A 72089-nucleotide genomic window follows, 5' to 3' on the forward strand; every position below is an offset into this window, starting at 1 on the left:
CCAGTGACTTACCAGTAAATCAAATATTCCAATCATGGAAACAGTAATCCATAATCCAATATACAATAGGTGAACTTGCGCTTTAACACTGGACAGCAGTGAGAAAGTGCGCAGAGACACTAAACCCGCTAAAACAGAGTAAAAACCGGGAGGTCAGAGTGCAAAAAGGCAGGGGAAACATGTCAAAAGATGCAAGGTCTAACAGAGATCCTCTTACCATGCCTTCTCTTTGCATACAAGAAAGTGCCACAGAAGTCATTAGGGTTCAGTCCCATTGAGCTTCTGTATCGGCACACTGTGAGAGGTCCTCTCAGTTTGGTAAAGGAAGACTGGGAGACAACTCCCAAGAAAACTTCACATGATGCATAAAGCTACATGCTTGCTTTCAAAAACAAAACTGCCTGCTTCAGGAAACTCGCTCAGGGGTACCTAGAAGGCAGCCAGGAGGATTTGGAAAGCTGGTATGACCAGAATGCCACTCTGGTAGAGTTTCAGCCTGGCCAGAAAGTGTGGGTTATGGCCCCAGTAGAGTCTTGTCCTCTGCAGGACAAGTGGACTGGGCCTTTTGAGGTGGTGGAGCGCAAAAGTAACGTCACCTACCTAATGAATTTGCAGACTCACAGGAACCCTGTAATGGCCCTCCATATGAACTGCCTCAAACCGCACTTTGAGAGGTCCGAAGTGAACGTACTCCTGGTGACAGATGATGGGGTTGAGGAGGAGAGTGAGCCTCTCCCTGACCTCCTGTCTACTCAGGAGAATGATGGGTCAGTGGAAGGTGTGATCCTCTCCCCTACACTGCCCCGAATAACTGTAGCCAGTTATTGGGGCATTTTGCTATCCTGTTCTCCCTGACCCTAGGTGTCCCCCATTGGCGTACTCATGACGTCGACACTGGGGACAGTCCTCCTGTGAAGCACAAGATTTGCAGGCTGACTACCAGGGTCAGATCTAGCATCAAAGAGGAGGCCTCTACGATGCTGGCATTAGTGGTGATAGAGCCCTCCAATATTCCTTGGACCAACCCAGTGGTGTTAGTCCTAAAGGCTGCTGCACCTGGTACCACTCCTGAACTGCGTTTCTGTGTGGACTACTGTGGGCTCAGTGCCATCACCAGACCTAGTGCGCACCCCATCCCCAGAGCTAATGAGCTCTTAGATCAGTTGGGAGCTGCCAAGTTCCTCAGCATTTTTTATTAAACATCCAGGTACTGGCAAATTGGCTTAGCCGATGGGCCCAAGGAGAGGTCAGCCTTCTCAACCTCAGAGGGTCAATACCAAATCCGGGTGATGACCTTTGGCTTGAAGAGTGCCCCTGCAACCAGGTGTTAACTGGACTGGAGGATGTTAGTGCCTCCTACCTGGACGACATTGCAGTGTTCAGTTCCAGCTGGGAAGATCACTTGCAACATGCCCAGGAAGTGTTGAAAGCTCAGCAGAAGGCAGCCCTCACGATCAAGGTCACTAACTGCAGATCGGGCAGGGCTCTCTAGTGTACTTAGGACACCAGGTGGAAGTGGCCAGCTGGCGCTCCTACAGCCTAAGATTGACACCATTCTGGCTTGGAAGCCCCCCAAGACCGAGACAGAGGTAAGAGCCCTTTTAGGTCTCACTGGTTACTACAGGAGATTTGTCAAGGGCTATGGCACCAATGGTGCCCCCTTGACTGAGCTAACTTCCAGGAAGCAGCCCAAAAAGTTGATCTGGACTGAATCCTGCAAGACCGCTTTTGATGCCCTGAAGGCAGCCATGTGCATGGCGCCCTTGCTCAATGCACCTAATTTCTCCAAGGAATTCATAGTGCAGACTGACACTTCAGAGCATGGTGTGGGAGCAGTGCTCTCACAACTAAACAAGGTGGTCCTAGACCAGCATGCAGTCTTCCTTAGCAGGAGACTAATCCCCAGGGAACAGAGGAGAAGTGCCATAGAGCGAGAAGCTTTCACTGTGGTCTGGGCACTGCAGAAGCTAAGACCGTACCTGTTTGGGATTCACTTCAGAGATCATACAGACCACAGACCCTCAGATTGTTAATGCAGATTAGTGGTGAGTACCCAAAACGGTTAAGGTGGTTCATCTCCCTACACGGTATGGACTTTACAGTGGAGCACCGCCCTGGCACAGAAGACGCACATGCTGATGACCTGTCCAGGTTCTTCTGCCTTTGTAAGGAGAACTCCAAGGTGGTTGGATAGTTCTCCCTACTTTCAGCTGGAGGGGATATGTGTTGGACCTGGCATCTTTTGACATGCTTCCCCTGTCTTTTTGCTTTCTGACCTCCTGGTTTTGAATAAATGAATATAAAATGTGTAGAGCGCGGACATCATTGTACTTATCTTGCACTTCCTCTGTTGCTGGTGTTGGGGCCGCCCCGTTCCATCACGGCTGCTGTGCCGATTGAGCGGAGGGCGGACCCGGCAACACTCAGCTACTCCGCCTCCCTCTTTCCGCTTCCGGTGTCTCGCGCTTTGGCGCTCACCGGAAGGGTTCATAGGCACCGATGGGGCGGACGCGCAGCGGACGCGGGCAGCGGGCGCGCCGCTGGCGCGCCGAAGGCGCGCCTAAGGCAAGCCCGTCCGCGCCCGTCCGCGCCAAGTCCGTGCCCAGGGCCCTGCATAATACACCTTCGACAATGAAATATACGAGCAGTGCTTTACACGCCCTGGGATCTCCTAAGGAGCCGACCTGCTGTATCTTATATCCCGGGGAAATGTTGACTAACTGTGCCTGTGGATTCGCTCTCCCCCTCCCTACACCAGTGAGGGCATTTTGCGCCTATGAACGGCGAGAGGACACTTTGCCACAGGTCCAGTCTGTCCTCCAAAGTGGACTCATCAATGCTAGGTCCTTGGGCAAGCACAAGTACGAAATTGCTCAGATGATAGAGGACCTGGCTTTAGACATATTATTCATAACAGAGACCTGGGCCGATGCGGCATCTGACCCCGACTTTATTACGGCCACACCCACGGGATATAAAGTGATCAGGGAAGACAGGTCTGCTAAGCGTGGGGGTGGAGTTGCCATTATCCTTAGGGACCAGTTTCCGTCAGCACATTATTCCATCTCTTCCTCCCTCTATGAAGGCCTCCACTTCTCGCTTACACTTCATCCCAAATTAACGCTCAAGGGAATTCTTCTTTACCGCCCACCTGGCCCCCGCACCACGTTTTTAACTAATTTGGGCAGTCTATTGGAATCAGTTATTTTAAACTCTGATTTTATCATTCTTGGGGATTTTAACTTTCATTTAGAGGATGCAGGGAACAAAGATACAGCAGAGCTATTGGATAGTTTTGGTTCTTTTGGACTCTCACAATTGGTGCAATCCCCTACACATACTGCTGGGCACACACTAGATGGTGTGTTCTCCTCGGTTCAGGGTCTTATGATCAAGAATACGCTTCCTTTAACTTGGTCAGACCACTCCCTAATTAAATTCACGCTTCCCATGCCTAGTGAACCCAAGGAGGTTGTCAGTAAACATTCTGCCTCTGCTGGGCTTGCATGGAACAAAGCAGACTTACCATCGTTTATTGCTCTGCTAGAATCCTCTTATCCCCCCATACATGACCAGGTAGATCTGGCTGTTGACAGCTACACTAATTGGATACAGGATGCAGCGAATGCTTCAATTCCTCAAAGAACGCTCTCAACCAATAGGTCTACACCTTCCGCCCCCTGGTTCTCCGACTGTCTTCGTCTGGAAAAACAGCACTGTCGTCGCTTAGAAAGACGGTGGCGGACAAACTATGATGAGCCTCAGAAATTAGCGTATAAGACTGCACTATCCAATTATAAAAAACTCCTCATATCTGAAAAAAAATGATACTTTACCTCTCAGATCGAGTCCGCCGCCAATTCATCTAAAGAACTGTTTACAGTGATCAATAAACTCTCGACACCCACTAACTCAGGCAGGAGGGTCAACCAGGAATTCTGCAATGAGGTAGCCGAGGTTTTTAAATCTAAGGTTTTAGATATTTTTAATGCTTTTAGGGTGGTTTCTGACCCCAGCCCAGTTTTATGCCCTAACAGCCCAAGCTCTAACAAGCATCCACCATTTGTATTCTCTGCAATCTCGATAGACACAGTGAGAGACTTTGTCCATCAAGCTAAGTCGGGCTCACCTCTAGACCCCTGCCCCCCAAGGGTCTATCAAGAACTGGTACAGTCGGTGAGTTCCCCACTCACCGATATTTATAATCTGATGTTCTCTTCTGGTGTTTTTCCGACTAGCTGGAAGCAGACTTCCATTTTACCTTTATTAAAAAAAACCTCTCTTGATGCGACTAACCCCACCAACTATCGGCCCATTGCCAGACTGCCGCTGCCAGCAAAGATAGTGGATAAAATAATGAATAACCAACTGTCCCTATTTATCAATGCCAATGGCCTATTGGATCACACCCAATTTGGCTTCCGCAAGGACCATAGTACAGAGTTGGCATTGATCAAAGCCTCCGAGGAGATCAGGGCAGTTATGGATGGCGCAGGTGCAGCAGCTCTGGTGCTCCTCGACCTCTCTGCGGCATTTGATACGGTGGATCATGGCCTTCTGCAGAGACGTCTGGAGAAGCTAGGAGTGGGAGACTTAGCACGCGCACTGATAGCCTCCTTCCTCGCCGATCGATCATCCTCCGTATCCATGAATGGTTTTAACTCAGACTCCTACACACTTCCCTGCGGTGTCCCACAAGGGAGCTCTTTAAGCCCCACACTATTTAACATATATGTCTCTGAACTAGCACCCCTTATCCGGGATTTCGGTTTCAGTCTGACCACCTATGCCGATGACACTCAGATTGTGGTAGCGGCCTCCAAATCCCAACAGTCTCCGGCTCCGCAGTTCAGGAATTGCATGAGCGCAATTAATAAGTGGATGACAGCACACTGCCTGAGGCTCAACTCCAGTAAAACAGAAGTCCTAATTTTCGGGAGCATTCAGCCCCCGTGGAATGATCTGTGGTGGCCCGTTGAGCTGGGTTCCCCGCCCACTCCGGTGATTAAGGCAAAGAACCTGGGCGTGCTTATGGATGCCAAGCTCACTTTCCATCACCACACAAACGCGGTAGTGTCGGCCTCGCATTTTCTTATCAAGAAAATCAGGAAAATCTTTCCTTACATCCCTAATCACACCAGGAGAACAGTGGTCTCCTGCCTTATCTCATCTAGGCTTGACTACTGTAATGGCCTTTTCTTGAACGCACAGAAGCAATATCTGCATAAACTACAGATGATCCAGAACGCAGCGGCTCGCCTTATACTGGATATACCCAAATATCACTCCGTTTCCAATGGAATCCGCTATCTCCACTGGCTTCCTATACCCCAGCGTATTGATTTCAAAGCCCTGTGCATCGTCTTCAAGGCCTTGCATGGTATTGGTCCGAGTTTCCTGCAGGATCATCTTTCTTGGTATTGTCCCACCAGACAGCTGCGGTCCACTGGAGCTCGATTACTCGCTGTTCCAAGAATTTTCAAAACTCATTGGGGTGGACGCAGCTTCTTTTATAGAGCGTCTAAATTGTGGAACACTCTTCCGTTCTCCCTCAGAAATGCCAGCTCCCTGACGATTTTCAGGAAGCAACTGAAAACTTGGCTCTTCCAGCATTAGAGCCATAGTATTCTTGTATCATTGTTATGTCCAGCGCCAAGACACCCCCGGGTATACGTGTGCTCTATAAATTCCTGTAACATAACATAACATAACATAGCCCCAGGGCGTCAAGGCGCTGTATGCGGAAACTGGGGATGCAGACAGAAAGACATGCTCACACCGAGGTCTGAGAAAAAAGACAGGTCTTCAAGATTTTGCGGAAAAGCAAATGGACACCTGGCTCGAAAGATCATCCGGGAGGGTGTTCCACAGTTTAGAAGCAACCATGGTGAAGGCTCTCCCTCCCCATTTGACCTCGGTACTGTTAACAGATTTTTGTCTGAGGACCGGAGCATCCTACTGGGAATATAATGATGGACAATAGCCTCAATCCCCTCTGGGCCTGCGCCATAATAGGCTTTATGAGTCAGGCACAGGGTCTTAAAGAGGATCCTACGGTCCACAGGAAGCCAGTGAAGCAGCTTAAGGGAGGCTGTGACTGAGTGATATTTTGGAAGATTCAGCACCAGCCTGGCCGCCGCATTCTGCATCAACTGCAGGCGCCGCACTAGACCCTTATTTATGCCCAAGTAAAGTGCATTACAATAGTCCATTCTGGATGTTACCAGGGCAATAATGGCCTGCTTGTGTGCATCAAAGGAGAGGAAATTAGAGATTTTTCTGCGGATCCTAATGATCCCGAAACAGGTGGAGACAGTCCTGCTGACCTGCAAATTGAGAGAGAGGGAGTTATCCACAATAACCCCAAGGTTCTTACCATGGGATACCGGGCAGGGACAAACGCCAAGCATGTCCGGCCACCAGTCGCTGGACCAAATTTCCTGTTTACTACCAAAAATCAGGACCTCAGTCTCCTCTCCATTCAATTTCAGAAAGTTATCCACCATCCAGGAAGAAACTGCCTGCACGCAGCTCCTGAAGTTAAGAGCAGAATCCCTTATACTATTTGAGATAGACACCATTATTTGGATGTCGTCCGCATAGGACAGCACCTCTAGCCCAAAGGATCTCACAACCTTAGCGAGTGGAGCAACGTAGATATTAAAGAGTGTTGGGTTCAGGGAGGAGCCCTGAGGAACACCACACAGCAAAGATTTAGTGGCTGAGTAGAATTGGCCGAGCTTCACTGTCTGTGCCTGTTCACTAAGGAAGAAAGCAAGAAGCCCCAAAGCCGAGCCCCCGATACCTATCTCTCTAAGGCGTTCAACCAGCCGGTGAGGAGACAGGGTATCAAAGGCTGCGGTAAGGTCAAGTAGGACAAGCAGGGTAGTATGCCCTGCGTCCACTTAAGTACGGATGTTGTTAAATACAGCCGTCAGTGCTGTCTCCGTACTGTGGTGGCTTCTGAACCCATGTTGTGAGCCATCAAGTAGGTGGTGATCCTTTAGGCAGGTCCTGCGATGGGAATTTAAGTAGGTTTCCGGGATCTTGGCTGTAACGGGAAGCAAAGAGATTGGCCGATAATTCTTCAGTTGTACCGGATCTAGAGAAGGTTTCTTTAAAAGAGGCTTCACTACAGCCGTCTTCCACAGAGTGGGAAACAATCCCTCTGAAATGGCCACATTCAGGACCACAGTAAGATGAGGAATAATAATCTCACTGCAGATTTTTAGCACCTTAAGGGGGCAAGGATCCAAAGTGGAGCCCGATTTAACTCGATCAACGAGCCGATCACTCACCTCAAGCGACATGCAGGGAAAGGTGAGCAGCCTAGGAGGCTCCTCCGTAAGCGAGGCCTCCTTCAGAAGAAGAGAAGGTTGAGCCGGCGACCTAGTGTTGGAATTAGATGCATCCAGCAAAGAGTAGATGTCTTGGATTTTGGTGTGAAAAAAGTCAGATATCTTGTCACATAGCTCCTGGGAAAATTCTGATAGATCAGAGACATGAGGGGAGGAAAGAGAGTTAATGACCTTAAAAAGGTCCCTAGGAGATTTCATAGATTCCATGAGATTTGAAAAGTATAGTCTCTTTTCCTCCATGATGGCTAATTTATACTCTTTTAAACACTGTTTATGCAGTTCCCTACTCAGAGGTTCTAAGTCTGCATGCCACAACCTCTCTCGTTTACGGCAGCCCTGTCTCAGCTTTCTGAGTCTCTCCGTGAACCAGGGAGCAGAGGGTTTTATTCTCGCGGAACAGTGCTTGGTGACAGGTGCCAACGAATCCATTGCTGCGGATAGTTTTTGCGATAGCTCAGCAGCTGCCAGATTGGCATCCTGATGCTTAGTAAGATCAAAGTTATTGAGGAAATTGGAGAGCACCTCCTTATTTATCAGGCTAAGGTTCCTCCTTTCCTCCAAATTCCTGTTGCTGGAAGGGGGCATAACTAATGCCAGGAAGTGTAAATCAAAAGGAATAGAAAAGTGATCAGACCAAACAAGGGGAACAGGGTCCCCCACTGTTATACGCGGGTCATTAGAAAATAAACGGTCAAGGATGTGCCCGCAATATGGGTAGGATTCCTGACCAGCTGTGAGAAACCACAGCTGCTCAAAGTTTCCAAAAGACAGTGGGTATCCTTACATGAGGCATTGTCTAAATGAAAATTGAAGTCCCCCAGGAGAGTAAAATTAAATCTCTCAAAGTAGGGTTCTGACAGCCTACTGAAATCATGAGTAAAAGAGGTCCTGGAACCTGGCTGCCTATAACAAAGGACACCAGAGAAACTTTCCGTGGGTTGAAGGTTAATGGAGAAGTAGAAGGTCTGATAGGGATCATGAGGGGCGGTGAAAGCCTGAGTACGGCAGGTCAGGGTTTCTCTATGCAGAATACCCACCCCCCCTCCTTCCAACCCTATCCAATCTGGCAAGAGTATATCCAGAAGGGATGGCGTCTACAAGATCAGGACCTGAGGCATCAGTAGCCCAAGTTTCAGTGATGAAAACCCACGTTGGATTTCTTGCTGAGATAAAATCTCTGAAGGCGACCCTATTCTTGATCAAAGATCTAACATTAATAAGAAAGCCCTGTGCAATCTTTTTTTTAAGAGGGGTCTGGCTGCCTTATCATCAGACTGGATGTTGCAGTCCTGTTTAAGTGAAGTATTGCAACCAGTGCATACAAAGTACAACTTCCTAACTAACGTCTCCGGGTCCAAGGTGTGATAACAGGGAACCCTTTCTGGTCAAAGACCTAACAATACCTCTCTAGTATAACAAGTCCGTCCCAGCTGGTCACGAATAAAAGGGGCAGCATCTCTGGTGCATGGCGCGGTCTTAGCGCAGATGGGCGCAGACGGGCTTGCCTTTGGCGCGCCCGCTGCGTGCGTCCGCTGCGCGCCGACCTGGTCATGCTGCTTAAATAGTGAGGGACTAGAGTGCTATGACCCCCTGGCTCCACCCCCGGAACCGGAAGAAAGCTTGAATATACACCGGCGCCCTCCACATCAAACGGGAAAACCCAGGGTGGAACCGGGCGCTGGAGAGAACACTGAGAGCACTGGGAGGAGGTGAGTCCTTTAAAAATGAGGGGGGCAAAGAGCTCAAAACGATGTGCAAAGCAAGCAAAATGAACACACAGTGGAAAGCTCCACACAATTAGAATTAGTTTTAACAGTATCGCAATTTAAAAGCAATTTTTAAAACAAAACAAAATAACATCAGCATAGCATGTACAAATTCTCTACGCGCGTCCGCTGCGCACCGACCTGGTCATGCTGCTTAAATAGTGAGGGACTAGAGTGCTATGACCCCCTGGCTCCGGCCCCGGAAACGGAAGAAAGCATGAATATACGCCGGCGCCCTCCACATCAAACGGGAAAACCCGGGGTGGAACCGGGTGCTGGCGAGAACACTAAGAGCACTGAGAGGGAGGTGAGTCCTTTAAAAATTAGGGGGGCAAAGAGCTCAAAACGATGTGCAAAGCAAGCAAAATGAACACACAGTGGAAAGCTCCACACAATTAGAATTAGTTTTAACAGTATCGCAATTTAAAAGCAATTTTTAAAACAAAAAACAAAATAACATCAGCATAGCATGTACAAAGTGTCTACGCGCGTCCGCTCTGACTCTGTTTTTGCTGGTTTAGTGTATCTGAGCACTTTCTTACTGCTGATCAGTGTTAAATGCAAGTGCTCCTAAGGTAAATGGTGTAATAGATTATTCTTTCCATTTGATTACCTGCTAAGTCCCTAGTACAGTGCACTAGATGTGCCCAGGGCATGTAAATCAAATGCTACTAGTGGGCCTGCAGCACTGGTTGTGCCACCCACAGAAGTAGCCATGTAAGTGCATCTCAGGGTTGCCACTGCAGTGTCTGCGCACATTTTTTAACTGCCATCTGGACCTGGCAAGGGCACCCACTTGCCAGGCCCCTTTTCTTACATGTAAGGCACCCCCCAGGCCCAAGATACCCCCATGGGCAGGGTGCAGTGTGTGTAAAAGGTAGGAAATGTACTGGTATGTGTGACATGTCCCGATAGTGAAATACAGCATATTTCATTTTTCACTATTGAAAAGCTATCTGTCCCATAGGAAAGCATGGGAGAATCTTTGTACCATCTTACAAGTATAACTTTCCATTGGAACAATATGGGAGAATGGAGTTTAGTATGCCTGAACTCAGAATTTAAAAATACATCTTTTAGTAAAGATAGTTTTTAAATTGTGTGTTTGAAAAGGCCACTTTTAGGAAGCAGGCATGTTCCTGCTGAACCATCCTGTGTGCCTCTGCTGGGTTGTGGATTGACTGTCTGGCTTTGGAGTGACAGGGGCTGGGGATGTGCATTCACTGTAGACAGTCAATGGGGGTTGAGGTGTGGCCTGCCTTTCATGGATGAGTCAGGGCTGGGATGAATAGACCTGGGCTGCATTTAGAGTAGTAGGAGGAGATTTCCTTGCACCTGAATAGGCCTTGTCTGCCTTACACACTGCTGTTTCCACCTCCTGCCAGGAACCGGGGCCAGAGAGGACAGAACTGGTTTGGACTAAGCACAGAGACTCTACCACAAGAGATCTACTGGAAATGTGGTAAAAATGTTGGGCCCAGAGCCCAGGACTTTAGAACTCTTTTGGATCAAGGACCCTGTCAAGAAGAAGATCTGGAGAAGCTGTGAGGAGGAACTACCACTTTACTGTGTGCTTTGCTGTGTTGGCCTGTAGTGGCTGTTTTGTCTTGGGCAACTTCTTTGTTTGAGTATCTCCAAGGGCTTGAGGTAGAGTTTGCCCCCTGTTCAAGGCATCTCAGGACCTGCAAAGACTTCAAGTTCATCTGCTACCAGCACTGGGAACTGTGTATTGTACTGCAACAGAAGCAAAAGCAACCCAACGCCATCAGCGATGCCGCTGTTGGCTCCGTGCCCTGAAGGCACCACAGAGGGCACCGCTGCACTTCGCACTGCAGCCCTGGTCTCATCGACGATGACACCCGACAATGCCACTGAGCTGCTGCTTGCATCGTGACTGTCAGGTTCTACTCACGTTTTCGCAGGAACGTCATGCAAATGATGAAAGGTCCTCAACCTCTCCTGGTTACCTATTCTCCTCAACTGAGTCAAAGTACCAACAGTAACCCAGGGACGAAGGGGAAACACAAGGAAGAAAATAAAAAGTCCCACGGCGCACCCCACTCTGGGACAGAACCAGGCAGCCAAAAGAGATCTCTGTTAAATAAAAGGACAGAAAAAGACGTAAGTATGCAGGAAACTTCTAATCCTAAAATCTAGGCTTTTCTATGCGTGTTTGTAACTACCTTAATAATTCCCTTCTTCCTTGAATTCTGGTAACTGGTGTGCGCGAAGATGCATTTATTTCTATAAAAAGGAAAAGAAAGTATAAGAAATTAGGTGTTCAGAGTTAGGAGTAATGAATAGGAAAATGTATAAGGCAAACTGTACTGAAACCCACCTAAAAACATATGATGAATGAATAAAGGTGGTCCAACTTAAAATAACATAAGCTCTTTGTGATGCTCTATGGTACACTGTATAACATCCACCTTAACTTCAGCCAGACCTTACAATATTCCTTATCTTTCAGGAATTTTCATGTGAGAATCAGCAGCAAGAGCAGAGCAGATCTCCATAGACACAGAGCCCACATTAGATAAGTAACGTAAAGATTCACAATATATTCTGCACTGTCAGTGCTAAAGCTCTGATACCATAAATAAGTAATGCATCTTTTTTTTCTTTTTTATCTTTGCTGCAGGAAAATATCCCTGGGAAATTGGAGCATGCAGCCAGAGTAATTTGGATCAGGAGAGCTGCCAGGAACAGACAGGAAAAGAGCTACGTTCCTGGAGGCACCGAATCAACGAGGGAGGACGCCGACCCAGGATGGACGACAACCCGGAAGAGACTGCAGGTGAACCGGAAGAGGATTACTCTATCCCGAAGCTGGAACGTCAAACATCTACGCTCGGGATTAGAGAGGAGTTGAACTCTCCTGCCGGTTCCCGCGAATGCTTGCTAGCAGGGAACGGCCATTGTTGTAGTTTGCTGGGCGTGCATGACCGTGAATCATGACAGTGACCTGTGGACACTGCACTTAGCACTGCCTCACTTCATGTTGCTGCCTTGGTATCCCTGATGACTCCTCTCCATGCTTACATCGACGCCTCTGCTTGCACTGTCATTTGAGGGCACTGCTCATAAGTTACACAATGCACCACCCTCATCCTGCACTGCAGCCCTGGCATACCAATGCCTGCTCCATCGACTCCAGTTTGTCAGCCAACTACAGCCATTCAGCAATGGCAAAGATACTGCTTGCAGCATGATCTGCCAGCACCGCAGTTGGCACCACATCACTGTGCACCGCAGCGCTGATCTCACAGATGCTGCTGGATGACCGCCAACAAGCCGCTGCCTGCAATGCGACCTGAGGGCACCGCACACCGCTGTGCTTCGCACCACAGCCCCGATGCCTGCCGACGCTAGTGCTCCTGACTTCAACTGCGAGGAGTTCGAATCTCCAAAAAGTGTTTCTTCAAGGGCCCCACGACTACCGCACCAACTTCCAGAACTGACACCTCCAGACGCCGGTTCTTCGGAGCTCAACAATAGGTCACCGACGCCCTGCATTTCTGAATGTACTGTTTTGTGGGTCTACCTGACATTGTAGCTAGCCCGCAATGCCGCTGTCAGCCAGAACTGTTTGGATTTGTTATTCACAGCGCCATGATAGCCCTGGACAGAGCTATCAACTTCAAGGAACTGTATTTTAAGTCTATTTTTGCTTTTTGATACTTCTAAGAACTGTATGATGGATTTTTACCACTTTTGGTCTTGTTTTGAATATATAACATTTTTGTTATTTTTCTAAAGCTGGTGTGGTGTCCTTTTGTAGTTTTTTATCCTGTATTACTGTAGATCATGTGCAAATGCTGCACACACTGCCTCTGAGATAAGCCTGACTGCTCATGCCAAGCTACCAAGGGGGTGAGTAGGGGTTAACTTAAAAGTGTATCCCCTTATTCTGACTAGGAAGAAGGATCCCAACCTGGACAGGGTAACAACCTGCCAACTAGAGACCTCATTTCTAACAATTTTTTTTAATTCATCAGATTAAAATGCACGCAGGTGATACATGCATATGTGCAGCATATTTTGTCATTGTTGGTCCTTGGTAGACCACTTGATTAAATGACACAGTTTCATTTAGTTATCAAGATGATTAATAAAAAAATAGCACTATTTGAAGCATGCTGAAAATGGAGTCTCTTAGTCTTGTTGCCTTTGGTTAGCACCCTGCCCAAGTAGGGACACTCACTCTAGTCAGGGAAAGTAAGTTACACATCTAAGATAACCCCTGCTCACTCCCTTGGTAGCTTGGCACAGAGCAGTCAGGCTTATCCCAGAGGAAATGGGTACAATATTTGTACACAAACACATATTAACACAGTGAATTCAAGATATGAATTTTCAAAGATTGAATAAAGATCAGTTATTAAAAATCAATGGTTGCACTTGCTTCGGTCGCAGGTCATAGGCACGATGGCGCTCGGAGACACTGCATTGCACAGAGGAGTTGATGCATCAGCCTAAGCAGTGAAATGTTGGTACCTTAAGGTGGGCAGAGTCATTGAGTCGCTATCACCTGGTGACGATGCGTGGCGCAGGGGAGGTGATGCATCAGTTGTAGTCATGATACATCGATTCCTTACTGCAGTGTGGCATCGATAAAGAAATCAGCTTTCAGGGACGATGCTTCGAAAATCAAGTAGTACTGCGTTGATTCCACAGCGTTGAAGAAGGCAATGGACTGGAGTCAGAGCGATGCCTCACAAACTCAATGATGCAGTTCTCAGCACTCATTCAGCGGCGGTTGTTCTGTTACACTGCAACAGAAAGATGGGGCCTGCTTTGTAAGCTACGGTCGTTGCATCAAGCGTGAACCCCAATTCGGTGCTGGCAGTAGTGGTGTGTCACGTTTTCCAGCAATGCACTGGTTCAGTATGACGCTGGAAGTCAATGCATGGAATTTTCTTCTTGTTGAACTAGAACTCAATTCCAAGGCCCAGGAACTGGATTTGGCACCACTTGGCAAGGCAGGACTCTCAGCAGAAGAGCCCAGGTTCTGGGAGGTGAAGTCTTTGATGGCCCTAAGAATTCTTAAAGGAGAGGCAAGCACACTCAAGCCCTTGTAGTTTCTTGGAAGCAGTATGTAGAAAGCAAAGCTCAGTCCTTTCACTCCCAGGACAGAAGCAGCAGCAGGCCAGCACAGCAAAGCAAACAGCAAAGTGGCAGTCTGTCCTGACAGCAATCCAGCTCTTCTTCCTGGCAGAATGTCCTTAACGCTGAAGTGTTCTGATGATATGGTGTCAGAGGTCCAGTACTTATACCCATTTCAGCCTTTGGAGTAGGCAAACTTCAAAGGAATTTCTTTTTAGTGCTCAAGGCCCTGCCTTCCCCTGCCTTGGCTCCAGACACACTTCAAGGGGGTGGAGACTGCTTTGTGTGGGGACCATCAGAGCCCTATTCAGAGGTCAGTGACAATTCCTCTCCCCACTCTAGCTCAGGAAGGCCCATCAACTTGGTGATCGGCCATCAGGATATGCAGGACACACCTTGGGTCTACCTTAGGGGTGGCTTACATGTACTAAAAGTGAAGGTTTAGGCCTGGCAAGTGGGTGCACTTGCCAGGTCGATATGGCAGTTTAAAACTGCACACACAGAGTACCTGCAGTGGCAGACCTGAGACTTCTTTACAGGGCTACTCATGTAGGTGGCACAATCAGTGCTGCAGGGCCACTTGCAGCATCTTATTTACAGGCCCCGTGCACATCTGGTGCACTGTACTAGAGTCCTAATAGTAAATAAAATATGCCAATCATGGGGAAAACAATTATCATTACATTTTAGAAAGGGAGCACTTGCACTTTAGCACTAGTCAGCAGTGGTGAAGTGCCCTGGGTCCTAAAACCAGTAAAAACGAAATGCAGCCCACAGTCAAGAACAGGAGGCCAGAAGCAAAAGGACTGCAGAAACCATGCCAAAAGATGAAGGTCTAACAAATCCAAAGCAATTGTTCTGAACAAATGGCAAGGTTTTTCTTGTGGCAACAGATTTGAGGTGGATGGAACCATTAAAACTGTGTGAGATTCTGGCAGTGTTTCGCGAGCGAGCCTTATTTGGCAAGTCGCTCTGCTAGTGCTGATTTTTATCACCGGGAGCTTGTTCCACACTGTAAGATCACTACTCCATGCGGTCCACTAAAAGGTGCTGCTTCTTTCTGACGCTCAAGTAGATTTTGTCGTGACCTGCTGAGACCGCCCGTTTTGAGAAATCTGGCTGAGAGGCGTTCTATCACCTACAAATCACACTTGGGAATGCACATTTTCGCGCACAATCACCAACTTATCATTGGCAAACCGCGCACGAGGAAAAATTCTGCAAACCGGTGGTTGGCAGAGTTGTGCAGGACGCAGAGTGGGGAAACCTCATCAACTCTGCTGGCAGAGCCGAATTATTTGCCCACCCCTAGAACTGAATTAATAAACACAAAATGAAAATTGGAATTTGTACAGAGTTATCATATCTCTGAGTAACACTGCACTCAATAAATGTTATTTCATTCATTCTCTCATATTTAAAATCAACGTTTGAGTGGAAATTAATGCAGGCTTCGAAACATTTTGGTTTTGTTAAGTCATTGGCATCTACATGCATGTCTTATAATTCAAAACTCTTGGGAATTAATTTCATCATCTATATTAATAAAGCTTTTTTTATTAAATTGTCCTCATTACTGCTGGCTGAGGCCATGGTCTGTCAAACTGGTTTTACCTTAATTGTACGTTTGTTGCCTTAACTGCACAAACAGTAATCTTTAAATTGTGGGTGCCCCTCTCTCAGGCTCAGTTTCATGATTCATGTAGCTCCTGCAACTGATTTATTGGCTCTGCTTTGGGATGTGAAGAGTAGTGAGTGACTAGTTTATGACTGGTTTTTGTACTGCTCGGAATCTCCTCACCATTTTTACAAGATCCTCCTTAACACTGCAGGGACATGCTATCACTGGAATTTACCATTTTGACAGATATTTCTGCATGAATTAATGGGGAGTTCGGAGTTATTTCCCATGGAATCGGGGACTAGCAAAATGTGCGGGGAACATTGGTTCTAATTCCATGTGATTTTCTCCCTACCATGGAAATATAGGGCCAAAATCCACACAGATTGTTATTCTTGGCCCCCGAGGTGGCAGGTGGGCAGAGGGATTTTAATTCATCAATAGGTTGCTTTTTCTACTTCTTTCATACTGCTGTACATGCATATGTGGGGCTGAGAGCCGATTTGGATTAAACTCTGAGTCTGATTTTTACGCGTCCAAAATGATCTAGTCCAGGATTTACGCATTTGATAATTCCAGTACTAGACAAACCAGAAACATTGGGGCAGATTTACAAGAATGTGACGCATCTATAGAGATGCGTCACTTTCCTTGCGCCACACAAAAAAATGCTTGCACCACTATGGATGCGCCGTATTTACAATACGGCGCACCATGGCGGAAGGATTGACAGATGAGTCAGAAATTCTGACGCATCTGTTGGGGCAAAAGTCACGCATTGTTGGAGTCGTGTCGCAAGCATGACGCAACTCCAGCAATGCATTTTGTGGCCTATTCCCACTACACTGCGTCACTCCGTATGCCTGCTTCTAGCAGGCGTAAGGTTTCGACGCAGTGGCGTCGTAAAAGTGATGCAGTGAAATCTTGTAGATTTCACTGCGTTACTTTTACGAGACTTTCCTGCGTGGGAACGCCCACCTGCATACATTTTACCTGACGCAGGTATAATGTGACGCAGGGCTTTACAACGTGACGCATCTCCCTAGATGCGTCATGTTGTAAATAGGGCGCATTGTTTGCGCCGCCGGTGCATCAAAATAAGTGACGCACTGGCGGCGCAAAGAGGCGCAAGGGGCTTGTAAATCTGCCCCATTGTATTAACCCTGAACAATATTTCACATCGGAGACCACTCTGGACATCTCATGATGAGGACCTTGAGGGTTATCTGAGGGTTTGTAATGAGTGCCTGGTGGTCATCGAGGCACATAAAAAAATCTGATGACTGCCTGATGTAATCCATAGTCCCTGAGAGCAATTCTGTGATGATAACCTAGGTATTTTGCGAAATCCCATGGTCCCTAAAGTCTTTCACACCTTGGCTAGAGGGGATGGTAGACACCCTCAACTAGAAGGATGCATTTGGGTGCCTCCTTATCATCGTATCTCCACTCTGATGTCTCAAATTTTTGTAAATGGACAACCCATTGAAGGCTTGCATGATTGAAAACCCATGAAGGGAAAAATGGGCACAAGGCTATCCAAAATATCTCAGGGCAGCATAACTTTACCAGTTTATACAGAAGGTGGTTCTCTCAACAACCCGCACCACTAAATAACACCCCTACACTATTGTCTTCAAGTAAATACTGCCCAACAACCTTCACTGACCACATAACAGTTTATATGCAATGTGTACAATTTCACAAACTGCATTTTGCAGCAGTAGTACTACTCACGTATGACAAAATGCAATTCACAAACTTCCGGCCGGAGACCTCTGCCCACTATGATTTCTGCGGGGACATTTCTGTCACAGTGGCAGAGATTATTTGTAGTTGAAGGTTTTTGTGGTAAATGTAATAGGTATCAAGGGGAGTGGTTTGAAAATAGGGAATATCCACAGCTAATTGAGAGGAGTTTAGGCAAATTTAAGAAAAGGTTTAGGGAGGGTCATTCTAATACAATCACGCACCCACACCTATAAAAATGAAGACCATAGCTATTCACAAACTATGCTTCTAAAGTTACTACAGCCCTGAATTATACATAATTTGAATTATATGTAATTATTCATAATTTTACATGATTTAAAAATGTAACAATAAACATAATTTAAACACTAATTCAAACTTTTAAACTTTTATTAAAAATGAATATTTTTTTAAAAAATCAACTTTTAACTGATTTTACTAAATATTAAATAACCATTAAATATTGTTGAGTAGGGTTAATTCTGTAAAAAAATATTTAAACATTGTAATGTATCCATCAAAAAAAAATATTTTTAAATTAATGTTTTATTTAGTTTGAAGCGTTAATTTGCTGTGCCATTTTACCTTATTATATTTTGATTATTAATACATAATTTCAATTTCCTTACATTTGTTTTAATCATTAAATATTTTTACTAGTTACTAGTAGTAATTTACCCTTACAAATTCTGTCAAAGAAGGCTCATAACCATGATTTGAGGGGTGGAGACTTGAAAATGTACACCTGATTTTAACTCTCAACTTGGAAATAGTTAATGGCAAAAAGTAGAAAGTTACACCTAGCATTAAATAAACACCTGTGCAAATATACACGTGTATTTACCTTGATGAATCAGGCCTTCTATAACACACTGTTAAATTCCCAAATACCAAACCAGTCACACAAACAATGAATTCATGTTAGACTATCTTTACAAATCCACAAGACCCTTAGATGTCAACTTGTGTTCAGAGTCACTGTTTGAGGTCTTATGGTATGCTCTTATAGGGAGTGTGTGATGGAGCGTTAAACACAGCAAAACTGAAGGCCTTTGGGAATGGCCTGGTTCAGCCGCAATGTAACCTCCCATTACTGCTAGCATGAAAGAGAACCGGTACGATATTGTTCCATTTTCCACTGGTTCATGGGAAGGAAGCCACTACTTTTTCAACAATAATGCAATCATAGCTTTGTAAGTTTCACGCCTCCCAAGTCCTTGAAATTGGCCCTTTGTGATCAACATCAGTCTTGAATATTTTACCGCATGCTGCCACTGTGGCTTAATGTGAATATCTCTGTATCAGTCTGGATTGAAAGTAGCACAAATGCTTTTAAGATTGTTCTAGCTTGACCTTCAGTTACTGCCCATCTCAGAGGTCCATTTCATGACTGTGGATCATCAGCAAAAATCTAGGTCATAGAATTAAAAGTCCCCCTCTGGCCTTGTGGGTGGGATATCACTGCCAAAGGGCTCTTATTTCTGGTGGCAGCAGTGCTGTTTAGAGCGTTGCCACAGAAACACATGGGCGATGGCATGCTTTCATTTTCTGTCTGCTTTAGCATATTGTGAAAATGACTTTAAAATGGTGAAAGTCTGTCCAAATAATCTGGTGGTTTCATAAAGTGATGGATGCTACTTTGAACCAATGTGACTGGTATCATCGCGAGAGACACGAAAGCAGCGCGCGGATGTGGTGTCCAGAGGAACGCGGATCAAGGATGAAGCAAGGGTAGAGATGGGCAGGGAAGTGATTTAAAGTGCGTTGATCTCGCTGCTTTCTGTCCGAATTAACACGCTCGATCGAAAGAGACACTCATTATGCCAGCAGGTCTGACTTTTTTCAATCCACTGCAAATGTGCATTGATTCTGTTCTTTTTTTTTAATCATTACACCAGCAAGAATTCACCGGGCAAGGCAGCCTATAAGCTCGGTAATGCCAGCCGCGGCCCGTGGAGGGAGTTCCGTGGGGCGGTAAGGCGGGGCGGGGGAGGGGCAGGGTGGAGGGTTCTAAAAACCAGAATATGGATAATTGCAGGTAAGTAAACAATTAAATAAATAAAATGAATTTCGTAGCGCGCGCTGCATCGCATTTATTTAATTGTTTACTTACCTGCAATTATCCATATTCCGGTTTTTAGAACCCTCCACCCTGCCCCTCCCCCGCCCCGCCTTACCGCCCCACGGAACTCCCTCCACGGGCCGCGGTTGGGTAACGCCAGAAGAATGCATTGAATATAGGGGCATATCAGCAAGGCCCGGCGATAATTATCGCTAAGCGCACTTAGCGCTAGGATAATTATCGCCGGCTATCATGGAATTTTATCGCTGAGATAGCGTGCTATCAGCAACGCTTATCCCAAAAGCGATAAAATTCCTTGCGCTAACAGCCAAAAGTGAGATTATCGCTGGAAATCCAGCGATAATATCAAACATTTTGGCGTTAGCTTGCTGATAAGGCAGGGCATACCTAGCAATTATATCCATCTTACATTGGATATAATGGCTAAGTCAGTGTGAAAGCAGCCGTAAGGTAAGTGGCGTTAACTGTGGTTAGCGCTACTTTTCTTATTGCTATGCCTGTTAGCGATTCTCTTGATAATTGGAGAAATGTCGGTTAGCGACATTTCTCCAGTTATTTTGGGACGGAACACCCACTTTGCATCTCATTAGAGATGGAAAGGTGGGCGTTATGGGAAAGGGAGCTAAAGCAAGGAATCACGCGTTAGCGTGACCTTGCTGATTAAGCGATAAAATTATCGCCGCTTTTCTTCTGAAAACGGACGCTTAAGCGGCGATAATTTTTCATCGCCAGCTTGCTGATATGCCCCAAAGTTCCCTGCATTTGGTTGCATGCTATGGTATTATTTTGTTATTTAATGTTCGTGCCGTTGTCTATTTTTGAAGGCTTGTGTCTCTGGAACTGCTATCCATATTTGCCTAAATGCTTGACATTTATTCATTTATTAGTAGAAAAATATTTTAAGCAACTACATTTAAAGAGTTAATATACACTCATGATTAAGTACCATGTGTTGAAACACGTAATACAAATGATACTTGGGCCCTGATTTCCTGTTGTGCAGAATAGCATAGGGTATGTACCACCCACATTAAATACCATTATCAAAATCGTAAGTCCAATTCCTGGGCAGACTCCTGTTTGCACATGGATCAGAATTTACCTCTGAAGTTCTAATTTGGGTGTTAGACTGGAATCCAATGTTATTCACATCCAATTAATACATGAACAATGGCAAATGGAGATCACCAACACAATTTGAGTTTGTGCCTCTTTCGGGATTTTTAATTCCCCTTCAAATTATTTTATCTGGGCATTTACTATCAGCAGTGAATGTGGTGGTTGGTGCCTGTGCAATTTAGGAATGGTTAAGTGTGATAAGTGAGATGAAAAAGGTGATGGTATCTGAAAGTGGAATGGTGTGAGAAACCAGGGCTTTTTGCAGTGTCCTCCCACTTTTGCCCCCATTTTACTACTAGATTCTGGTTTTCTGACTCTGATTGTTCACCAGGTTTTGCCAACCAGACCCAAGGCCTGTGCTCTGATTAAAAGTACATGGTAATTAGGTATAATTATAATTGGACCTGACGACCTACATGTAAGTCCCTAGTATATAGTAGGGCATATATAGTGTTAGGGACTCAGTACGTTTAATGCACTTAAGTATGCACTGATGTGTTGCCTGCAGTCACTTTAAAGATAGCCCTACCTTGTAGTCTGATTTTAAAAGCAAATTATGTGCAAATTTGACTTTGTGATTAAAGGTACTTCCAAAGTCTTAAACTACCTTATTTCTACATATAACTCACTGATAAATCTCCCCCTAGGTACCCCAGGGGAAGGGTGCTGTTAGATCTGGGGGTCTCTAGTTGGCACAGGTAGGTACCACTGTCCAAATAGGGACCCTTACTTCTAGTCAGGGTAAGGGGGATACACTCTTTAGATAACCCCTGCTCACCCCCTTGGTAGCTTGGCACAAGCAGACAGGCTTATCAAAGGCAATGTGTAAAGTATTTGTACCAACACTCACAGTAACACAGTGAAAACACCACAAATGGACTCCACACCAGTGTAGATAAATAAAGTACTTTTATATAAACTACAAAAGACCAAAACAACAACAAATCCAACATACACAGTTCAAGAATATGGTTTCAAAAGAGTTCTTAGCTTAGCGACAAAATAATCCACATTAGCGTCGATTTTAGCCAACAGTACCTTGTGATGCGATTAAAGTTCCTAGCAGCGCTCAGGCGTCGAAAAACAAGCAACAGCGTCAGTCCTGAGACCATGGGGAGGCGATGCCACAACCCCGCTGCACGCAGCGGGCATGTGCCATGAATCCGGCCTGTATGGGGAGTGAGGCGATATTTGTATGGATTCCAAGGCGTAGCTTCTCCGGTAGAAATTTACTCGCAAAGGCACTATGTGACGATCTTCGATGTTTCTGCGACGATGTTCGCAGCGATGAAATACGGCTCGCTAACGAGCGGTGCAACGATCTTCGATGATACTCGCAGCAACGGGAATCTTCCCGCTCCAGGGGCGATGCGCTCCGAAGATGAACGCGGCGTTGACGCTGCTGCGGCAACAGGCGCTGCGACGATCTTCGCGGCGATGGAAATTTTCTCGCTAAGCCGGCGGTGTGTGAAAAAGTTGCAGATCTTTTACTTCTTTTCTCTTGATCAGCTTCCCAACAGCAGGCACCACATGCAGAGGTCCCACAATTGGATCAAGCACTGTAGGAAGGGCAGAACTCGCACTGCAGAGTTCAGGGGGAAGCTGGGGGTGAAGTCCTTTTGTTCCTGGGACTTCTTAACAGGAGGCCAGCTCTACTCAGGCCCTTGGAGATACCTTCAAGCCAGGGGACACAGCACACAGCAAAGTCCTTCCCCTCTCCTTGGCAGCAAAGCAACTGCAGGTCAGCCTTCCAGCAGGTCAGTCCTTCTTCAGTCTTCCAGCTTTCTCCTTGGCAGAGGTTCCTTCTTGATTCCAGGATGATCTAATTTTCTGTAGTTTGGGTCCCAATACTTATACCCCAAAATTCTTTGTCCTCTGAAGGCAGAGGGGGCCTTGGCCTAGTCAGAACCAGTTCTGGCCAGTCCTGGAGCACTCTGTTTACTTGGTTTCTTCTTTCCTTTGAGAGAGAGGGGCAGGGTCGTCAGTCGCCCAGTAAGGAGTGGAGCCAGCATTGTAAAAGGCAGGCACAGCCCTATTCAGTCCCAGGTGCTACTCCTCCCACCCATCTACAGCCCTGGGCTGACTCATTCAGCCTCTGGGAGCCACCCCTGTCCCAGTCACTCACAAACCAGACAGTCAATTCACAAACAGGCCAAGGCACACAGAAAGGGCAGAAAAGGAAACAGCCACTTTCTAAAAGTGCTGTTTTCACCCACAGGATTTAAAAACCATCTCTCCTAAAAGATGTGTTATTAAATTCTGAGTTCAGGGATACCAGACTTTAATTTTCTATCTTGCTCCTATGGGAAGATATGTAGGTAAACATTATACTCAGCATCCCCCATTATAGCCTATGGGCAAGATAGCCTTTCAATAGTGAAAAACGAAAATGGCTGTAATTCACTACCAGAGCATGTCACCTACACCAATACATGCTCTACCTTTCACATACCCTGCACCCTGCCCAGGGGGGTACCTAGGGCCTTCCATAGGGGTGTCCAATGTGTACAGAAAGGAAAGGGTTAGGCCTGGCCAGTGTGGACACTGGTCAGGTCAGCATAGCAGTTAGCAACTGCACCCAGGCACAGCGGTGGCAGGCCTGTGACACCATTTTAGGGCTACTCCTGTGGTTGGCACAATCAGTGCTGCAGGCCCACTAGTAGCATTTGAATCACCAGCCCTGGCACACTTAGTGCACTTGACTAGGGGCTAACAGGTGAAACAAATATACCAATCATGGATAACCAATCAATATAACAATTTACCTAGGGAGCACGTGCACTTTGACACTGATCAGCAGTGGAAAAGTGCCCAAAGCATCTAAAACAGCAAAAACAAAATTCAGCACTGCGTCAAAAAATACAGGAGGTAGAGGCAAAACGTCAGGGGAAACCACGCCAAGGATGCCAGGTCTAACAGGTGCCATGTAAGTATAAACAGGGAAAAAGATGATTTATTTGCCCTGGTGAGGGACACACTGCCAATTTCATTTTTCCCATTGTAGCACATTGGCCCCAAAGGATAATATGGGAATACTTTAAGAACGTATAACTATTGAAAGAAGTGAGCTAAAAATAGACTTCAGAGTATTAAAATGATAGTTAGAATAAATCCAACAACTCGCCAAGATTTATTTTATTATATCTATCACTGAAAAATATTTATAGAACTTGCTTTTCTTATGTGCAAGAGTCCAGCCTTCCAGCAGCCTCTCCTGATGGGCCAGCCGTTGGCAGGCTGAGACAAAATGCTCTGATTAAGTGTGAAGTGGCCTGCATGGAGACAAAGGACATCTTGTAGGAGGAGATCTGCAAGCTGTAGAGAAAAAGTCAGGTAGAGGGCTGGGTATTCAAACTGGCATTCAAAGAGGCAATCACAGTTAGGACAGAACACAGGCTCACCCCTACTTCCTGCGCCCATAGCCAGACAGGAGCCCCAGTAATTGAATTAGTAGATGGGCTGGAAAGGAAGTGTTAGAGAAACTTAGCCACACCAGTGGGCTGGTTTAGCCAGATCTTAACTTCCAGGAGAGTTTCTCCATTTTGGATTTTGAAGGAATAGAGCTTTCTGGGACATGAGTATTCCACACTCCGGAGAAAGTTGTCATACCTAGGGGTGGCAACCTGCACCCCATTGGTCAGGTGTGCACACCTTCTTGTCACCCAGGAACACTGGATAAATGCAGGAGAGCTAAGCAGCAACTCAGATCCCTGCCTGAAAATACAATAAGACGAGGACTGCCCTGCTGGAAACCTGGCCTGCACCAAGAGGGCTGTTCTCCGAACGTCTGCACCTGCTGCACACCTTGGGAATTGCAGTCCTAAGGACATCCAAATGAGCAAGTTAGAGCTTCAAGAACCTTGGATTGGTATTGTGGACACTAGCACCCTAAAAGGACCTTCTTACAAAAGATTTAGAAGTTTCGAGAAGATTGGAGAATTTTTGGTAAAAACTCAAAAGCTCCATAAGGTGACCAACCTGTCGACGAGAGTCAAGCCAGCGATGTCAAACCTTGACTTGACCTGAGATTCAGGTTTGACATGCTGAAGCTCCACAGCTTGTCATCATTGATGAAACTTCCAGGAGTTGACCAAGGCATCACGCTGAGACAAACTGCTGTAGACGAACCCAAAACTGGACTGACGAGGAGCCTTGCTCGACATTGAGAGAAAAAACTCTAAACAAGTGAGTAAGTCAGAAGGTAACAACTGGACTGGGCCTTACTGCTAAGTGTAGCTGACCCATGCTCAAGCATGACCAAACTACATTCAAAAAGTAGCATTTTTTGCTTTAAAGCACTAGAAACTTTTTATTCTTTAAAAATTCACATCACCTGGTTCCCCACTTTGAGGTTTTGTTGTTCATAGAAATATTTCCTATTTTTATGAATTGCTTTTTGATATTATTGTGTGTTGTGTCTCACGTATTTAAAGTATTGGGGTCTGATTCACAAAAGTAAACTTAGACCAAAAGTCTAAGTTTAGACCTAAAGTCTAACTTTACTACTACTAAAGTTAGACTTTTGGTCTAAGTTCAGGCCAAAAGTCTAACTTAGACCAAAAGTCTAACTTCAAAACTCATAATGTTCGACTGTTGTTCTAAGTTTAGGCCAAAAGTTTAACTTAGACCTAAAGTCTAACTTTACCACTAATAAATTAGACTGTATGTCTAAACGTAGACTTTTGGTCTAATCTTAGACCAAAAGCCAAACATTCGTAGTAGTAAAGTTAGACTTTAGGTCTAAACTTAAACTTTTGCGATGATATGGTTTTCATCATCCCACACCGAACTCATGTGGAACGTCCGGACAGAGATCTGGTGCAGAAGGTATACTGTGGTGAAGAAAAGCATACTGGTCCAAGTCCCCAAAAGCTGAAGAGCATGGACGTGGTCTGAGTTCATTATACGCTTTTCTGCTACCACTGTTCCCAGAAGAGCCCTGATCATAGATGCGCAGTGCACGTTGTGGGTGTTTTTTATGATGAAAACACCCTGACTGAGTACAAGCTTAGACAGAGTTGCCAAGAGTGTCTGTTGAAAAGGTGACTCCGCTCAGGCTCAGTCACAAGTGACAGTTCGCCTATAAGCCTCTGGGCAGAAATTCTATGTAACGGTTTTGTGAGTACTTTATTTTTTTGTTTTTTTTCCTAAAAACAATATATACTTTTGGCACAGTTTGGGTTTATCACTCATCCCATAGCATATGTGGCACTGTGATGCGCACACCCATTGACATTGCATTTCTGACGGACTCTGACAGCTCAGGGGCAACCAAAAGACACAAACAATGATGAAAGCACAGTGACGCTCACACCACCAAGCATAACTTTCATATCTGTTTGCAAATATCACCTTAACATTTATTTTGCAGATACTGAAAGCATGGTGATGTACACAACAAGGTGATTTTGATTTTGAGAATGCACTTGTGACTTGCTGATGTACATAAGTTGTTCTAATATTTTTCATTATTTATTATTTATTTTTAACAGAATACTTTTGGTATCGTCATAGTTTTCTTTTATTGTGCATGGGAAAGGTTCAATTTGTTTCTCTTTTGTGAATTGTGAAATATTACCCATATAGCAATGCAGGTAGTGAATCCACCACCGCCATTTTTTGACTCACCAGGTGAACCGGCAATCTTATGGTATCAGTGGTTGGACGCTTTTAAAACATATTTAGGGCCAATTGGTGCCCATAGATTTAGACCAGAGAGAAAAAAGTACATATTACTGTATTCACTTGGGTTTAAGGAAGGGCAACATTTAAACATCTGTCGGGTGTCGTATTGGGTGCTGGAGAAGAGTTGGATGAATACCAGGTAATCATCAAAAAATGTGCAAATAGGTTTGATGTTCAACCTAGTCTGATTGCATTACACCATACATTCTTTAAAATAGTCCAGAGGATTGAAGAAGACATAGATACTTACATAACTGCAAGAAGTAACAGATGCAAGGTTTGCTGCTTCTGCCCAGTTAATTTTTACTCTATTTGTGGCTCTATTTTTAAACTGTTAATTACTTTACCTTTCATATTTTAGTTTTAAATATGTTACTTTTAACATTTTTCTTGAACTTTGCTGCTGGTGTTCCACAGTTTGTGTGGCTATTTCATGTTCTGTTCTGCGGCGGCTGCAGCGCCATTTGTGTGGAAGGCGTAGGAAACTTATTGACACCATTTCCAGCCCTCGGTTTGCTTCTGGGGCGGTGTAATGGTCTGGTACTTCCTTTCACCATCTCTTAAAAACAGATGGTGGAGTGTATGGGTGGGGTACAGATGCAAAATTTGCTGCCACTGCCCAGTTAATTGTTACCCTATTTATGGCTCTATTTTTAAACTGTTATTTAGTTTACCTTTGAAATTTTACTTTTGAATGCGTTACTTTAAAAAAAAATCTTGAACTTGCCTGCTGGTGTTCTACGGTTCATGTGGCCATTTCCTGCCCTGTTCTGCCGCGGCTGCAGTGGCGTTTGTGTAGAGGGTGGAGGAAACATATTGACACCACTTTCTCCCTTGGGCTCACTGCCGGGGCGGTGAGCGGTCTAGTCCTTCCTTTTACCTGGAGCACGGAACGCGTGAATAAGGCATGCCCATCTGCACCCGTCCGTGTCCAGACAGGGGCCAGAATCCCTGGTCTGTTGCAACCAGATATTTGATCTTATACCCCTTTGGTTTTACATAGTTTAAGGCCTACACTCAACACTCATTGTCAGGTTTCTAGTCCTAACAAACTTTCACCCTACTGCACTTTTTGCCAATCTGTATGCACCCCTGATCCCCATCCTAAGCCTTATATGAACTTCAGGTCAGGTAGGTTGCCGCTGAGACAATCCCCAGTGGTCAGGCTGACTCTTTCCCGCCCCAAGAATTTCAGTGTTTCAGATTAAATTGCCATTCTCTCCCCAAGCACCAGCTACATCTATTTAATTTCCGCTTTGATGTTTGCCCAGACATGATATTTTTAACAGAAACTTGGCTTCCTGACGGCTCCTTACCCATTGTTATTTCAGCACTGCCGGGCAATTGTGCTCTGATGGGGATAAATAGATCTCACAGAACAGGTGGAGGTATCACCATCATTTTTTAAAAGACCTACAAATGCAAAATTAAGGACCTCCAGATCCATAACTGTGAAGCCCTGCTATTTACTCTTTCCTTTTCTCCTAACTTTCCTTTCTCAGGGGCACCAATCTTTCATCCTTCTGGGTCATCCAGAGAGTGGTGCTCAGCTCTTCCTGGTTTACTGGCCCCCCATATTTTGCTGGTTGCCAATTTTACCTTGCTTGGTTATATTGACCTTCATCTTGAAGATACCAATAATAACCTAGCTTTGTCTTTTATCTATGACTTGGGCATTTTCAATTTCACCCCCCCAATTCTGCACCTACCCATGTCCGAGGCCACCTTCTGGACACTATTTTTTCCAACTTAATAACCTTATCCATTGCACCGCCTCTAGAACTCTGCTAGATGGATCACTTTGCAGGGCCTTTTAGCATTAAGGTCACTTCCACTTCCCTTTCTCGGCCTGCTATGAAACTTAAAACTAGGAACTGGTCTAAACTCAACATGGCGGAGTTAAATAAGTTGCTTCACCACAATATGCCTTCCCTTTTCTCCCAACCTGACCCAGACCAAATCTCTGTACAACAATGGCTTATGGAGGCCACCAACTTGATCCTGCCACCTACATCTGCAGAATGCATCCTCCCGCTCCTTGGTTCACTAAGTCACTCAGATTCGAAAAGAAACGTTGTAAAATTCTTGAAAAACAGTGAAGGAAGGAAATGTTATGCGACTGAGGCTAAGTCCGACTATGGGGCAGCACTGAAAACATATCATGCCCTCTGTAAATCAGCTTGTGCTACTTACTTCACGGAGAAGATTTCTAACTCCCAACATTGGCAGAAGACTCTTTTTAAAGTAGTTAACAAACTCTCTGCAGCTAGCAACACTCTGCCTCCACCTACTCTTTCACAACATCAACGCAACGAGTTAGCTAGGATTTTTTAAAGCAAAATGGAGTCAATTTACCGTCAACTAGCCGTAGACGCCACTAACCTAGTGAGCCCAGCACCTTCTGTGACCCCTGCGGATGAACACCTTGAAACTAACCCTTCGACTATTAAGCCTCAGGAACCTTCCAAAATCAATGCATGATCCTCTCTGGACATGGCAACATTACATAAAGATCTAGGAACGATCAAGCCTGGCTCCCCTCTAGATCCCCTTCCTCCTGCAAAGCGTAGACTTTTAGATGACTCTGCCCTTACTGTGATTCTTAAACTCCTCAACACTTCATTGAGCGAAGGTTATGTACCTCAGAAATGAAAACATACACTTGTCCTCCCCCTGCCCAAAAAGATGATGTGAATCCTTCCTGTTGGTTACCTTGTCATCCAATTTCCCTTCTTTCTGTCTTCTCCAAGATCCTGGCAAGGCATGTCACTACCCAACTGTCCTCTTTTGTTGAGACCAGCAAGTTGCACCACCCATCACCACCGGCTTTAGGGCTGGTCACAGTACCAAATCTGCTCTCCTGGGGGTCACAGAATCTTTTAGGCAACAGCCTAATTCCGGCGGTATGGCCTCTCTCATCCTGCTTGACTTAAGTTTGATACAGTGGCGCATCCCATTCTGTCAGATGGTCTTGAGGCTTTGGGTAATGACGTTTTGGCCTTAAGGTGGGTGACCTCCCTTTTAAAAGATTGCACCTTCCAGGTCTCCTCAGCCAACATAAGATCTAAGACATTAGCTCTGACCTCTGGTGTTCCTCAGGGATCCATTTTGAGCCCACTGCTCTTCAACAGTTATGTTCACCCATTGTCGGATGTAATTGAGAAGTTTGGGTTCACCCTCTTCTCATACACTGATGATACTCGGATCATCTTTTTATTATCAGCTGCTCTATCTCGGTCTGAGGACTGTTTCCCTCTCAATTAATCAAAATGCACTCAAGCTTAACAGTGATAAAACTGAGGTCCTTGTTCTGAGAAACAACCCTGAACTTTGGGAGTCAATCATTGGCCGGACTCTCTTGGGCTGGTACCAACTCTGGCAACTAAGGTTAAGAATCTTGGCTTTAATTTTAAAACAATCTCTCCCTGAAGCCTCAGGTGTCCAAGGTCACGGCCACCTGCTTCTCTGTTCTCAAATGGCTCAAGAAGATCCTTTGACTAATTCCTCTGGCTGCCCAGAGAACAGTGATTTAAGCTCTGATGACATCCAGACTGGACTACGGCAATGTACTGTACTTGGGCGCAGACAAATCATCAATCCGCCATCTTCAGATCATTCAGAATGCGGCCACTTGCCTTCTTTTCCGGCTGCCTACACATGCTTCAGCTTCTCCGCTGCTTCACGAATTTCACTGGCTTAGGGTTGAAAAGCATATCAAATTCAAGGCTTTGTGCTATATGTTCCGGACCAGCCATTGTTTGGACCCCTTATACATTCAAGATCTAGTGAATCCCTCTGTGCCTACCCATTAGCTGAGATTATCTAATCTTTCACCATTCACAACGCCTAGGTTTTGTCTTGCTCGTATGAATGGTCGCTTGTTTTCCTACCTGGGCATGAAACTCTGGAATTCTCTCCTGGTTTCTATTGGTAACTGTCACTCCCTGCTTACCTTTCATAGGAATCTGAAGACATGGCTTTTTTAGCTCTCATGTTTGTCTCTGTTACATTGGGTTTTTAGCTGCTTGTTGCGGCTCCCATCTGCTGCCTCTGTCCTGCGCCTGGAGACCCTCTTTGGTAGCTGTGCGCTATATAAATTCGGCAAAATTAATAATATTAATGGCAGATTGTGATTTTCAAAATTTTAGTGACCAATTGGTGAATGATCAACTCAACAGCCATTGTTCAGACAGAGCCATACAGCAGAAGTTGTTGTCTTTACAGAATCTCTCTCTTGAAGAATGTTTAAGAGTAGCCAAAAGTATTAAAACAGCCCAGAAATCCATAAAAGAATTGAATGGTTAAGTGGTGGAAGCTGTTAATCTAGTACGTTTGGTCTCAGATATTGTTAAAAAGAAAAAAGATGTCTCATAAAAAGCTTTTTTTAAATGACAGACATTTGTTTGAGATGTGGCAATTCTTCCAATAGTAAGAACGGAAGAGTATGTCCGGCAAGAAATGTTGGGGCAGATTTAAAACGGACTTGCGCCACTTTTACGCCGCCGTTGCGTCACTTTTGTGACGCAGCGGCGGCGTAAACCCTGCGCCATGTTGCGCCCCATTTACAACGTGACGCATCGAGGGAGATGCATCACGTTGTAAAGCTTGCTCCACATGTGGGCGTACCTGCACAGGGGGGGGCGTTCCGGCGCAGGAACGCTTCCGAAAAGTGGCTGAGTGAAATCTACAAGATTTCACTCAGTCACTTTTCCGGCCATGCTGCGTCAAAACCCTGCGCCTGCTTGAAGCAGGCGTAAGGATTGACGCAGAATTGTAACGATAGGGCACCCCCGAGCCTTGCTGGAGCAGCGTCGCGCTTGCGATGCAACTCCAGCAATGCGCCAACCTTCCGCCATCAGATGCGTGACACATCTGTTTATCCTTGCGCCACGATGCGCTGCATTGTAAATGCGGCGCATCTATTGTGGCGCAAGGGTAAACTTTTGTGACGCATCTTCCCTGGCGCATCCATGCTGATTTGCAGGGATGCGCCAGGGAACATAAATCTGCCCCGTTGTATGTAGGTCATGTGGAAAGCTTGGGCTTTTTGCTAAAGTGTGTCAAGGACAAACAAAAATGAAACAAAGATGAGTTACATTAAAGACAACAGTGATAGTGAGGTAAAAGACATGTTTCAGGTATGAGGGACATGGTGTTGGTTGTTAGAGACGACACAGTGAGAACAGGAGATCCTACAAATTGCATTGACCCATATGTCAATATACCTGTGGGAGAATAGGAACTATGTCTTCTTGTTGATTCAAGTGAATGCATTACAAAGATTACTCAGGCATTATTTTTAGCCAATTGGAAAAATAGAGAGTTGTTGCCACCAGATCGTGCACCATTTTCTTATGAAGGTCGCAAAATAGATTTGCTTGGCTATTTTGAAGATGTTTTGGAATTTAAAAGGTAGATGTATCCATGGCAAGGTATGTGTTGCAATCAAAGGATTGAACATACTGCCATGGTTTCACAGAGGATCATTTGATATGATGTTGCATCCTGGTGCTAAATAACAGGTTGCAGCCATAAGAGATTCTAGTCTAATTGAAGAGCTTTTGAATAATTACCCCAAGATGTTTTCAGGTGAATTGGGAAAAATCTAAGTTTTCAAACATGGAATAAAGGTAAAGGAGGGTGCTGTTCCAATCAAGCATACGTTTAGAAGTGTTTCTTTTAGCGTAAAGGAAGATTTAGAAAAAGAGCTCATTGTGTTATGCAACAGAGGAATAATTGGGCCGATAGAGTCCTCTATTTGTCTTTCTCCATTGGTGGTAGCATGCAAAAAGAATAATGAGCTTATCGTATGCATTGATTTAGGCCGCCTCAACAAAGAGATCTGGGTGGATTCCTATCCCTTTCCTAACATCACAGAGATGTTAGTCATGGTCGCAGGGGCAACGTTTTTTACAAAACTTGATTTGGCTACTGCGTACCACCAAGTTGAATTAGACCCAAAATCACGCCATTTTACAGCTTTTGTGTCCCCAGCAGGATCTTATCAATTTTTCAGCGTCTCATGGTAAATCTGCTTAAGGGGGTAAAGAATGTGGCCATGCTTCAAGACGATCTTCTCATACATGCTCCTGATAGAAAGACACACAATGAAATTGCGAACAAGGTATTGTCTATTTTTCAGCTTCAGGGATTTGTTTTGAAACGTGAAAAATATGAATTCTGTAAACAATCTGTGGAATATTTAGGACACATAATTTCTAGCACAGTAGTCCAGCCTAGTCCAGGTTTAGTCAAAGCTATTTTGCAGGCACCCTTGCCTTTTGATAAAACAGGAGTTGAATTGTTTCCTGGTTTAAGCAAGTTTTACTTGTGGTTTATACCTGATTATGCCTCAAGAGTCAGATCGATTTCTATTTTGTTGAAAAAAACCACTGAATTCAAGTGGGATGTAGAGTGTGAGACCTCATTCAATTGGTTAAAAAAAACAACTGATTGTGGTTAAAGCTTTACAACCATGTGATCCTGCTGCACCATGCAATTTGACAGTTGATGCAAGTAGTCATGGTCTACGTGCAGTCTTGACTCAAGACACTGACAATGAAGAACGTACTACAGGGTTTGCATCCAGAGTACTGAAAAATGTTGAGTTACACCATTCAGTAATTGAAAAGGAACTGCTGGCATGCTGGTGGGCAATTGAATTTTTAGGTGTTATCTGTGGGGTACGAGATTTACATTACAAACAGATCATAACCCTTTAGTATCCATTCTGGGGAATACATCTAACAGAAATAGTACTCCCCATATAGTCAGATTGTCCACCAAGTTGCTACAATTCCAATTTAATGTTTAACACATTCCTGTTGGGAAGAACACTTGAGCTGATGTTCTCTCACAATTCCCTACATAGCTAGAAGATTCAGAAAATGGAAAAATGAAATCTGATGTTTGTAGCGATGAGGATTTTGATGACTGCATAGTTGCGGCTGCGGAAATTAAACATACTTGTGCTATTTCAGAGGAAAGATGGAAGGAAGCCATGGAACAGGACAGTATTTTGAAAAGTATAATCAAATTTATTGTTGAGGGATGGCCAAGAGTGAGAAATGTTGATGTAAACAAACAACATTATGTCAAGGTGAGCAATGCATTGTCAGTTGAAAATTGATTAGTGATCAGACCAGAGAAAATAATTCCTCCTGGAAATGTAAGAAGTATTCTTTTATCTAAGGCACCTGAAGGGCATTTGGGAGCCACTCTTCTGAAGCGTTGAGTATGTGAATATTTTTGGTGGCCACAGATCGACAGAGATATCGATAGCATGATACATGAATGTGTTATTTTCTCAAGCAGAGACAAGGTATTGAGAACTTCTATTTCCCTCCCCAGAGTCCCATTCCTCTTCCTTCAAAACCTTAGGAAAAGTTGTGAATTGATGTTATAGGACTGTTTTATTCTTTACCTCATTGCTTATGGTTTGCCTTAATATTGGTTGATTATTACTCCAGATGGCCAGATGTCAAATTTGTTGGTGAGGCTTATTCCAAAGCGGTTTTGGAATAAAAAAATGATTTTTATGCCAGAGGGGTTTCCTGAAACTATGATCTCAAATAATGGGGTGAAATGTTTTTCCACTAGGGTAGAACATTTTTTCAAAGATTGTGGCATCAGTCACCTCAAGAATTTGCTCTACCATCCCCAAACCAACAGAATGGTTGAGCGTATAAACAAAATATTAGGTGGATGTATACTTTGGGCGATTACACATAATTATGTAATACCAGTTGTAGTGATAACCATCATGTGGGTTTATAGAAATACACCACATCCCACTTCTAGTGCTTCACCATTTGAGCTCTTGAAAGGTAGAAAAACCTCAACTGAATTCAAAACAGCTTGTATGTCAAAATGGTTTAAACAGAATGTCCCCTTTCCTGAATTAGAGAGTATTGTTGGAAGCATGGTGGAAAGTGTCCAAGCTAAACAAAAGAGGTATTTAAAAAAAAAAGTGTCTGATAAAAACTTTTGGGAAGTGGGAGATGGTGCATGGATTAAAGAGATAGCATTTGTAGGAAAAGGTGAATCAAAATATTCAGAGCCTATTCAGTGCTGTATGTGTCAATGGACGAAACTGATGGAATATGAGCAAAGTTGTAAAAGTTGATCCTAACTTATTAAATGAAGAGCTCAATGACCCAAGAATTGAAGAAGGGGATAGGTCGATCAGAAAACAAGCTGTCTCCAGTGAAGATAAGGTTGTTCCTTTCCCTGTTAGTCAAAGTGGAGGACAAATACGGCTTCCTTTGATATTTATGTAAGTGGCACATATGGTAATTTTTTAGTTATTGTCGTTTCCTGTATATTAGCTCAAAAGAACTTTTAACTCTTCTTAATCAGTTTGTATATTTCCTGTTTTTATGAGAAATGCTCATGTATTTCCTAGTATGCTGGTTCTTTTGTTTTACCATCACTCTGATATGCATGTTGTTTATTTCCATTTCCGTTTTTTTATTATTATTTTCTAACTAAAAGGATATTATCAAATTGTGCCTCATTATAGTCCTTTTTTCCCTGCCTCTGTAATCCTCTTGGGTACCGTTGTTCCCTTTTCTGAATTTATGCTTAGTTTCTCCTTTGTAGTTTTACCCTTTCACTATTATGCACTTTGTTTTTTCTGTAAGGAAAGGAGATATGTAGTATGTTGTCCACGCGGGACATCTGAGTGACATCACGGCTTGTGAGGGCTTGTGACGCGGACGCGGGGGTGAGAGAATTGATGGTTGGGAGTCAGTTGCCGGATTGCTCGGTGCAGTTCCAGCCGGCAGTCAGTTGGATGATGTTATCACATGAAAATTCAATGAACCACGTATGAAAACAATCACTGTTTCATTGTGGCTTCTCCAAAACCACATTTCAGCTAATTGCCAAACAAATATAACAAGGAATCCTTTCCCTAAGGCGTGGCCTATGTAATTAAGGGTGTGAATTAAACCATGCACACTAAAATTATGTACTTCTCACAGTGTGCCAACTGACCAGTATGTGAGTTCTCCTCTGTGCGTTTTCAGTTTCTTTTCTCCAGACATATCACACAAACAACACAGATACTCTAAAAACAGCCAAACCTTTTTGCTTTGGCAATACTCATGAGGTATGTCAGATATGTTGCGTTGGGCGCTAGGCCCTCATGCTGGGCAAAGGACTGGCACGGACACAGACTAGTATGGTGCAGTAACTGGCCCAGGGCACGTGCGCCCGGCCCCTTTTATTGACAGGGTCACCTGACTGGTGACGCCTGTGGTGGGTGGGTGTACAGTGTCTAACATCAGGGGTGAAACACTAGAATGCATCTAGCTGGATGCAACATCCCTCCCAAACTTTAATGAAAAACCAAACAAAAGTCCAACCTGTAATAAAACACAGAAGTAACACACAAACACCACATGAGTCTATATGGACCGTCAGCCAGTCAGCGCTGGAGCCTCAGACCGCCCGGTCGGGATGCCTTCAGTCGCTTTGGTGGTGTTCTTTAGACCGGCCTGGTCTCGCGGTGTCGAAGTCTATATCTACAAGTTCAGTGTTGATGCGTCTGGAGCTGTGGTGAGATCCACTTTGGTGTCAGAGACGATCTCTGTGGGTGAGGCCTTCCTGTGGGGATTACGTGCTCGGTGACCCTTACTCCTGACTGCTGATCGACGCTCGACCTGCCTCCCTCGCCTGGACTCCTCTGCCACTGGAGCCTCTTGGGTGGCTTTGTTCGCTGGCTGTCATGGGACCGTGTGGACCGTGCGGGGCTTCGTGGGAGCCGCGCGAAGGCGTCGCTGAGGAACTGCCAACGGACTCACAGCCAAGTCGCTCATGTAGCCTCCGAGGGTGGTGTCGTTGTCTGGGCATCCTCGCAGTCTGGACTAGGGTTCTGCACCTTCCTCTGGTGATCTTGCGGGTGACCAGTCTTCAGCCGTGACCTTCGTGTTTCCTTCACCAGACGTGGAGCTGCGACCGACACATCTCTCCTACTCGGACTCCCTTCGCACGGGAGCTCCGTTGAGGCCCTTGTCCCCTGGACTGCCACGTGACCGCGTGGGCTGTGCGGGCCGTTGCGTAGGCCACGCTTAGGGGTCGCTGCAGAACTCCCAACAGGGCCACGGCCAGGTCTTGTGTAGTCCACAAGGGCGGTTCTTCCAATGGTCGGGTGTGCTCGACTTCGGCAGGCTGTAGGTTGACTGGGGTGTACAGACTGTTCCTGGGTGATTCGCCTCGTTGCGCTCCGGGTGTTCGGGGCGTGTGTGGATTCACACGGGTGGTGCGATGCTCCTTGTTGATGATGCACCTGGGAGGTGGTAACAGGATGTTAGTTTTCTTCAGTGGGCAGACAGGCAGTGATTTTCTGTCTGGGTGACCTTAGGGGGTGAGAAGGACTTGATGGACTTCGTGGCACCTCTCCGTTGACTTCAGGCAGGTGCATTGCGAGGTGAGGTGCTATCGATACCAGGCAGTCGGTGACAGGTGAGAGGACGGTCAAACTGCGAAGCGTGGGGCCAGAACGCAGATTGCGCTTGCTAGCGGCTTACGGTAGGTCCTCCCCGAGCGTGGGGCCAGGACGCAGATTGCGCTTGCTAGCGGCTTACGGTAGGTCCTCCCGCGGAGCTGTCTCCAGTGACGTCTCTGCACCCCGGTGGCTGGCTTGCGTGGATGAGCACCTTCCTGCGTGCTGATGCGAGTCCTTGGTCCTGTCGCTCTTCTCTGTTCCATCGTGCACCCCTGTGTTGGTCGTCTGCCCTGCGGCGTCATGCCACTGTTCTGTCCTCCTTTGCGGAATGGCATTGTGCCATGCCCTTCTCCTTCTTCTGACCAGGCTCTTCTTTGGGTGTGGCGTCCTGCCACCTGTCACACGCTGCTCCACATGGACATTGCACCGGTCGCGTCTCTCTTGTGACGATCTTCCTTTTCTGTTGCGGCCTATTGCAGGCCTGTCCGGTTGCTAGGACTTGCGTGTGCCTCTTGGGGGCTTCCCATGGCACCAAACCCATCCTCAGGGATTTTGCGGGATCCCTCTTCTCTTCCCTCAAGGAGTTTCGTGCTCGCGCCGTCTCGGGGGCGGCTCCTTCTGGTTTTCCAGTGTGCTTGTCCGGACTGTTCACTCTGTGTGAAAGGCTCCTTGCTTGCTGTGCGCTGTGACGTCGGGTCACGTGTCGCTGTGCTGTAGGAGTGTCCGTTGCCGTGGCGGCCTGCCACGTGTGGTGTGCGACTCCTCTCTTGCTGTCGTGGGTCTCTGCCGACTCCGTCTTCACGCAGTGGAAGGGAGGACACCGTTTCCTTCGGCCCACTGCGGGGCTTCGCTGGGGCGTTGGCACGCATCCGACCGCGCTCTTCATGCGTTTCACAGGATGCGGCTTCTGTGGTGCGACCATGTGGCTGGTCGGCTTGACGAGGTGTGTCACGTCGTGTGACTGCCTGTGTTCGCTGTCTTCTCAGGCGCTGGCGCGTGCTACTCTTCGTACCGTCGTGGTACATCTTCAGTGTGGCGTTGCTTCTTGTACCGTGACCTTTTGATGTGGTGGCTTCTTGGCGCCACTGGGTGTCTCTTCATCCGTACCCGTCAGTGTCGTTGGATACTTGCTGCGCGCATCTTCGTCAGTGGATTCCTCTCTTGTAGGCGCTGTTGCGTACCTTCCGCGTCCGGGGTACATCTGTGCTAGGTCCTTTAGCTATCTCGAGGGTTCGCTCCACTTGATGCGGCGACAGCGTAGTCCTCGCTGGGGTGGATGTGGCTTGACACCGTTCTTCTTTCTTCCTCCTTGTCGCAGTGGGATGGTGCTGCATCCCTGTGGCACCCTGTCTTTTCTTCCGTGCGCTTCTGTCGCGTTCCTGCGCATTCCTGTGCGCCTGTCGCGTTCCCGCGCGCTCACCATCACGCATCAGTCTGACCTTGCGGTGCATGCCTTTTCTTCTTTACGCTGCAATCCGTCGGTCTCCTGTACCTGCTGGACTTCTTTGGCTTGCTGCAGGCTTGTTTATTCCTCTTGTGCTGCAGTACCACCAGTGGCCACTAGATGGCAGCGTTACTTTAACCGTCTCTCAACAGCACCCTTCTTTGCTGCTAGACTTTCTAGGCTTTGGTAGAGTGCAGACGGGCTGGAGCCACAACAGAGCAGTGAAGTGCAGGACACGTGGCTGGACAGCAGGTAAGTCTTCTTTTCCTCTTTGTTTATTGAGATGCAGAGGGCACAGGCATGGTCAGTGTTTTTGCGAGTTGGGGAGGGTGTTGCTGCCTCCCGCTGATTTATTTAGTGCATTCGGGGCTTCAGTGGGTGTGTGGGCAGTCATTGGGCTGCTCTGTGACGAGGCATCACTCCTTGGGGCAGATTGGCAGCCAGGGCCCCGTGCGCATGTTGTGGTGTACCTTTGGCGGCACTGGCCGCTTGCCTGCAGTTCCTTTCGTGCCGCTGGGGTCCGGCAAGGTGGGGGCATCCTTCTATGGCCGGCGGCGGCCATTCTTGCACTTTGACGATCGCCCTCCCTGCCCGCGGCAGCTTCCTGCCATCTTCACGCGGCAGGGAGGGGTTGCCGGCATGTTCCCTTATGCGGGGTAGGCACCCGCTGGTGTGACTAGTACCGGGCTTCTTTCTTGGCAGCGCTGGCTGCCTGCCAACGCATACTGCCGCGGGTGGGCTCCGCTTTACTCATTCCGCTGTGGGCCGATAGCGCTGCAGGCCGTGTTTCCTTCCCGGGCCGCACTGGGGGCTTGTGTTCACTTCGGCTGCCCGGGGTACCTTGCGCTTGTCTTTTATTCGCGCGTCACTCACCGGGATCTCCTCCTCACTCTTAGACGCGGGGTGGGCTCCTGCTGCTCAGGGGTCACTCAGAGCTTGCCGTTGCGGTGGATGAAGGCACGGGGTAGGCTCCCGCTGGCTTCCTCGCGCGGCTCCTCCCCTTCGGCCGGCGGGCCTCTCCTTTCCACGCGGGTGGGCTCCGCGTGGTCGCGCCACTTGCTGGGGTCGCCGCCGATGCGGGTGGGCTCCGCTCGGCGTGCTTCTAACTTCAGGGCACCTCCGGGCACAGCGGCGGGGTCGGGGTGGGCACCCGACTGCCGCCTAGAGAATCACGGCGTTGCGGTCGATGCGGGTGGGCTCCGATCGGTCCGCTTATCATCGGGGCGCTTCTCCCCCACCAGGGTCACACCGGTAGGCGCCTGAGGTGCGGGGTAGGCTCCCGGTTGCCTCGGGCATGCAGCGGGCTCCCCCGCGCCCTGCCGGCTTCTCGGCGCGTCGCGCCAGCTTGCGGAGCGGTGGTCTCACTGGGGGCAGTCCTCTCTCCCTCCTTGTATGTCTTTCGGCGGTGCGCGGAGCGGGGCTGAACACGCGGGGTAGGGTACCCGCCTCGTCGCCATTGTTGCGTTGGGCACTAGGCCCTCATGCTGGGCAAAGGACTGGCACGGACACAGACTAGTATGGTGCAGTAACTGGCCCAGGGCACGTGCGCCCGGCCCCTTTTATTGACAGGGTCACCTGACTGGTGACGCCTGTGGTGGGTGGGTGTACAGTGTCTAACATCAGGGGTGAAACACTAGAATGCATCTAGCTGGATGCAACAAGATACATGAGGAACAACAATGATTTTGTTTTGAATAAGTAAAATTGAAAATATGTAAATCCTGAAAGTATGACACTGAAATAAATAAACACTAAGGTGTGTGGAAGGGGTAGCAGTCTTCAGAGTGTCTTAATCACTGCTGTTCTCACTTTGAAATCTCCTTGAAATCACTTTCTTTACGCATCTTACTGAAATCCTCTGTCTACACATCTTACTCAGCATCTCCTTATTCTGCAGCAGTCTTTTCGCCCTACCCTTCTGCCTGCACCTCTGTGTTTTATCTCCCCATCGCCATGACCTCTCTTCCTCTCACTCTTTCACACACACACATGCACACTCTCCCTCTCTCATCGCCTGCAAACAAAGCATTTTTGCTTCCTTTGGCTTTGTAATATTTCACATGCTTTCATATAAAATGATAATCATAATTTGAACATATGGGGTTACCACTCAGTGAGCTCTGCAGAGGCGCTACGAATTGCATGAGCATGTAATCAGAACAACTTTATGAACCACTGACAGGCACTGTGCAAAACTCATAATGCATTCAGTTTAATTACAGAGCTCTTAATTGCATCCTATCATTAACAGCAACTTATAACGTGAACTCACTCAGTTACCTAGAGGCATCTCACTTCACAGTATACACTATACAACAGTCCTATGTTAATAAAAAAAAGTGCAGAAACACAGCATCTTGAAAAATGAAATATTATTATACAACGCTCTATGAAGGAAGAGTGACATATATAAAGAGACTGCGACACATCATTCATTAACTTTACGGTTTTTACAGCCAATGTTGAGAAATCGATTTGTTAGAGGGGAGAAGAGCAGTCCAGCAAAGATAAAAGCTGAGCGCGCTTGAAGGAAGATGGAGACCAAAAACAGGGACGTCTGGGACGAAGAGCTTTCAAGTATTGAAATATGGTGAGTGGCAGTACTTCTAAAAAATGATTCAATTTTTGATTGATGACGGCAATTTTGAGATGTTCAATAATTCCCCGTGCATCCCAATGCAGGCAGAAGGAAACACCCAAACAGACAATCGATGGAGATCGAAATACTTCTGTGGATGCATCCAAGATGTGATTGACAATGTCTCAAGCTAATGGCTAATGCAGAAAAATAAAGGCTGAGGGATACTTTTCCAAAGACCACCTGTAGACTACATCTGTATATTATGGGGCTTATTCATGAGCCCCTGTGTTACTTTTGCGCCACCATTGCATCACTTTTTGTGATGCAGCAACGGCGTGAAATATGCGCCTCATTGCGCCCTATTTACCAAGTGACGCATCTAGGCAGATGCGTCACTTGTTGAACCCCTGCTCTATATTATACCTGCACGAGGTATGATGCATGCAGGGTGGCAATTACCCCCTCAAAAAGCCTCATAGAAGCGCATTGAAATCTATAAGATTTCAGTGAGCCACTTCTAGGATGCACTGCGTTAATATTCTACACCTGCCGCATGGCAGGCGTAAGACTGACACAGGCCCTTTCACATGGGGCTTGACCCATGTGAAAGGAACATTGCTGGAGGTGCGTCATGCTTCCGACACAAATCCAGCAATGGGTCAATTTTGCACCGACAGATAAGTCAGTAGTTGTGATGTATCTGTCATTCCTTGCGACATGATGCGTCATCCAATTAATATGACGCATTGATCGTTTCGCAAGGAGGGCGCACTGAAAGTGTTGCATCGCTGCTTTGTTGCAGCAATGCAAAACTTCTCATAAATAAGCCCCTATGTGTTTAAATAAAATACAAATAAAAGCTTTGGCTTACTTCAGACCTACAAAATGTTTTTGAGCAATTTTGGTCTCTCAAAGACAAAGGTTATGCCAATAACAGCATTTCAAGGGGTTTGTAAATTTGAAGACCATAAAGGGAATCAAAGAATCAGCCTATCATTGTCCCATTGTTATTGTGTTTCCATGTAACAATATTATTAAGGGTCACCACCAACACCTTTACTACTAGGTTTATCTGTATTTGCAGTTCTCAAAAGTAACACTGCATTATCCATGTACAGTAAAACTGGTAAAACACTGGACTTAATTTTGGGTAGCTCTTTCCCTGTTTTGCTCAAATGATATTCCAAGTCTAAATACAAAAGAGAAATAGTAAAGCGGCCATCAAAAAACCTTGCTGGACTTCGAATGATGATTTGATTACAGGGGAGAGTTCGCCCTCTGTTCTGTATCTAACTCTAGTTATGGCATCCTAGTGTATACTTTGGAATAATCCAATGACAGTCTAGTCAATTCCCATCCTTGCCATACTGTCCCATAGCTAGTATTTTAAGGGAGCTGTCCAGAAGTGAAATTGGGTTATTACAAGATGGGGAATGTCTGGTAACTTTTTTATAAATGGGAAAAACTACTGCTTTCCTCCAAGAAGGAATGAGTTCCCTGTTCATGCCGTTCTTAAAACATTTGTTAAAATTGGGGCCAAAAGTACAATATTTTCTTTATAAAGGTCCAGTGACACTCCATCGGGTCCGGGGGTCTTACCTGCAGGGCTCTGGTTAATAGCAACAACTATATCCCTAATTCCAATGGTTTCAATGGTTTCTGTATTGAAGGCCCTGTTTTCTGGATTAAAAATATTATTAAAATGATTTACTTAAGCTTCGATGGGTATGACAGTATCCAATTAGGCTTCCTCGTTTTCCAGAGAAGAAGGGTTGATTAATAACCTTCCGGAAAGCTGAACTGACCCTTAGTCTGGCTGCCTTTTCAAGCTCCTCCCATGTTCCCTTTATTAACTCAGTTGTCCTGGCCTCAAGTTCAGCTTTATAATATCACCTAGCGCACAAAATGTCTTCCCTGGAGTGTGGAGTATTGTATATTGCTAATTTCAGCTTCTTATAGGCTGACATGCAGGCATGATTCAACCAACCCAATTGTGCTAAATTTCTAGTGGTTTTATTTAGCCTCAGCCCCTTATCGACTGAAGCGCTGTTCGTGGGGGATTCCTCCACCAAGGTCAGTAGAAAAATAGCTTGGCTATTATCCTTAATAAATATGTGCAAAAATGCCTCCTTATTTAATCTGTCCAATTTTATCCTGATACCCTTGTTACATGAGTTGGTTAGGGACAAATTCTCCAACTGCCCCATATTGCCCATCAGATGCAAATCAAGAACCGGGACAAGGAGCCTATGGTCACTTATATAAGAGGCGATAACATATTCCAATATTATTTTAGTTAGTTAAATCCCAGGACAAAATAAATCAATCTCACTAGCATTGTTAAACCCATTGTAAGTAGGGAGAAGAGTTGCCCCAACTGCGCTATATTCCTTGGCAAATGTCAAATGTTTAGAAACCATGGCCTCCCCAAAAGGGGTGTGCTGGAGGAGTAAGATATTTGCCCCGTCCATTGCCCTAGTTCCACAGATAGATAATTCACTGGATTAAAACATTCTTTTGTTAAAATCCCCTGCCCAAACTGTTAATGTCTCCTTATTGCAATTCTCCAAAAATGTCATCCAATTGTTCTCTACCTTTGTTATAACTTTTTATAATAACAAGATCAGACCTATGGCATCAGATAATACTTTTGTAAGTGAACAAATCAAATCTATAGACTTTTCCCTTGGCTTCACGCCATAATCGGCACAATGTGCAAAAGCTGGTAAGCAGTGTGCATAACGTTATAAAATTAGAAATGTGATTAAAAACAGCTGGTGAGGCTCTCTCACAGTTGCCACTTTCATGAAAAATTACAAAGACGGTTACAAAGGATTCTGATGCCTACAGTTTTTCTAAGAATTTGCAAACTATAAGCAGGGACAATGGAATTGTGCAATTTTGCAGTTGCAGCATTTTTCTCATATTTCTGGATTTTCCACACTTGCCACATAATCCATCATCTGCTGCATAATCTTCAATTTAAACAAAAAAAAAAAGATTATGTTTCTGGTGTGCACGGATGATAAGTTTCAAAAAATGTGTCAAATCATATTGTCACGCAGCAGAAGCCCCATTGCAAAGGTTGACTTGTCCTCTTTCTGTTGCTTTTGTGTATTTGGGTGTTAAACTGGTATTAATAAGGTGATCTTTTTGTTAAAACAGGGTTAATCTGTGCAAAAATAAAAAAAAAGAAAGAAATACTATCACAAAATATGCAGCATTGTTCAGCATAATTTGCTTTTTCTTGCCACTTAATTTAGTTAACCTTTCTACTGAGGCCCATATTTATCAAGATTTTGGGTTTCCCTTGCACCACGCAGGGGAGTGTAAGGGCAACACAAAACCTAAGTGAGATTTATCAAGGCTTGCACGCCCACTTTGCGTGGCCCTGCATATCTGGATGAATCTAGAGCAAAGCAAGGCAGTGAAAATTACTGCCTTGCCTTATTCTGGGCAGGAAGGCGTGCCATGGGTGGAGCGTGCATCCACCCATGCATTATGAAAAATTCCTGCATTTACCAACACTGGTAATCCCATAAATGCTGCAGAATGGTACACCTTCTCTTCATTGTCTCCTCTTTCTAAGTGTGCTGCATCCTGCTTCTGAGGATTGTTTTTATGCCGGAAGGTGCCCCTTTCTGCACAAAAACAATCCTACCTACAATGCAGGCATCCTTGCACCAGAGCGCTATGTTGCCTGCGTTGATGCTAGGCAGAAGTGTGATGCACCAGCATAGTCAGAGAGCAGGAATGTACCTTATAATGTTAAATATGGCACATTCCTGTCCTCTCCCTTTCTCGCAGTGCAGCACAGCAAGGTGCTATGTTGCATTGTGTGAATAGTTGTTAAATATGGCCTATAATTTGGACTGTTCTGACCACAAAAAGAAGTCAGTGTCCTTGACCATAAAGAAATAGGAAAATGATACTTTTCTGTGTAACCTGTCCCTTACTTTGGATAGAAAACCCTGAAAATAGAATTACCTAAGTAATAGGACTGTGAGGATTCAATTTACAGATTATTTTTTAAGCTGTTGAAATCTGCAATTGTGAAAAGCAGAGGAGTTTTGAATCACACTTTAACTTAGGAGCCACTGCACCAGAGGGTACCCTACAGACCTGGGTCCTGGCGCCACTACACCTGCTGCACAATTTCTATTCAGGTCACACTTTAAAACAAGAGAAGTTTCAGCAGTGAAAATACAGAGCCCAGTCTGCTGATGAGCTTTAAAACTATCAAGTCCAAAAATGATGGCTCTTTTTTTAGCTACAATGTTTCAAACTTGGGTATGTTAGTGATGGTTGATACCTGAATGGTGAAAATGTGCTACCAAGTTATGATGTCTGAGAACTGTCACAATTCCTGAAGTAAGTTGCCGATTGGACTCTTGGCTGCAGTGAAAGCTTTGGGGCTGTTCTCCGGCTGCCTCAAGACTGCCCTTCACTGCAGGTATTTACGCTTACTCGATTAGCATGTTTTAAGACAAAAACAGGTCTTAAAAATGCATTTAGCAGTGCAGCTTTTCTGTGGTGTGCCTTGTTTGCAGGTCTCTGCTCAGAGAGAAACCTAAGTATGTGCACAGTTTAGAGGGAACTAAATCCTGTACACCTCTGGGTGATTCAAAGACGACAATCTTAGAGAAAATATATAACACAAGATACAAAGACTAGCCCTTAGAAGCAGAAACCAGTTGGACCAATCTGCACTAGATTTACTGGACTAACCCACTAGATTTATTGGACTAACCCCAGGAATTCCTTTTTTACTATTCTCTCTGGAAATCTCAAACTGCCTGATATTCTTGACCAAGACATAGTGTCTGGCAAAAACTGGGACGCTTTCTCCATTGTCAGTCAATATGTCAAAGACTCTAACAACTTTGATGCAGGAGCTAAAATACATCATAGTGTCTATGTAGTAGTGTTGTAAAGTGTGGGATGCATATATTGTGCATGCAACCATATATTGTACTGTTCCTGTAGAATTATAAAGTTAACATTCTGTTTGACTGTTGTCATGTTGCTAAGTGTGCCCATAGAATGGTTTAGTGTTCTGAGAATGTGTGCTTTGAAATTATACTGTTGTTCATGAGTTGTTGTTGTTGGAGGTTACGTTAGCTGTATGCCTCCACCACCATGTAGCATCGGGAATAAAAAGCACCTGAAGAAATGCTTTGCCTCCAGAGTTTTAACTATAACATTTGTGGTGACGATTTGGCTACATGGTCAGACCTTAGGCATTCTGGGCCCGATTCACAGAACTAACTTAAGACAAAATCCTAAACTTACTACCATTTTCGTATTCACAGAAGGCACTTACTCATTTTGATATTCACAGAAGACACTTACTCACTTCGGTATTCACAGAAGTTAGGAGTCCTAACTTTAGGACTCCTAAATGCCTTCTGTGTATACCGAAAGACTTAAAATTAGGATTTTTCTCAGTTTAGGAGTCCTAAAGTTAGGACTACCAACTTTACTACTACTAAACTGAGAAAAATCCTAATTTTAAGGCTTTCGGTATTCACAGAAGGCATTTAGGAGTCCTAAAGTTAGGAGTCCTAACTTTACTACTACTAAATTGAGAAAAATCTAATTTTAAGGCTTTCGGTATTCACAGAAGGCATTTAGGAGTCCTAAAGTTAGGAGTCCTAACTATACTACTACTAAACTGAGAAAAATTCTAATATTAACGCTGTCGGTATTCACAGAAGGCATTTAGGAGTCCTAAAGTTAGGACTCCTAACTTCTGTGAATACCAAAATGAGTAAGTCCTTCTGTGAATACCAAAATGAGTAAGTGCCTTCTGTGAATACCAAAATGGTAGTAAGTTTAGGATTTTGTCTTAAGTTAATTCTGTGAATCGGGCCTTCTGATTCCAGCTGCCTGTGGATGTCCTGTAGCCCCGGATTTCTGTTCCGAGCAGCAGCAGAAGTTTATTTGTGTAATTTTTTTGTGCCGAGTTTGCTGTTGTCAGATATCTTGAAGGTGGAATGTGGTGTTTGAATTTTACGGTCTAGTTGCTGAGACTGCCATTTTGGATGTAGCGCCTGAGCATAATCAGTGACGTGACCGATGCTCAGCGGCAATTTCAAGGAGTCATCAGCTGTTTTCTTTCCAGCGTTGAATTACAGCCATCTTGGATGTAGGTGACAGAACTGAAGTGGGACACGTAATCAACGTAATGCAGCCATTTTGGGGAAAGGCAACTGTTGTTTCATCTACAGATGCTCGACATGCCATCAGCTGTTCCAGTGCTTGTGTGGCTGTCTGTACAGTTGCGCAGTTAATTAAGGGCTCATTTGGATGCGTGTGTCAACTATTCATCTTTTACACTAAATTGACCATGGGTATGCACACACCTAACCGCGTCCTACCTGGATTGCTATTCTACAACACCTCGTCTTTGTGATATTTGGTTTGGTGAATGAGCGTGTCAGTTATTCACATTTTACACTGAATAGACCATGGTGATACGCACAGCGTGTAATTTTACTTGGAGAAGTTTCCTGCTCTTCATTGAGTTGGGGTGTAGTATTCCAACATTTTGTTTCTTTATCCTTCCACTGCAATGCATTAATGGTGATACATACACCTACTGCACACTTGTGGTGTGCACACCATCTAATGCTAATTGTACAGCATTAATTTTGCGCAAACCTGGTTTAGCTTTCAGCTTCTATCAGAGTATTTTTTTATTTTTGTTGCATGACACTCTGTGGTATGCACACCATTTTAAAACAGTGCTCACTTAGTTGACTATACCTTTAACTCTAGTTTATTTTCCACTGAGAATTAATATAGAATTTTTAAGTGTGCTCACACAGTGTTCTAGGATAATAGATGTATTGTATATTATAAGGCTATGCTGTCAGAGTTTTTCTGTCAACATTTGGGTAGGTTGGACTGTATGCTGTATTGGTTATACATTTGGAAACAACATGTTTACCATGCAAGCTGTTAACCCCCCTCCTGCTTTCTTACATACCCCAGGTGAACCACCTGTCAGGTGGGAAATTTGGTTCAATGCATTTGAAACTGGTCTGGGAGCTTTGAAATTTGTCACAGAGAGGGAGAAATGTTTGCTTCTTCATTCGATGGTGTTAAAGGGGTGGTCCATGTTCAAACATTAGAAAGAGTTACCTTACAGGATGCAGATAATGCTCATGAGTATCGGGAAACATTTGAATTTATTACGTTTGCATAGTTACTCAAAACCATTGCAATACAAGTTTCAGTTAAAACGATAAGCTCATAGAAAACAAGTATTAGTTACAAATATGTAAAATTCCATAAATCATTAAAAAGTTTAAAACAGCTAAATTAATAATAGAATAAAAGTGCTTTGTTCTCATGCAGATAGCAGCCAATATGCGTAATGCAGTCCATGTGGAATTCATTGCTCAGTCTGAAGATGCTATTATCCAAAAGGGTGCATTATCAAACGATCCAACTGAGCACTCTATGGTCGCATACCCAGAGCTGCTTTGGTTACAGCAGCCTGCTATCTTGATTTAGAAGACGTAACACTGTGATCACTGGTGTTTGAACAACCGGCCACCTGCCTAGGATGCTGACCTATCGGCCTGTCCCTGAACCCCGAAAGAGGTTTAGTTAGAGATTTGCATTCTCTACTGTGTCGAGAAATCTCACTAGTCTGCCATTTAGTTGTGGTATTGCTGGATCAAAGCAGGCCAAAACTGCTTGCCTCCTCGAACAGATTCCCCTTTGATTAAAGGGGATTTTTAGCAGTTGTTTCCTTTTCTGTAACAACTCCCTGCAGGAGCACAATAGATGAGTGATGTCGCCCTGGCCATTTTTGCACAGGCTGCAAGATGTTAAAGTTGGGTCCCGCTTCCATGGGGGAAGGTTCTGGGTACATGGGATCAAGCCAAGGTGGAGCTTTAAAAATCTTAGTTTCTGTGCTTTTGGGCAGCCCAAATTAAAATATTTTTTGGGGGGCTAAGATCTTATAGTTGTTCAGAGTCATTCAAGGATGGGATCTGGCCGAAAAGACTGCTTTATCTTCCACCAACGACAGTTTTTTTCAGCGATTTCTAGACTAATTTCTTGAAAACTGAATGGTGAGCCTGTTTATTCTAGAGGGCCAGGAGGCCAGGGTTAGCCAGAGCCTCCTGAAGGTAGTTTCTTGCAGGAAAATTCTCCCTCTGTTGAAGATCTTGCCCTAAGAGCTGATTTAGAGTTTTTGGTGCCGATGTTCTGATTCTGTTCCAGCAGATGATATATGCTCCATACCTGGCCCATGATTGCTTTAAAAGGCCAAAGTCCAGCCTGAGGTGCACCTGGGAAGTGTAATTTGGGAGGCTGAACATAGTTCTGTATGCTTTTACTAGTGTTTTGTCCAGCAATTTAGCATTTCTACCTCTCAGAGATTCACTGCTGTAGGCGATTGTAGGTAGAATTTTTGCTTGTGCAACATTCAGTAGGGGACTCAGTGTTGGACCTGTTAATTTAGATGTTAAACTTTTCATAGTTAATGCTAGCATCAACCTTTTCCTTTTTGTCTCTTCTTGATGTTGAAAATGATGGCCCGTACATTTTAGGTCACCGTTGAGTTGCACAGCCTTTGTGAACACAAGTATTCAAGTAATACACTTTCACCATGGTATTTCATTTGTTTCACCATTTTATTCCATAGTTTCTCCAGTTAATCTTTCACGTCAGAGGTTCGAAATTCAATAGTCTTGTGCATTTAAATTGATTAAGAATTGCCCATCCAGGCCTATTCTGAACAGTGACCAATTTCGAATTCTCCAAAACTTCTCAATAACGACACCCAATGCATTTCGGTTCATTTAACCTTCGTCAGGGGTCTCTGTGGTTAAAAAGAATGTATATAAGCCACAACACTTACAATTCAATCCAATAGCAATTACAGTCCCAATAAATGACTCAAGTACAGTCCCATGTTAACAACGGCGTGTCAAAAGTGATTTTTAACTAATGCTGAAATCAAAATGTTGACTGATCCATCCCCCATGTAACTCAAGGAAAACGTCAGTTTTACGTGTACCTCTCTCTTATACAATAATAAAACCGGCTAAACATAAATGTGATCAAAAATAATCCTGTGCCCACCCAAAATTACCCACACCTTCCCTGTTCAAATAAAACATCATTATATTCCCTCGTGCCTACCTGTTATCTAACCAACCAACGAACATTTGCGTGCACCATTCTATGTATGTTTTCCCCACTAAGTTTGAAGAACTGAATTTAAACAGCCCCAACTTTCCCCACCTGCAACTCGGTGAGCGCGAAGTGTCACATGTCCATTTTTTACCCGCCCCGTGAATTCCCAACAACTGCAGTCCTTAAAGTAACAGCACTTTAAATTACATGGTGAACAAAACGAGATGAACAGTAATGATATAAGTGCCTATATGTCCAAATTTGTAAGTCATTTAAGAAACAAAATTGTACTGATAAAAACGTAATAAGTCTGTTGCTGTTCTTCATACTCATGTTTTGGTGAAATGCCTTTTGACGTGACCATGAGGTTGCCAGATTGACTCTTGTAAGCTTTATTTGTCGGGGTGCTTTATCAGGGTTGGAACGGCGAGGTAATACAACAAAGCAGAAAACCTGCAGCACACCCTTGTTTTTTAATTTTTGATGATTTTTCTCAAGTTTGCCGTGCAGCACTCAGAACGCGTTCCGTTCCCACGCGGTTATAATAGCAATTGAAAATGATGGCCCGTACATTTTAGGTCACCGTTGAGTTGCACAGCCTTTGTGAACACAAGTATTCAAGAAAGAAGAAAAATGCTGAAAAATTATTTTAACAAGTGGGGTATACGCACCTGTAGGCAGGTTTAAAATCCACTGATTCAATGATCACTTGTCGATACAAGAAATTTTTAAATAGTGCTGGGAAAAAAACTATTAGATACTGTCGAGCAATGCTCAACACATGAGATTATGCAAAGTCTGAGAGGTTGATTCTGGCCATATTTGGTTCTTTATTACCCTCTGCCTTATTTTGGACACAACACGGCTAAATGTTCTGTACTTTACAAATAGCACAACACACATGGACTTTAGCAATACATAAAAGTTCAAACGATCTTGTATCACTCATAGAGGGCTAGTCTTTTATATGCAGAACCTCTCACATTTTATAAATAATATATGTTTTTATAAAAATGTTCCTCTTTTACCATGTGTAAAGTAATATATGATGAAATGCATTTGATGATGAGTGTATATTTTTCCCCGATTATAAAGCCGATATTTAGAATTTTTTGTTAATGAGAATGTTTGAATTGGATGTAATTTATATGCTATGTTTTTAAATAAATATGCTTGAATAAATAAACGTACTTCTTACAAACGTACTTCTGTCAACTGAGAACAGGGAGACCTCTTTCTTGCCAGTGCACGAGCTTCCAAGAAGGAGCTCTAGAGTTATTGTCACTCCAAGCAGGTTTCGTACATAACTTTGTTATTGTTTATGCTGGTGGGGCTATTACTAGTTATTTTCTTGCTGAGTTCTTGTGTTATTTAATGCTTTTTGTTCGTTGCTTTGTTTTTTGGGGGAAGAAAGGAAGATGTGCAGTAGTGTAGTAAAGTGTCCGATACATATATTGTGCATGCAACCAAATCTTTTACTGTTCTTCTAGAATTATAGAGTGAACATTCATTTTAGTGTTCTCATGTCACTAAGGGCCCGATTGCGATGATGACAGCCTGTCGGTGGTGGTCTCACCATCATTGTTAGCATGTTTTCCGCCTGCCATATTATAATGGTGGGTGGAAGGATGGCGGTCGGAAAGCCCAACCACCAAACGTCCGACGGGCTCTTTGAGCCCGCTGGTGTGGTGGAGGGCCTGCATTCCCTACAATGCTGGCAGTGCCTACCAGGCACCGCCGTAGGGATTACGATGTCCCTTTCCGCCCGCCTGTTCATGGCAGTTCACCTGCCATGGAAAGGATCACAGAAAGGGACATTGGGGGTCCGTAGTGGGCCCCTCTTTCCCCTGGCCCTTGATTTTGATATCCCTGCACCATGTGGCAGCCACCGCATGGTGCCTGCCATGTAGTACAGGGATATGTACAGGGTGCATTTTTTGCAGCGCGGCGGGTGCTGCACCAAGCAGCACCCACTGCAATGCAAATAATGCACAGTGCAACCACCTTGCAGGCGGTCGCATTGTAATTCCTCTGACGGGACCACCGATAGCTAGTCGGTCGGTTCCGTTTATGATAGGATGGCGGGCGGACGTAAGTCCACCCACCATCCTAATTGGGCCCTTAGTGTGCCCATGGAATAGTTTAGTATTCTGAGAATGTTGTGCTTTGAAATACTACTGTTCTTGATGAATTGTTGCTGGTTGAGGTAACATTAGCTGCCTGCCTCCACAACCGTGTAGCCTCGGGAATAAAACATATCGAAATAAATACTTTGCCTCCTGTGTTTTTACTACAGTCAAGAGTGCAGAGATTCAAAGAGAGTTAAAATCTATAAGCCTACTCATCTCTGTGTATTATAACAGAATGGATGAAGACTCAAAGACTCAATGCAGTGGAAACCAGCTCACACCTACAACTGACTGGGAAAAGAATATGTGGAATACACACTGAAAGAGCAATTGTCTGGAAATGCGAACAGAGGAGGAACATTTAAAGTTCTTTAAAATAGTTGAGAAGGAGGAAGAAGGTACTCAACTGCATGTCCTTGAAATCTCTAGATAGTGGACTATTGCAGGATACTAAACTCACCTTGAAAAAATCTGAATAGCAGAAAAGGAACTGGGTGGCTACTATTTAGGAAAGGCTTATTGGACAAGGCACAGAAAACCAAGATGGATATAGAATTATAATATGATCTTAATAACAAGAACATTTATGACATAAAATTCCATCTGTGCCCTAAAAAGGAATAATACAGTTTTCTTCACTATGTTTTAAGTGGAATATGGAAAGACTGCTGATTGTTACCCTGGCCCTGATTCATGACACCTACACAAGTTCTACTCCATTACAATGCTCCAAAAACAGCATGCAGGCCCTTCTAAACCTTCTCTGGAAGGCAAGAAAAGACAAAGTTTAAAAAAAAAGGTGGAGCTCTCTATGGATGCAGAGACATTGTTTAATCATATTGTTGATTCAGAATGCGAGAAACTGCAGTCATAGGCACCAATTTCACTGTTAAACATAAGCTTCTTGTTGGACTTGACCCTTTTTGCAGGGTCATCCCTAAACTTTTTTCTGACATGGTGTTTGTGGATCTAGGACTCTGGGCACTTTAGCACTGCTATCAAGTGTAAAGTGCATGTGCTCTCTGTGTTAAATATGATAAGGATTAGTCTACACCTGTTTTGGCCTATTTAATTTACCACTCAGTCCCTTGTAAAGTGGTATCTCATATACCCAGGGCTGGTAAATTAAATGCTACTGGTGTGCTTGCAGCGCTGATTGCGCCACCCACCAAAGAAGCCTCCAAACCTATCCCAGGCCTCTGCCATCCCCCCAGTGTTACTGCCGCTGTGACGTGGCACCTACAGTGTGTGCTATATCCGTGACCCCCCTTTTACTACATGTCAGTCACCCGTAAGGTAGGCCCTAGCTAGCCCTATGGGCAAGGTGCATTGTGGGTAAAAGAAACAGCCATTTTGGTTTTTCACTACTGTGGGGCTGCCCTCCCATAGTAATGCATTGGTGATTCCCTGATAAGTGTTCCAGTGGTAATTCCTGATATGAGAAGCACAACATGGTCAAGTTTGGTATATTTGTAATAGTGATAATATAATGCTACGCAATGGTGTAAGCAGATTTATTATAACTATTTTAGAAATGCCACTTTTAGAAGTTGGCATTTCTATGTGCTATGTGTCTGCCTGCCTGATGTGAATTGCATGTCTGGCATTTGAGTGACAGGGGCTGGTGAGGTGGGTGTGGCTCCAGGAGGGGTAGGGTGAGTCAGCACTAGGCTGAATGGGACATCTACATTTGGAGTAGTGGGAGGATTAGTCCCTGGTCCCTGAATAGGCCTGTGACTTGCCTGTACAATGCTGGCTCCGCCACCCTGTGGTGTGTCTGATGACGATCCCCCATCTGACAAAGGGGAGGAGGAGCCTTGTGAACAAAGTGCTCAAATTCCCCCCTGTACCAGTTGCATCTGGTTCCCTTAAAGCCCTGTACTGCAGACAAAGGAAAATGTACTATAAAAAGAGGGGCTGTGACCCCATGGTTTTCGGTTGTTACTGTGCTTGTTCTGACACTGGGGGCTGCTGCTGCTGGGCTCCAGGATGAACCGCCATGAGGGACTGCCTCCCTGCTGGAGGGCCCTGTGTGCTGGCCTGCCTGAACCCAGCATTGTGCCCCCTTGACCTTTACCCTGGACCTTGCCTTGGACTTAGCGCCTGCCTTGTGAGTGCTGGATTATTCTAGTGCTGGATTCCTTGTCCAGCCTTTGCCCTGAAGTTTGGGGGATTCAAGCACCTCATGAGCGCTGCACCGTTTGGGCTGCTGCTCCAGGGAAGAGGAGCCTGTGGGCCTTGCAGAGCTGAGCTGCGTCCTCTACCAAGTGAATCCTGATGTGGGCATTCCCCCACATCGTGGAAGGAATGGGAGCCCACCTCGCATTTTGTCATGAAACCGACCGGGAGCCCACCCCGCTGGGTGTGCTAAAAACAGCGGGTGTCCACCCCGCTTTATGCTGTTTTAGGTGTGAGGGTGCCCACCCCACTCTTATGAATTTTTTGAGGAGCGGCTGCCCACCCCGTATTGATGCTCACTCTAGGCGGGAGCCCGGCCCGCACTGGTGTCCGGTTGTGGCGGGAGCCTAACCCGCTTTCCGGGAGGAAAGGAGAAGCTGTGCCGCCGGCCCAGAAGTCAGGCATTGTGCCTGTCTGTGGGCGGAGCCAGGAAAAGAAGCAGAGAGAGACGGAGGAAGTCAGGCCGAGATTGCCTGGTGGTGGGCGGAGCTATGCCATAACGTGCTCCGCAAACGAGACGCTGGAGGACTACCGGAGGCGTGGAGTGAGCCCCGCGGGGACATCTCCAAGGACACCGGAGGAGACCAGAAGTCCCGGTGAGTAGGTCCTGCGGAGCCCTGTTTGAAGAGGAACCGCCAGGCCATCTGTTGCAGCGGACGGCTGCACCTTCCCCTGCCCAGCCCCCAAGGAGCAGTGAGTGGGGCTGGGCTCTGGTTGCTGTGAGGTGGGGGAGCAAGGTGTCGGCTTCTCCCTGCCCCCGGATTGACGACCGAGACCGGGGGAGGTCTCGTACACAAGTGGGCACTTTGGTTAGGAGTCCCAGTAGGGCTCTACTTTGCACAATTGGTGCCAGTACGTGTTTTTCCTCCCAGCTGCACCACCGGTTGGAGGCAGCTGCAACGTTGGGCACATTAGTTTTATAGAGTTCCAGTGGGGGACTCAGGGCATGTGGTGCCGGTGTTTCATTTGGTCACAGCTGCCCCGCCGGACAGTGGGCAGCTGCAAAGCTTAGGGGCCAGTTCTTTTGTTGAGAAAGGGGTGAGTTGCAACCCACGCCCCAGCGCATCTGCGCCCTGTGTTTTCGCTGCAATGGCAGCTGAGCCCTGACTTTGCTGGACATAGGGCATTGGAGCCCTAGAGAAGGCCAGTTGGTCTGGGGGTCAGTTTTATGTGGTAGGGCGCAAGGCCCTCATGTGATGCCTAGGACGTAATGTGTTTATGCTAATGAGGTTTGGTGCCTGATGTGTTTTATGCCTACTGCTTATGCCTAATGTCATGGCATGATATTTTAGGATGGTGTCTAATGCTAATGTGATAATGCTTAGGTCATTACGGTGCCAGTAGTTACTGGTTGTGTTTTGCATTTACTTATCTGTTCTGATGGTTCTGACCATAGTCCGATTGGCCTGGTCCTGTATATAATCCCCTGTGAATATTGCCTAGCGCCGGTTGGCACAGTGTAAATGTGTGATTAGGTTTCTAATGTGTTTATGATAATACAAAGGCTATTTCTGATATAACCTTGTGTGGAGTTCCTTTTGTAGTGTGTTGCTGCTGTGTGTGTGTGTTGCTCAAACACTTTACACATTGCCCCTGGAATAAGCATGACTGCTCATGCCAAGCTACCAAGGGGGTGAGCAGGGGTTATCATCAGTGTGTAACTTCCTTGCCCTGACTAGAGTGGTGGCTTCTGCCTGGCTTAGGCCCAAGACCTAGCCAACCAGAAATCCCATTTCTAACTCTTCTGTACTGTCTTCAAAATAAATTGTGAGACCTGCAACCAAAGCCATTCACTAACTGAAAAGGTAGAAGACATGGTTGCTTAATATTCCCACTGCTTTTCACAAAACAAAAGAACCATTGCGCACAGCCAATACCTACAGTGCCTCGATCAAGGTTATTGACACTAAGGGCCACATATACACGTGGCCAACTAATCCTTAGCGTCACTTTTCCCACGGTTTTGTGGTGATATTTTTACCGTCATATTTACAAGCTATCGCTAACCTCTGTTAGCGTCAGTTTTCCGGCGAAAACGTCCGTTTTAAAGATCACCACTTCAGCTGGCGATAATGACATGCAAGGGAGGCGTTCCCATGCAAAAATGGATGCTAACCCCACGATACTTACAAGGAGATTTCTGAACTTTGGAGGACCAAAAGAACTGCCTCTAACTGCAGTTAGAGAAAATAGCTGATCTTAAAAATGGAGATAACATTTGGGGCCTCTTTCCAGCAGGCTTTGGTGCTTGACAGCGCTGCAAGCAATAAGATAGTGTGCATTCCTGGGCCTCAGTCATGAAAAGTGTTGCAGCGCTGCGACAAGACAGCGTTGCAACACATTTCACTATGCCCTTCTTGAGACACCACGGATGTGCAGTATTCACTGGACTGCGCTCCATGACGCAAGTAATGATAGATACATCTGGAATCCTGACGTATCTGTCTGCACTAAAGTCAGGCATTGATGCAGTCGTGTCACAAGCATGACACAACTCCAGCAATGCATGCGGCCATGCTATTCCTGCGTCACCCTTATGCCTGCCATTAGGCAGGCGTAAGGTACTGACGCATTGCTATCCTACAATTGTCGCAGTGAAATCTGAGGGATTTCACTGTGCCACTCCTATGAGGCCTTGTTGCGTTGAAACGCACACCCTGGGTACATCATACCTGATGCAGGTATGATGTAGCACAGGGCTTCACAAGGTCACACATATGCTTACATGTGTCATTTGGCAAATACGGTGCAACGTGGTGCTAGTTTTGCCTGGTCCATTCTTAAGGGGTGCCAGGGTGTCGGTGCAGTCTGATATCCATTGGTGGCAGTTGCACGCTGTGGTGTCATCGTCGGTAAGCCTTGACGGAGTGGTGGTGCTGAGGGAGTTGATGAGACATTCTTCGGTGGCCTTGATTCAGCTGAGGGGGGGGCCATGAACGGGATGGTGTACGGTGGGCATGGTGAAGACGTGATGTATACAATGATGGTCGGTCCAGGAGAGTCCGTGGTGTGGCTTTAGTTGAATTTGCTTCTGGTGGTGTCCTGCTATGTGGCTTGCTGCGGTGACTAGTTGCTTGAGTCTGATGGTGGGGAGCTTCCCCAGATGGGGCTGGTGTTCTGGTCACTGGGGTTGTCCAGGTGGAACTTGAGTTTGCTGAGTAGGGTGTCGTCGGTGGATGGGAGAGCCGGGTGTGCAATGAGGTCTAAAATGGTATCGGAGAATGGGTGTCCATGGCCCAGGGGGCTGGCAGATGAGGGTGCCACAGAGGATGCGGTTGGGGTTGGTCCAGATCTGGAAGTTGAGGTGTTCCATGGTCAACGTTGGGTCATTAGAGTGCATGGTCAGTTGGAGTGTGCTTGTGTAGGTGATGGCAATGCCTCCTTCTTGATGGTTGGGGTGTTCCTTGTGGGTGATTTAGTAGCCGTCAGAGATGGCGATGGCAATGGTGATGTCCGGTCTGAAGTAGATGTTGGTCGCGTCCAGGGTTGATGGCGAAGAGGGTGCTGGTGCCGTAGTGGTGGAGTGTCCGAGAGGAAGGGTCCTTGGTGCTGAGCGCAGTCCAGGGGCATATGGACACAGACGGGCTTGCCTTTGGCACAGGAGACATCTTAAGCAACGCAGGTATTACTTCGTAATGCCTTTACAACTCACTTCCAACAATGCAGGTGCCTTTACATCGCATTCCATTACAGCACATTGTGAGCTCAGTAATGGGGTATTTTCAAGTTTTAGGGTGGGTATGGGTTTTGAGTGTTAGAGATTAAATTTGGGGTGTCTCATGGGGTAAAATTTGAAATTTGGGGTGTGTTTGGGGTCAATCATGAAAATGCAGGTGAGCATTTGGGTCAGAAATGAAAATTGGGGTTTGCACTTGGATCAAATATGATATTTAGGATTTGTTTGGGGGCTCATAGATACATTTTAGGATTCAGGATTTGCTTTGAGGTGCAAGGGTTAGTTTAGTGTACTCGCTGCAGAGGGAATAGTAAGATTTACATCTCCGCTATCCAACACCTTCCCCACTGTTGCAATATGCCTAGTATTACTATGCATTGTAATGGAATGCGATGTAATGGTATGCGTCGTAACTTCCTATATACTTTTGGCACACCAGTTGTACGCCCGCTGCACATGGCCGCACAGCAGCCACCATTGAGAAGTGCTACGGGGGGAACTGGACAGCTGAGAGGTGGGAAACGCCCGAAAGGACACTGGATGGGGCATGGACGTGGGGGTGTGTGTGTGAGAGAGTGTTATAAATATTTAAAGGAGAGAAACCTTACCTCGAGGCCGAGTCCTGTGTCTTCATTGCTTCTGCTCTCCGGAGTCTGCTTCCAGGAACAGGAAGTAGGCAGCCAGGCTCCCACCCCTAAGCCAATCACAACGCTGCAATGCAGCATTGGGATTGGTCATTGGCACCGGTACAAGGTGATCAGCCAGGGGCTGGAGGGGAGGGCATATTCTTCATGCAGGCTATAATGATGCCTGCATTTCGAACACGACAGTGCGCATAACTGACTGCTTTGGGCGACCTGAGTGGACCGACCAAACCGTCATTGTGCACTTGAGTGGGCATGCCAATCCGCCCCTTCTCTGCTCTGTGAGTGGAGCAGCCCTACCCACCCTACCGCCTGCAAAGGAAACATAGCACATTTACATCCTGAAGTTATCGTCATGTGATGATTTTTCCTCTTCTTGCACTGCTTGAAAGCAGTGGGGAAACGCTCTTTCACCGTAGCGGATGAGCCATCACTAGGGGTGTGTCATCTACAGGTGTTAGGCCTCTGTGACTCGACCCCCGGGCCTCCTCCGCTACGCGTCCCACCTTCTCCTTACCTGGACATTGACACCATGGTGCAATCCGCTGCACTCTCTTCAAATCTGTGAATCAGCCAGCAGGAGCCTCAGCCAGGTAGGATTTCACAAGCCTGGTTGCAGCAGTCACCGACAAGTCCACTGGTGAACCTCCCGATGCAGTTGATGCAACAGGGCCCCCTTAGGCGTAAAGTTGCAGCACTCCCGACACACAAGCTCGGTGCAGTCCAGGTGCCTCACCCTCCACAGAATCCGGCCAGTGCAACATCATCTGGCCTGTGAAGCAGAGACGCGCCACCCAACATTGGTAATCCCCTCTGTGCACCCCGGTGTTGTGGTGGATCGTAGTATGCAATGCAGACCTCCCTAGGTCAGTGCGCAGGAGCGCCTCTACCATTCACATCTCCAAGGGGCTCAAGGAGGTCTTCTCACACAGGTCAGCAACGTTTCTCCATGCGACCTGATAGACTTCAACACCAGATACAGGCAATTGCTGCATCTCAATGTTTACCGCCACAACTCAATGACTCCACAGCTCCTCCGCATCTAACTTCAGGCTCTAGATGCAGGTCCAGTGAGGCATCCAGGCTCCAGATGCAGGTCCAGCGAGGCATCCAGGCTCCGGACGCAGGTCCAGTGAGGCATCCAGGCTCCAGTTGAGGTCCTGCGAGGAATCCAGGCTCCAGATGCAGGTCCAGCGAGGCATCCAGGCTCCAGACGCTGTTCCAGTGAGGCATCCAGGCTCCAGGCGCAGGTCCTACGAGGCATCCAGGCTCTCATCCTGGTCATCCTGGATGTTGGGTGGCTTGAGGGGGTTGTTGATGTGTACTGCACTTGGCCCTGCCTGTTCCATTCTGCATTTCATTGGGTTTTTTTTGTTGCCTATTTTCTATTGGAGGTCGACTGATGGGCTATCTTTTCCAATTGAGGCAAAAAAACTCATGTTGGGCTGACTAACGTCCGTTTTTTGCCACTAATGGAACTTTCGTTGATTTTCTCCTGCTAACGCCGGAATTCCTATCGCCATCACGCTAATGTGAGAGACAGTTTTCACTGCTGATCCCTGAAGCTATCGCCATGTAGCAATGTCTTGTACGTACGTCGCTAACAAGGCAATAGATTTTAGCGGCACACAGCGGTAAGAGAACTGCCACTAACTAGCATTAGTGGTAGTTTTCGCCAGTCCTTGTGAATATGGACCTAAATTGGAGGATCTGAAGAACAAGAATTATAAGGAGGACATAATTCACAATTTACAAGACCTGTAAGCATTTATCCCAGAACCTAGTAGAACCACGGTGCAATCATTTAAATGGTCAGGTTATGCGGTTAACAAGGGTAAGAACGAGGTGCTAACAATGACAAAAAGCATTAACAATAGGGCCCTGAAGTACTACCTAATCATGTGAATTTGAAATAAAATGAACTACATCAGCACTTACTTTAGCATGGGCTTTGAAAATATAATACTGGGAAACTTAAAACTTCTTCTGGAAAACATGTTGAGTGATCCCTCACAATGGTCCCAAAAACTATTTTACCCTTAGGTGTAGAGTACTAAATACATTTTGGAACGCTGTTATTTATTGCAAGTGCTTCAGAAATGAAGGAATTACACACAGGCACACACACAAATATATATGTCTACATTGAAATGTGTGTCTGGAGACAAAGAAAACCAAGAATTAAAACCTCAATTTACATATAAATGCCATGGCCAAAAGGGGCTAAAGGCCACAACAAAATGTCACAATTGGCATGTCTATTTTTAAAGCTGTAGCTAGTCTAATCTAACTCACCCTTGGGGAACACCAGGCAGAAGGCATGTTAGGATTCAACATTTTGTAAAGCATGTAAAGTAATATTCATGACCAAAAACTGGGTCATTCACCCCAGGTTGATATTATAGCATTCCTCACTTGACGAACCTAGAACCAACAGGTTCCTGAAAGTTGGAGCCACTTAATGTAAGAGCACAGGATTTCTCATTCTAAGTAAGAACATTGCATGGCCATAAGTGGTCATCAATGGCGATCCAAAGGGATTCCCAAGTCAGCAATATTTTAAATGATAGTCAATATGAACTTTACATGAATTACCAACAGCCTTCAAAACAGAAGATTTGTAGATATGGAAATATGCACAACAGAAGCAGAGTTTACAGGCCGAGTTAAGGTCCACTTTGCTGAATGCCTCAGCACCCAGAATGTATTAATGTTTGCTAATTCTGAGTCAATAGTTAGCAAAACTATTATTTTGCTAACAAAACAATGTTTTTTCAGCATTTAATGTTTTATTTGATAATAAATATAATCAACCATGAATATTAATTTCTGCATAATGATTTGAAACATAATATTACATTATATTTACTCCCCGGGTCGGGTACTTAGGTCCTCCTCTCAATGCCTCCTTAAGCTAAACCGTGTCAGGAAAGCCAGATGGGGCGGCAGAGCCTTCTCTTTTCATGCTGCCAGTCTCTGGAATACGCTTCCTGGTTCTCTGAAACTAACAGACAGTCATCACGTTTTCAGAAAACTGTTAAAAACACGGCTTTTTGATGTGACCCGGTGTTAAGATGGGGCTGTTTCTCTCTACTCACCAGCGCCAAGACGCTTCGGCATTCGTCCGCGCTTTACAAGTGGCTATCCTATCCTATCCTATTTATTTTACAGAAATTGTATCCTAGTTTTTCCTTTATTTATTAGCAACAAATCCATTTAAATTCATACATTTATAGTATAGAAGGGAGAAGTCGCTAATTTGTAAACTAAAGTAGTCAAAGAGGTTTAGGAGGTCATGTTAAAAGAATGCTTATACTATTAAGAGTAACACAGTGAATGGTGTAGAGTCGATTAATTGAGGTAAAAGGAAATTCGTTATCCTCCTTTAAGTTCAGATGAGGAGCATGGTGGAAAAGAGTCACATCTATAGAATATATACTTAAAGAAGGTGTTTGTTTATTTTGTTCCTAATAGAATAGATCTATGAATATATACCACAAAAGATTACAAGCCCACACATAAACACAGTCACAAGTACACACACTCACGAAATTCACAGCTGTTTATTTTCCCAGATCCCTTGTAGCATGGTATGCTTTTACCTAAATCAGCCATGAAATAAATTGTCTATTATTTGACAATGCACAATGGATTAGTTTGGAAAACAGAATTATTATTTTTTTCATTTCGAAACCTTCCATCCTCATATAGAACTTTATTTGGCAGCAGTGATTGTGTTTTATACCACCTCTGGCTAAAAGTTGTCAAGCGTAATCTTTACTAGGAAGACATTTGAAATTTAAATGGAAATGTATCAAGCAAAGGCAAGGCCCCAATATTCAAATTAAAATGCCTAAGGATTATATAAAACAATCAACATTATTAGCTGCATCAGCAGGAGGTTGTGTCCACGATTCAACAGTTCGTAAAGGACTTCAAACATTTACATTTGAACATTGTATTTTTCCTTGTGTGTCTTCTCTCCTCTGATGCTAATGTCTAATCAGAAAACTTCAGCTGTATGATGTGATATATTCATTTAATTTTTATAGGTGAGCTGAGATGGGAAAAAAAACAGTTTATAAGCCATCACGGCAGTCTTCATGCAAAGCAAATGCTTGCTCAAAAATGATGAGGCTAATAATTTTCTGTTTAAATTGCATTTTCAACTCCTCCTATTGAATGAAGAAACTTTACAGTTTTTCGGAGCATGAGGGGCGTACCGCAGGCTCCTGCAGCTCCTGCGGTGCAGGGGGACGTCCAACACTTTAGGGGCCCTAGACCTTTCAGAGGAGCCCCATTCCGTCGAAGTCCAATGAATGGAGGTGACATAAGGGGAATGCAGGGGCCCGCTTCACATTCTGCAATGGAGCCCTATCATTTTACATTACTTCAACGTGTAACATAATTTAAAAAAACAAACTGTTGTTTTCAGCCTTTCTTGCTCAGGGCCATATTATCAAGGACGGCGTTAAAATTATCGCTGCTATAGCGGCAGAAAACTGCCGCTAAAGTGCCGATAATGGGCTTGGAAATATGCCGCAGAGAATTCCAATAGAAGCCCATGTTTACACCAGAACATGGGCTTCTATGGGAATTCACAAGGGCATATTATCAAGCCCATTATCGCGGCTTTATTGGCAGTTTTCTGCCGCTAAAGCGGCGATAATTTTAACGCCGTTTCTTGATAATATGCCCCTCACTTCTTTATCGGAGGTGGGTTTCTCCAAAGTCCTTTTTGATTATAGTTTTTGGGAATAGTACAGCGTGTACATTTATTCTGGTCAAATATGTATGCGTTGCAGTATCCAAAATGTTGTCCAGTTTTTGTGACATAACACTGCTTATTTTCTATTCCTGATATTTCAGAATGTGTGGTCCCGAATTAAGCTAAATCACAAGGTAACAATTTAGGAAGGCACTCAATTGAGGAGCGGAATTGAAAGGAGAAAGACAGAAGAAAATGTGAAACATATTGTAAAACAAAAGAGAATTTGATCAGGTGTTTCATGTTGTGTATGGAACATAATGCTAAAATGTAGTTTGCATCTAAGCTTAATGTAATAGGAATGTCAAGTAGCCTAGAATTAGTGTGTGCTATATCGAAATATGTACATCTCTATATTTTTGTTTTTATCTGTCATCTTGTTGGGCCAAGGTAGACTTTCGGCCTTATGATAGTAAGCTGTAAGCATGCAAATATGCTGCATTCAGTGGCTTTTAAAAAATATTGAAAAGGACTGATACACAACACTTTTTTCTGCATGTAGCACCACTGGGGTAGACAACCGTTCCATCTGAAGACATAAATGTCTGTCATTGATCCTCAACATCGGAATTTGCAGACTTTACAATTACATATGGACCTGCCTACTTAGGACATTTTCAACTATGGGACTTTTCTCTTGAGTTGACATTTAGAAGTAGGAGTATGAAAGAGGGTTCCACCGGGCAGATGGATGGCGTGAACTTTGGTAAAGTGGGGAAAACCATAAAAGTTGTAACTTTGTCGATTTTCACAAACATTCTCACCTGATTTTAATGCAAGTTTGAACACCTCTTTTTCAGTGGTATTTTTATATTGGTAAAATAGTGTAATTTGGGTGTCAAAAAATTGCCTGTCAAGGCGGCTGGATGGGAGGGCTTGGGTGACTGGTTTCCTTGTGGAGGTGGGGATCCATCAGAAAATTCTGCAGAGAACGTTGAGGGTATGGAAGCAGGAAGAGTATATGGCATTGACCTGTTGCTTTATCGTCAGTTAGCTGTCCAGAATGATTCTGAGGTACATGCGTGGTCGGTGGGGGTTGGTGTGGGGTCATGCTCTGTAGGCCACCAGGTGTCGTTGCAGGGAGATGGCTTGTTCCCAAAGGTGAATAATTCTGTTTTGTCCAAGTTGAGATTTAGGCAATTGGACTTCATCCGTGTGGCGATGTCGAACATGGTGTTTTGGAAGTTGACTCTGGTGGTGTCGGGGTCTTCTGTGAGGGATAGGATGATCTGCGTATCATCGTCGATGATGTTGAGTCCGTGGGTGCAGACAAGATCTTCTAGCGGTTTCATGTACGTGTTGAAGAGGGTGGGGCTGAGGGAAGAGCCCTGGAGTATGCCGCAGATGATGTTCTTGTGTACGTAGAAGAAGGGAGGTAGATGGATCCTCTGAGTTTGACAGGAGAGGAAGGAGGAGATGATTGGGGGCATTGACTTGGATGCTGAAGTGGTGAAATCTAGTGAGGAGGGTGTGGTGGGTTACAGTGTTGAAGGCTGCCGAGAGGTAGAGGAGGATGAGTGCTGCTGTTTCAACTTGGTCTAGGAGGCGTCTGATGTCATCAGTCGCTGCAATCAGGTTTATCTCAGTGCTGTGGTTGGATCAGAAACTGGATTGGTATGGGTCAAACAGGTTGTTTTCTTCCAGGTACTCTGTGAGCTGGCAGTTGATGGCTTTCTCCAGGACCTTGGTGGGAAAAGGGATTAGAGTGATAGGGCAGTGATCCTTGAGCTCATTGGGGACAGCCAAGGGTTTCTTAAGGAGCGGCTTGTCTTCTGCATGCTTCCATGTGTCGGAGATGGTGGTCGTGATGATGGAAGAGTTGAGGATCTCTGTGAGGCTGCTGCCCATTTCTTTCCTTCCTAGGTTGTAGATGTGGTTTGGTCAGGGGTCCGTGGGAGCATCAGAGTGGATTGAATTCATGATGGTGGTGTCATCTTGGATTTAGAGCTGTTTCCAGATGGTGAGTTGGTGGCTGAGGGTAGCATCTGTAGGTGTGCATAGGTGGATGAGGTCCATGGGTTGCGGGTTGAAGTTGCTGGAGATGTCCATGATTTTCTGGTGGAAGTAATGCACGAGGCTGTTGCAGGGGGCTTGGGAGGGGTGGATTGTATTCTCTGTGGCGGCTGGGGAGGAGAACTATCTGACAATGCTAAACAGTTCCTTGGCATGGTTCATGCTCACCTTGATGCGTTTGGTGAGGGCTCCTTCCTGGCCTCCATGAGTTGGTGGTGGTAGTTGTTAAGGGTGGACCTGAAGGTGCTGAGGTCGGTGGGGTTCTTGTTAGAGCGCCATTGTCTTTCCAGTCTCTTGCAGTCGTGTTTAAGGGTCAGAATTTTGGGAGTGAACCAGCTGGCATGCTTGATGGGTCTGCTACTGTTGGTGTTCCTCATGGGGACGATGGAGTTGGTGGTGGAGGACATCCAATTTGAGAGGCTCTTGATGTTGCGTTTGAGTGTGTTTGAGAGGTTGAGCTTGGTTTCTTTGAGGGCAGAGCTCCAGAGAGGTTCCTTGACTCTGCTCCAGTTTTGGCAAGGCTGGGAGGGCAGATTGGGTCGGGGTTTTGGGGAGCCGGTGATGTTGAAGTTCACGATGCTGTGGTACATCCAGGTTAGCTCAGTTGCATTGGAGACCTTGATCCTCTCACTAGAGGAGACAAGTGAGTCCAGTGTGTGTCCTGCAGTGTGCATGGGGGTGGTGGCCAACTGTGAGAGGCAGAGGTTGCTGATGTTCTCCTTGAGATTGGCGGAGTTGGTGTCATTGAGGTCTTTGAGGTGGAAGTTCAGGTCTCCCAGGAAGATGTAATGTTTAGAGTTGATAGCCTTGGGGGTGATGAAGTCCAGGATAGCAGTGCAGAAACTTGGACAGGGGCCGGGGGTTCTGTAGGTGAGGGTTCCTCTGATGGTAGTTGTAACGTCTATTCTGATCTGAAACTTGAGGTGTTCCATGATAGGCATACTATAGTCCTCCGTTATGGTGCATTTGAGGGTGTCCTTGTGGATAATGGCGATGTGTCCACCGTGTCTGCCAAAGTGGTCACGGTGAAGCATCTTGTAACTGGGGCATTGCAGTGGTGATGTCGGGTACAGATGAGGGAGTGAGACACATTTCTGTGATGAACATCATGTTGGGGGTGAGGGTATTGATGGTGTCACAGATTTCTGTAGCATGCTTGCAGAGGGACCGAACGTTGAGCAGTGGGCAGTGGAGCATTGACCTGTGAATGGGTGTCTGCTGGGTTGGAGTCATGGGGGTCTTGATGTTTCAAGTGAGGCGACAGTGCTGGTAGGCAAAAGGTCCTCCAGTGGCTCTTAGTGAGGTGCTGCAGCAGTAGGTGTTTCTCCCGGGGTTGAGAGACCACAGCTCGCTGGTTGTGTACTGGTGGAGGAACCAGATTTCCTAGTGCTGGGCGTGGTCCAGGCACACACAGAAACTAATGGGCTTGCCTTTGTCACCCCTGCAGTGTGCCAGTGATGCAGCTGCTCTGCGGCCTCTCTTCAGTAGGACCTGAGGGTGGGAGGGGCTCTGGGAAGTGTGAGGTGTCAGGAAAAATTGGTGGGAAAAAATACTAAATGGTGGGGGCTAAACTGGAACTGACTTGTGAGGGAAAACATGACATCTTCTTTGTTTCTTTGCAGGCGATAAACATGGTTGGATTTTTTTAACATCCTGGCATAAGTATTTGTTCATTTATATGTATACACACACACACAAACACGCCCGGACACACACACACACATACATGTCTGTGTGTGCATTCCAATTCTTCTTTTCCATCAGAAGGGCTAACGCAGTAAATCTGCAAGAGAGGATAGGTATAGCCCTCACATACCCGAACAGTGCCTGCAGACGATGTAGGGGAGAGGTATGGAATGCATCTGAGAGAGAATCTTAAATATTGCTCAATAGTAGCAAAACACACCTGGACAATCTCAAGATAGGTGAAACTAATTTGCAGGGGGTGGTGACATTACGGACATGCAGCATCATCCGAAAGTTCCCAAGCCTTTAAGAGAGTGGATGTGTAGTTTACATTTGAAATGGAGGAGCCTATGCCTACTGCTTAAGGAAACTTTCTTAATTTGTAAACAGTAAGTCCACATCTCTTTGGTCAGTGTTTGTTAGACCTGTCAACTTTAGGGTTGTATTCCCCCAAATCATTTTCCTTTTTGCCTTAATTTTTGCTGAAATTTTATTGTTGGCCTTTGGACTCTGTACACTTTACCACTGCTAATCAGTGCTAAAGTGCTTGTGCTCATTCCCCTAAACACCGTACAATTGTTTACACCTGGTTGGCAAATTTAATTTACCTATAAGTACCTTGTAGAGTAGTATACCATATAACCAGGCCCTGTAAATGAAATGCTACAAATGAGCTTGCAGCACTTACTGTGCCACCCATTTGGGTAGCTCCATAAAACATGTCCCAGGCCTATCATTGGAGCCTGGATACAGTTTTAAACTGACAATTCGACACATCAATATAACCCCCCTGCCAAACCTTAAAGGCCCCTTTTAATATATAAACATCACCCTTAATGTAGGCCCTAGATAGCCAATAGAACAGGGTACATTATAATTTAACGTTGGAAGTGTCCTACTGTGAGGCCTACCTCCCGCGTAGTATAACATTGGGTTGCCATTTTACATTTATTAAGTGCTAACTTTTGATTGGTGACAGATGAGCATTTCATGTTTGGTATCTATGAAATGTTAATTAAAATTCAATTTTCAACGGTAAAGACGGGATTAGATTACAATCCTGAAAATGCACTTTTAGAAGGTTGGCATTTTCCTTCCCTTTGCCATTTTGTGCCTGCAGCCTGTCCTAGGTCACATGACTTGGTGTAGTTGGCAGTTAGAGTTTGTGAATTCTTCCCAGACACACACAAAATAGATGGATTAAATGTGCCAGAAGCCTCCTGACAGCTTCTCTGTCTCTGTGCCCACGTCAATAATACGGCATGGGTACAGAGGCAAAGGGATTTCCTCATTTGCATGGGGCCATACACCCCCACGCCCATGAGGGAACATCCTCTGGTGATAGTGCTGGTGCTATATGAGCGCCAGTGCTATCTATATTATAAAAGGTGTCACATAGGTGTCTGCAGCCTCATCTGTAATACCAAGGTGCCCTAGGGGTTTGCAAAGCAGCAATTTATGCCCTTTGCACCCTAGGGGCATTTCCGTAATACGACCCCTGGTGGTGATGCTAAAGGTACCAAGATAGCTAAAATCCAAAAGTTAGGACTTAAAACCTTTTTGTCTAAAAACTGCTCTGAGAACAGAGAGAAGACCGGGACCAACCTGATCTTCTATCTGTCCAAGGTGGATTGCTGGTCAGCCTGACTTCACTGCAGCTCCCACTATGTTCTTCTACGCTGCAGCAAATCCTGCTCAGTTGTCCTTCACCAAGGGGGTGTTTCATCTCCTTGAACTCTCATCAGTTATAGCCTCCTGCTGCATCCCGCTGGAGATTTTCAACCTCCAAAAAAGTTACTAAGCCGGAACATAGAAATCTTTACCGTCATTGTATCCAGCAGCTTCCTGACAACAGTTCTCCCTTTTCGGACAGCAGTGCCCTAGGGTGCAGTGTTAAAAAATCAGCAGCTCAGCCCACAGAAAATTGGGGTTGACCACATATAAATAAGTACTTTAACACAATGGATTAATTGTATAAGTATCGATTACTCAATATTGCTGCACCTCAATCTCTGTCAATGGATGGTACTACGGTTGCAGATATAAAAGATGCATGTTTCCAAAATATATGCTAGTAAAGATGATAATTAGGCACTGTATGTTTTACCCTCCAGGAAGATGATGTGGTCAGACTCACATGTTCATTGGAAGAAAAATCTGCTCTCGTCCTGATAGCTTGGCTCTAGAAAATATTTTTTAAACAAGTGGGCAGCATATTCTCGCATAATATGGAAAGACACCAGTGCATTCAGAAAATATTTACAGTATCCGTGGTTTGCATATCACAGTGATGCTTCATAAATTGTGTGAGAAACTGGGTTCAGAATGCTAGATCCCCCACCTTAACAGGTTTTTGATTTTTGACTTCCTAGTTTTGGATCCCTAATGGAGTCTCACACATTGTAAGCTTCTGTTAAAATGAACTTGATCTGTAACTGCCTCTGCGTACCTCTTAAAATAAGGTCCCCTGCTGCATTCCTGGGTAAGCTGTCTACACCTGAGCACATTTCTTACCATTCCTTGAGGTAGGATGTTCAGCTCATAGCTCTTGAGTGTATAGACATTAGCTCTTGAGCCATATCTGGTTGTGCAGCAATCTTGTCAAATGTATAAGATATTGGACTGAAACGTTCACTGTTTTATACTGTTGACTGCTAGCCTGCTTCAGCCTTTAAGAAAGACAGATTATAAAAGAACGTTAGAGGAAGTGCATATTTATGATATTGTTGTGAAAATAATTCAGATTGTTGAAGTGTTTTAGTGTAAATGAGAGGCCTGTGTTCTCTTATTAAGTTGTAATGTGACACCCTTGACAAAACCAACAACTTCTCTTTTTTACTAAAGCAATCCTTGAGGTTGATTTAGGCACATAGCGAGGTACTGTGTTTTAGGGGTAAGGGCCTGTATGTATACAAACTATTAAAGGTATCTTTAGCATATGTGAGGTCTATTTGGGGATGCTCAATATCGATCCACACAATATCTATTCACCAAAATATCGGAAAATAAATATTGTTCACAAAAAGAACGGCTTTCTATAGATAAATAGGAAAAATACTAATATCAACAGCAAAAATATTGCTGCCATCAATATAGGTTTCTACTAATGTCAATATCAAAAACATCGGAAACGAAAATATTGTAACCTTTAAGTAAAATGTAAGTAGCCAAAAGTATTGTATATCAACTAAATTAATACCACCAACATAATTAAATTATAATCATAAAAGATTAAAAAAGACCTTTTACGTTAAACATAATATGAAAATAAACATTAAACAACATATAAACAAAGTTTGCGAAAATAACAACCATATAACATTACTAAAATACATATATATCATTCAAAATAAAAATAAATACATCACATTAATAACAAACATTTCAGCACTATATTTAAATATCTGTATATCTATACATATAAATGTATAATAAAAGCAAAATTAACTAAATACATATTAAACATTATAAAACAAACATTAATTAGCTCTCAGCAAATAAGGACAGAATTGAAAAATATGAATCATTAGTAAAGAAACTCAATCAATAGAAATGAACTAAAAGCAACTTAACCAATACAATCACACAAACAAATAAACCAACAATGTAAAAGGCACACAAATGTTAACAGCCTAATGCTCAGAAAAAAATCAAAAGCTGCAAGAGAAAACTTTGCCAAATATTTTAACCAGCCACTGAAAATAGAAGTGGAGAGCAATATATACTACTACCTTGTAAAGTAAATAAAACATATATTTAAGCTAAAACATAAGATTAATTTACGTGAAAATGATCAAATAATAAATAACTAACAAGACACTCTACTACTTATATTTCTTTGCATTTAGCTACTATAAAGAAATGACTACAGCTTCGAACAAACCAGTCACATATCTTGAAAAAGACATACCAAACTTAAGTAAATTAAAATTATTACTAAACAGGATCTCATCCTAAAACAGTTAAAAAAATAAAACCTAACTAGCCCAGTCAACACTACCTATCATCAAACAAACATTTAAAATGATAGTAATGCAATTTATTTGAAACCAACAGAATAGAAACCACCTGCTCCACATTACATCACCCTCAATGTAATACCTGCAAAGAAAATGTGCAACATCTAGCAAGAACATACATGTAATTATAAAACAGAAAAAGTGCTGCATAATTGTGTATCTAAGTAAAAAATGTAATATACATTTTAAAATTGCAATAATTTATACTATTACCCTATGTTTAGACATAATGACAGAGAGATCAAGAGACATCAAATCAGAGAAAGGAAATAATGGATTATCTCACATGGCCTACACTTACAACTAAATAAGTACAATGATGCAAACTGTCAATTTGAAATATACTAAATAATACTCTAATGCTTGCTATGGGAGGGCCACTTCAAAAGATGATGTTGTAAATAATGTTAGGGAACAAAAACCCCAAATGGGACAGAAATAGAAGTAAGACACGTATTGCAAAACATAGGGAGGGAGAGCTGTGGTACAGCGGCCAGAGCGGCTGATGCCGGAGCGCGGGGCTCACAGTTCGATAGCCAGCGGCAGCTCAGCGCAGCGTCATATGACTCTGGATAATAGCTCACTTAATCTCCCCAATGGCCCCCCTGCGCCTGGATACCCTTAGGGGTGATAAGCTTTGCAAATGTGGAATTATTATAATTATATGAGAAGCAAGTACTAGCTCCTAAGAGCCCACAACTAAATTCTTAAAAGATTTACCACCTAAAGTCTCTGAACACAACATATCCCAAATACCAGCTAAGCTATTCCCAACTTAAAATGCTTAATTGCATTCATTAAAAAAGCCACCAATTATACACCTTCTGCCCATAAAAGATACCAAAATATCCAAAT

Source organism: Triturus cristatus, chromosome 5_1, assembly GCF_964204655.1.
Source record: "Triturus cristatus chromosome 5_1, aTriCri1.1, whole genome shotgun sequence".
Lineage (NCBI taxonomy): Eukaryota > Metazoa > Chordata > Amphibia > Caudata > Salamandridae > Triturus > Triturus cristatus.